The 70,662-nt window shown below is 43.0% G+C and overlaps 4 protein-coding genes and 1 pseudogene across 9 annotated transcripts; 3 read left to right on the top strand and 2 right to left on the bottom strand.

Moving 5' to 3' along the window:
- Positions 1–3,027: 3,027 nt before the first annotated feature.
- LOC102146794 (eukaryotic peptide chain release factor subunit 1-like) lies at positions 3,028–10,927 on the top strand (annotated as a pseudogene).
- A 25,849-nt stretch (positions 10,928–36,776) lies between these two features.
- Positions 36,777–40,848, bottom strand: LOC102116386 (putative uncharacterized protein ZNRD1-AS1). The gene is made up of 3 exons (XM_074038610.1): positions 40,787–40,848; positions 38,160–38,235; positions 36,777–37,768 (listed from the first exon to the last, which is right to left on the bottom strand). Exon 3 carries the CDS (start codon positions 37,616–37,618, stop codon positions 37,013–37,015), a length of 606 nt encoding a protein of 201 aa, XP_073894711.1. The 5' UTR covers positions 37,619–37,768; positions 38,160–38,235; positions 40,787–40,848; the 3' UTR covers positions 36,777–37,012.
- Positions 40,849–41,407: 559 nt separating this feature from the next.
- POLR1H (RNA polymerase I subunit H) lies at positions 41,408–45,252 on the top strand. 2 transcript variants are annotated; one of them, XM_005553669.4, is made up of 5 exons: positions 41,408–41,434; positions 41,560–41,714; positions 41,961–42,061; positions 42,269–42,378; positions 45,026–45,252. In XM_005553669.4, exons 2-5 carry the CDS (start codon positions 41,570–41,572, stop codon positions 45,048–45,050), a joined length of 381 nt encoding a protein of 126 aa, XP_005553726.2. In that variant the 5' UTR covers positions 41,408–41,434; positions 41,560–41,569; the 3' UTR covers positions 45,051–45,252. The 2 variants fall into 2 exon arrangements, with proteins under 2 accessions (XP_005553726.2, XP_005553725.2); XM_005553668.4 differs by having other exon boundaries at positions 41,408–41,443.
- A 2,245-nt stretch (positions 45,253–47,497) lies between these two features.
- PPP1R11 (protein phosphatase 1 regulatory inhibitor subunit 11) lies at positions 47,498–50,673 on the top strand. 5 transcript variants are annotated; one of them, XM_074038608.1, is made up of 4 exons: positions 47,550–47,828; positions 48,625–48,699; positions 48,936–49,044; positions 49,450–50,673. In XM_074038608.1, exons 3-4 carry the CDS (start codon positions 49,023–49,025, stop codon positions 49,650–49,652), a joined length of 225 nt encoding a protein of 74 aa, XP_073894709.1. In that variant the 5' UTR covers positions 47,550–47,828; positions 48,625–48,699; positions 48,936–49,022; the 3' UTR covers positions 49,653–50,673. The 5 variants fall into 5 exon arrangements, with proteins under 5 accessions (XP_045245963.1, XP_015304300.1, XP_073894709.1 ...); XM_045390028.2 differs by lacking the exon at positions 48,625–48,699 and having other exon boundaries at positions 47,498–47,572; XM_015448814.3 differs by lacking the exon at positions 48,625–48,699 and having other exon boundaries at positions 47,498–47,581.
- RNF39 (ring finger protein 39) lies at positions 50,610–56,104 on the bottom strand. The gene is made up of 4 exons (XM_005553666.5): positions 55,558–56,104; positions 53,796–53,818; positions 53,497–53,588; positions 50,610–52,027 (listed from the first exon to the last, which is right to left on the bottom strand). The coding sequence occupies exons 1-4, from the start codon at positions 55,918–55,920 to the stop codon at positions 51,447–51,449; spliced, it is 1,059 nt and encodes a 352-aa protein (XP_005553723.3). The 5' UTR covers positions 55,921–56,104; the 3' UTR covers positions 50,610–51,446.
- Positions 56,105–70,662: the final 14,558 nt, after the last annotated feature.

The following is a 70,662-nucleotide window of genomic DNA, read 5'->3' as shown; positions in this document are numbered from 1 at the left end:
TAGTGGAACCCCTTCATCACTTCCCCACTGTCATCTTCTCTTTTCCCTGTTTCTTCCGTGTGTGTTTCTGAATTATACTATTCCTGTCAGTACATAAAATTGCCTAAAAGTTAAGTATAGCCGAGTTACAGAGCTAACACCTGTGCAATTACCATCCAGATGAAAAACAGAGACCTCTGTCAGCCCCCTCAAGCTCCTTCGCCTCCCCTCAAACAGCACCCATCCCTCTCACACAGATGTCCTGTCCACTAAGCTGACCCCTCCCCACGCCCTCTCCTATCTGACTCCTTCCCCTCTACTCCATTTGGCCTCTTTTCCCTTCCTGTCCTGATTTCCTTCCTATTTTGGCTTCTCCAGGAGCTTCCCTCATGGTCCTAGGCCAAAGCTCCAGGGCGTCTCCTTCCTTCCCCCATCCTGGGATTGGAGAATTCAGAGTTGATTCCTGGGATAAGGCCATTTCATCCTGCGAGCAGCAGAATCTCATCCAGGACACCACATTACATTTAGTCCCATCATGTCTCTTAAGGCTCCTCTGGCTGTGATGATTTCACAGAGTTTCCTTGTTTTTGATGACCTTGACATTTTTTGAGGAGTATTGATCAGGCATATTGTGAAATGTCCTTTGACTTGAATGTGGTCGGGGCTGTGGGTGTTGAGGAGGAACAGCACAGAGATGAAATGCCACTCCCAGCACATCAGGGGTATGCGGCACCCACTTGATTTATCACTGATGATGTCAGCCTTTGTCACCTGCCTAAAGTAGTGTTTCCCAGTCCCCTGTCAAATTCCTCTGTTACTTTTTGCCTTTCCATACTGTTGCCTTTTGAAGGAAGTCATTATGTGCAGCCCACAAATAAGGAATGTTCTGCTACAAAGATTTCATGTAGGTTTTCGTGCAAAGTAACTTTTCTAATTTGTTGGTTAAGTACCTAGGAGTATGATCACTGTGTTGTATGGCGATCATGGTGAGTCCATGTTTGGTAAGTCTATGCTTAGCCTTATAAGAAACTGCCCATATCTTCTAGAGCAGCTGTGCCATTTCCATTCCTGCCAGCAGTGGTTGGGAGTTCCTGTTGCTCTTCATCCTCATCAGCACTTGGTATTACCAGATTTTTGGGTTTTAGTCATTCTAGTAGGTGTGTAATGGTGCATCATTGTTGTTTTTATTTGCATTTCTCTAATGATAAATGACATTGAGGCTCTCCTTATGTGCTCACTTGCCATCTGTAGATCTTCTTTGGTGAGGTGTCTGTTCAGACATTTGCCCATTCTTAAATTGAATAAATTGTTTTCTTATTGTTCAGTTTTAAGGGTTCTCTCTATATTCTAGATACTGATAAGTCCTTTATCAGTTTTGTGATTTGCAAATACTTTCTCCCAGTCTGTGGCCTTTATTGAAATAACAACACACAGTAATGCATAAATACATGGTGTGGGAAAAGAAATGAGAAATTTTTAACTGTGAAGATTTCTGGGTAGATGATCTGAGTGACAAGCAATAGTGGTGGGGGCAGGGGAGCAATGGGAATAACTTATCTTTGCATATTTTATACTATCTTTTGAATTTTCTTGTGTGTGCATTAATAATATTCTCAGCTGAGTACGGTGGCTCATGCCTGTACTCCCAGCACTTTGGGAGGCCGAGGCAGGCAGATCTCGAGGTCAGGAGATCAAAACCATCCTGGCCAACTTGGTGAAACCCGCCTCTGCTAAAAATACAAAAATTAGTTGGGTGTGGCAGCATGCGCCTGCAGTCCCAGCTACCTGGGAGGCTGAGGCAGGAGAATTTCCTGAACCCAGGAGGCGGAGACTGCAGTGAGCCGAGATCACGCCACTGTGCTCCAGCCTGGGTGACAGAACGAGACTCTGTCTCAAATAATAATAATAATAATAATATTCTCAAAAATAAATTACATAAAAATCCCTTACACTTGTGAAACCCTTGACAGATTGTGTCCAGATCATGTGTTAAGACTCAGATTCTGATCCCCTATTCTAGGACCAATGGTATTCTAATTGAACTATTTGTCTTGAAATTTCCATTTCTGGAAAAGGTGGTTAGATGATATGAACCAATCCTCCCGCTGAAAAAGCTGAAAGTGCCATTTAATATGCAAAACTCATTTTCTTAAAGCATCAAATTGCTGAGAAGATGGTAATAAATGTCCGCACCCCACAAAGAAGGGAAAGATGCTGTCTGGCCTCATAGAGAGCAGTGGCCTCAGAAATGGAGAAAAGGCTCTGTAAGATCATTGCCCAGAGCCGAGACACGGGGAACCTGCATGTCCAGCTCTCTGCCCCATTTTCCTCACTTTGTACCCATCTATCTGCCTTCCCTTTTAAAATTTCAAACAAAGCTCTTTATTTCTGATACATATATAATGTATAATATATAACATATATTCACTGTGGAAACATTATAAAATGCTGTCAAAGATAAATGACAAATTAAAAATAACCTGTAAACCTCACACCAGAGATATTTTGTTGCATTTCCTTTTAGTCTGTTTTGTATCCTCCTCCTGCTGCTGCCTGAGTGCTTCTCTCTTTCCGTGGATGAGCATAGACCTCAGTGACTCCAGCCCTCACTTTCCAGATGTCAGTTCATTCTCACACCTCCTGAGGGGGCTACTTCTCACTTTATTTCCCTCCTCACATGCCTCCAATCCTGTCCCACTCCTCACTCTTAGACAATGAGGTTCTTTTTTCACTCAGAAAAAAAAAGGACTCGAGTGAGAAGAGCGTCATCATCCCATGACAACCCTGTCTCCACCTGTCTCCTGGGTCTTCCCACCAGTGATGACGGATGGTCCTCAGCTCCTGTCTAAGGCCACAAGATCCACCCGTCTCCCCTAGATCAGTCTCCCCTCTCCACTGGCTCATTCATTTCTGCATACAAACATGCTGTAATATTTCCCATTAACACAAACAAAACTCAACTGAATAAATAAAAATAAAATCCTAACCAAAAAAAAAAAATCCATTTCCCGGGCTGCCGCTGCAGAGCAGAGCCACCACCGGGGAAGAGCAGCCGCTGCCACCCAGGACTAGGCCCTCAGGGAGGAGGAGGCAAGAAGATGGTGGACGACCCCAGTGCTGCCGACAGGAATGTGGAGATCTGGAAGATGAAGAAGCTCAGTAAAAGCCTGGAGGTGGCCCGCGGCAATGGCACCAGCATGATATCACTGATTATTCCTCCTAAAGACCAGATTTCACAAGTGTCAAAAATGTTAGCAGATGAGTTTGGATCTGCATCTAACATTAAGTCACAAGTAAACTGCCTTTCAGTCCTGGGAGCCATTACATCTGTACAACAAAGACTCAGACTTTATAACAAAGTACCTCCAAATAGTCTGGTTGTTTACTGTGGAACAATAGTAACAGAAGGAGGAAAGGAAAAGAAAGTTAAGGTTGATTTTGAACCTTTCAAACCAATTAATACGTCATACTATTTGTGTGACAACAAAATCCATACAGAGGCTCTTACAGCACTACTTTCAGATGACAGCAAGTTTGGATTCATTGTAATGGATGGTAGTGGTGCACTTTTTGGCACACTCCAAGGAAACACAAAAGAAGTCCTGCAAAAATTCACTGTGGATCTCCCAAAGAAACACGGTAGAGGAGGTCAGTCAGCCTTGTGTTTTGCCCGTTTAAGAATGGAAAAGCGATCTAACAATGTTCAGAAAGTAGCAGAGAACGCTGTGCAGGTGTTTATTTCTGGGGACGAAGGGAAGATTGCTAGTCTAGTTTTAGCTGGATCCGCTGACTTTAAAACTGAACTAAATCACTATGATATGTTTGATCAGAGGTTACAATCGAAAGTTTTAAAATTAGTTGATAGGCCTGGCGCAGTGGCTCACGACTGTAATCCCAGCACTTTGGGAGGCCGAGGTGGGTGGATCATGAGGTCAGGAGATCAAGACCATCCTGGCTAACACGGTGAAACCCTGTCTCTACTAAAAATACAAAAACAGAGGACCCAGAGCAAGATGGCCAAATAGGAACAGCTCCAGTCTCCAGCTCCCAGTGTGAGCGACACAGAAGACGGGTGATTTCTGCATTTTCAACTGAGGTACCAGGTTCATCTCACTGGGGAGTGTCAGACAATCGGTGCTGGTCAGCTGGTGCAGCCCGACCAGCAAGAGCTGAAGCAGGGTGAGGCATCGCCTCACCTGGGAAGTGCAAGGAGGAAGGGAATCCCTTTTCCTGGCCAGGGGAACTGAGACACACAACACCTGGAAAATCGGGTAACTCCCACCCTAATACTGCACTTTACCAAGGGTCTTAGCAAACAGCACACCAGGAGATTATATCCCACACCTGGCCGGAAGGGTCCCACGCCCATGGAGCCTCCCTCATTGCTAGCACAGCAGTCTGTGATCTAACTGCAAGGCAGCAGCAAGGCTGGGGGAGGGGCGCCCGCCATTGCTGAGGCTTAAGTAGGTAAACAAAGCCCCCAGGAAGCTCGAACTGGGTGAAGCCCACAGCAGCTCAAGGAGGCCTGCCCGTCTCTGTAGACTCTACCTCTGGGGACAGTGCACAGCTAAACAAAAAGCAGCAGAAACCTCTGCAGATGCAAATGACCCTGTCTGACAGCTTTGAAGAGAGCAGTGGATCTCCCAACATGGAGGTTGAGATCTGAGAACAGACAGACTGCCTGCTCAAGTGGGTCCCTGACCCCTGAGTAGCCTAACTGGGAGACATCCCCCACTAGGTGCAGACCAACACCCCACACCTCACATGGCGGGGTACACCCCTGAGACGAAGCTTCCAGAGCAAGAATCAGACAAGAATACTTGCTGTTCGGCAATATTCTATCTTCTGCAGCTTCCACTGCTGATACCCAGGCAAACAGGGTCTGGAGTGGACCTCAAGCAATGTCCAACAGACCTACAGCTGAGACTCCTGACTGTTAGAAGGAAAACTAACAAACAGAAAGGACACCCACACCAAAACCCCATCAGTACATCACCATCATCAAAGACTAAGGGCAGATAAAACCACAAAGATGGAGAAAAAGCAGGGTAGAAAAGCTGGAAATTCAGAAAATAAGAGTGCATCTCCCCCTCCAAAGGAACACAGCTCATTGCCTGCAACGGATCAAAGCTGGATGGAGAATGACTTTGACGAGTTGAGAGAAGAAGGCTTCAGTCCATCAAACTTGTCAGAGCTAAAGGAGGAATTACGTACCCAGCGCAAAGAAACTAAAAATCTTGAAAAAAGAATGGAAGAATGGATAACTAGAAAAATCAATGCAGAGAAGGCCATAAAAGAACTGACAGAGATAAAAACCATGACATGAGAAATATGTGACAAATGCACAAGCTTCAGTAAACGACTCGATCAACTGGAAGAAAGAGTATCAGCAATTGAGGATCAAATGAATGAAATGAAGCGAGAAGAAAAGTCTAAAGAAAAAAGAGGAAAAAGAAATGAACAAAGTCTTCAAGAAGTATGGGGTTATGTGAAAAGACCAAATCTACATCTGATTGGGGTGCCTGAAAGTGAGGGGGAAAATGGAACCAAGTTGGTAAACACTCTTCAGGATATCATCCAGGAAAACTTCCCCAACCTAGTAAGGCAGGCCAACATTCAAATTCAGGAAATACAGAGAATGCCACAAAGATACTCCTTGAGAAGAGCAGCTCCGAGACACATAATTGTCAGATTCACCAAAGTTGAAATGAAGGAAAAAATGTTAAGGGCAGCCAGAGAGAAAGGTCAGGTTACCCACAAAGGGAAGCCCATCAGACTAACAGCAGATCTCTCAGCAGAAACTATAAGCCAGAAGAGAGTGGGGGCCAATATTCAACATCCTTAAAGAAAAGAATTTTCAACCCAGAATTTCATATCCAGCCAAACTAAGTTTCATAACTGAAGGAGAAATAAAATCCTTTACAGACAAGCAAATGCTGAGAGATTTTGTCACCACCAGGCCGGCCCTACAAGAGACCCTGAAGGAAGCACTAAACATGGAAAGAACAACTGGTACCAGCCATTGCAAAAACATGCCAAAATGTAAAGACCATCGATGCTAGGAAGAAACTGCATCAACTAACGAGCAAAATAACCAGCTAATATCACAGTGACAGGATCAAGTTCACACATAACAATATTAACCTTAAATGTAAATGGACTAAATGGTCCAATTAAAAGACACAGACTGGCAAATTGGATAAAGAGTCAAGACCCATCAGTGTGCTGTATTCAGGAGACCCATCTCACATGCAGAGACACACATAGGCTCAAAATAAAGGGATGGAGGAAGATCTACCAAGCAAATGGAGACCAAAAAAAAGCAGGGGTTGCAATCCTAGTCTCTGATAAAAACAGACTTTAAACCATCAAAGATCAAAAGAGACAAAGAAGGCCATTACATAATGGTAAACGGATCAATTCAACAGGAACAGCTAACTATCTTAAATATGTATGCACCCAATACAGGAGCACCCAGATTCATAAAGCAAGTCCTTAGAGACTTACAAAGAGACTTAGACTCCCATACAATAATAATGGGAGACTTCAACACCCCACTGTCAACATTAGACAGATCAACAAGACAGAAAGTTAACAAGGATATCCAGAAATTGAACTCAACTCTGCACCAAGCGGACCTAATAGACATCTACAGAACTCTCCACCCCAAATCAACAGAATATACATTCTTCTCAGCACCACATCACACTTATTCCAAAACTGACCACATAATTGGAAGTAAAGCACTCCTCAGCAAATGTACAAGAACAGAAATTATAACAAACTGTCTCTCAGACAGTGCAATCAAACTAGAACTCAGGACTAAGAAACTCAATCAAAACCGCTCAACTACATGGAAACTGAATAACCTGCTCCTGAATGACTACTGGGTCCATAAAGAAATGAAGGCAGAAATAAAGATGTTCTTTGAAACCAATGAGAACAAAGATACAACATATCAGAATCTCTGGGACACATTTAAAGCAGTGTGTAGAGGGAAATTTATAGCACTAAATGCCCACAAGAGAAAGCTGGAAAGATCTAAAATTGACACTCTAACATCACAATTGAAAGAACTACAGAAGCAAGAGCAACCACATTCAAAAGCTAGCAGAAGGCAAGAAATAACTAAGATCAGAGCAGAACTGAAGGAGATAGAGACACAAAAAACCCTCCAAAAAATCAAAGAATCCAGGAGCTGGTTTTTTGAAAAGATCAACAAAATTGATAGACTGCTAGCAAGACTAATAAAGAAGAAAAGAGAGAAGAATCAAATAGATGTAATAAAAAATGATAAAGGGGATATCACCACCGACCCCACAGAAATACAAACTACCATCAGAGAATACTATAAACACCTCTATGCAAATAAACTAGAAAATCTAGAAGAAATGGATAATTTCCTGGACACTTACACTCTCCCAAGACTAAACCAGGAAGGAGTTGAATCCCTGAATAGACCAAAAGCAGGCTCTGAAATTGAGGCAATAATTAATAGCCTACCAACCAAAAAAAGTCCAGGACCAGACGGATTCACAGCTGAATTCTACCAGAGGTACAAGAAGGAGCTGGTACCATTCCTTCTGAAACTATTCCAATCAATAGAAAAAGAGGGAATCCTCTCTAACTCATTTTATGAGGCCAACATCAGCCTGATACCAAAGCCTGGCAGAGACACAACAAAAAAAGAGAATTTTAGACCAATATTCCTGACGAACATTGATGCAAAAATCCTCAATAAAATACTGGCAAACCGAATCCAGCAGCACATCAAAAAGCTTATCCACCATGATAAAGTGGGCTTCATCCATGGGATGCAAGGCTGGTTCAACATATGCAAATCAATAAATGTAATCCAGCATATAAACGGAACCAAAGACAAAAACCACATGATTATCTCAATAGATGCAGAAAAGGCCTTTGTCAAAATTCAACAGCCCTTCATGCTAAAAACTCTCAATAAATTCGGTATTGATGGAATGTATCTCAAAATAATAAGAGCTATTTATGACAAACCCACAGTCAATATCATACTGAATGGGCAAATACTGGAAGCATTCCCTTTGAAAACTGGCACAAGACAGGGATGCCCTCTCTCACCACTCCTATTCAACATAGTGTTGGAAGTTCTGGCTAGGGCAATCAGGCAAGAGAAAGTAATAAAGGGTATTCAGTTAGGAAAAGAAGAAGTCAAATTGTCCCTGTTTGCAGAGGACATGATTGTATATTTAGAAAACCCCATCGTCTCAGCCCCAAATCTCCTTAAGCTGATAAGCAACTTCAGCAAAGTCTCAGGATACGAAATTAATGTGCAAAAATCACAAGCATTCTTATACACCAGTAACAGACAGAGAGCCAAATCATGAATGAACTTTCATTCACAACTGCTTCAAAGAGAATAAAATACCTAGGAATCCAACTTACAAGGGATGTAAAGGACCTCTTCAAGGAGAACTACAAACCACTGCTCAGTGAAATAAAAGAGGACACAAACAAATGGAAGAACATACCATGCTCATGGATACGAAGAATCAATATTGTGAAAATGGCCATACTGCCCAAGGTAATTTATAGATTCAATACTATCCCCATCAAGCTACCAATGACTTTCTTCACAGAATTGGAAAAAACTGCTTTAAAGTTCATATGGAACCAAAAAAGAGCCCACATTGCCAAGACAATCCTAAGTCAAAAGAACAAAGCTGGAGGCATCACGCTACCTGACTTCAAACTATACTACAAGGCTACAGTAACCAAAACAGCATGGTACTGGTACCAAAACAGAGATATCAACCAATGGAACAGAACAGAGTCCTCAGAAATAATACCACACATCTACAGCCATCTGATCTTTGACAAACCTGACAAAAACAAGAAATGGGGAAAGGATTTCCTATTTAATAAATGGTGCTGGGAAAATTGGCTAGCCATAAGTAGAAAGCTAAAACTGGATCCTTTCCTTACTCCTTATACGAAAATTAATTCAAGATGGATTAGAGACTTAAATGTTAGACCTAATACCATAAGAACCCTAGAAGAAAACCTAGGTAATATCATTCAGGACATAGGCATGGGCAAGGACTTCATGTCTAAAACACCAAAAGCAATGGCAACAAAAGCCAAAATTGACAAATGGGATCTAATTAAACTAAAGAGCTTCTGCACAGCAAAAGAAACTACCATCAGAGTGAACAGGCAACCTACAGAATGGGAGAAAATTTTTGCAATCTACTCATCTGACAAAGGGCTAATAACCAGAACCTACAAAGAACTCAAACAAATTTACAAGAAAAAAACAAACAACCCCATCAAAAAGTAGGCAAAGGATATGAACAGACATTTCTCAAAAGAAGACATGCATACAGCCAACAGACACATGAAAAATTGCTCGTCATCACTGGCCATCAGAGAAATGCAAATCAAAACCACAATGAGATACCATCTCACACCAGTTAGAATGGCAATCATTAAAAAGTCAGGAAACAACAGGTGCTGGAGACAATGTGGAGAAATAGGAACACTTTTACACTGTTGGTGGGATTGCAAACTAGTTCAACCATTGTGGAAAACAGTATGGCGATTCCTCAAGGATCTATAACTAGAAATACCATATGACCCAGCCATACCATTACTGGGTATATACCCAAAGGATTATAAATCATGCTGCTATGAAGACACATGCACACGTATGTTTATTGCGGCACTATTCACAATAGCAAAGACTTGGAATCAACCCAAATGTCCATCAGTGACAGACTGGATTAAAAAAATGTGGCACATATACACCATGGAATACTATGCAGCCATAAAAAAGGATGAGTTTGTGCCCTTTGTAGGGACATGGATGCAGCTGGAAACCATCATTCTCAGCAAACTATTGCAAGAACAGAAAACCAAACACTGCATGTTCTCACTCATAGGTGGGAATTGTACAATGAGATCACTTGGACTCGGGAAGGGGAACATCACACACCGGGGCCTATTATGGGGGGGGCGGGGGCGATGGCATTGGAAGTTATACCTGATGTACATGACGAGTTGATGGGTGCTGACGAGTTGATGGGTGCAGCACACCAACATGGGGCAAGTATACATATGTAACAAACCTGCACATTGTGCACATGTACCCTAGGACTTAAGAGTATAATAAATATATATATATATATATATATATATATATATATATATATATATATATATATATACAAAAACAAAATCAGCCGAGCGCGGTGGCGGACGCCTGTCGTCCCAACTACTCAGGAGGCTGAGGCAGGAGAATGGCGTGAACCCAGGAAGCGGAGCTTGCAGTGAGCCAAGATGGCGCCACTGCACTCCAGCCCGGGCAACAGTGCGAGACTCTGTCTCAAAAAAAAAAAAAAAAAAAAAAAAAAAGGTTGATATATCCTATAGTGGTGAAAATTGATTCAACCAAGCTGTTGAGTTATCTACTGAATTCCTCTCCAAAGTGAAATTTATTCAAAAGAAGAAATTAATAGGATGATACATTGATGAAATCAGCCAGGACACAGGCAGGTACTGTTTTGGCGTTGAAGATACACTAAAGGCTTTGGAAATGGGAGCTGCAGAAATTTTAATAGCCTATGAAAATCTGAATATAATGGGATACGTTCTTCATTGCCAAGGCACAGAAGAGGAGAAAATTCTCTGTCTAACTCCAGAGCAAGAAAAGGATAAATCTCATTTCACAGACAAAGAGACCGGACGGGAACATGAGCTTATCAAGAGCATGCCCCTGTTGGAATGGTTTGCTAACAACTATAAAAAAGTTGGAGTTACGTTGGAAATTGTCACATATAAATCACAAGAAGAGTCTCAGTTTGTGAAAGGATTTGGTGGAATTGGAGGTTTCTTGCGGTACCAAGTAGATTTCCAAAGAATGGAATACCAAGAAGGAGACGATGAAGTTTTTTACCTTGATGACTACTAAGTAGTCGACATGGGTCCGGCAAAACAGTGCCTCACTCTCCAGCATCCAACCCAAGAAGCATACTCATGGTGGAATCCAAACAGATCCTTGCCTTACAACTGGAACATTTCCAGAACTTAATCCATGAGCACTGGATATTGAAAAGAAAACTGAAACAAAACCAGACCCAGCCCTACACTTTGGTTTGTGATGGTGTCAGCCCAGCAGCCTACCACTAAATTCCTAAATGCCACTTTGGACTAATTTTAAAAAGAATCCCAGTTTTTACTTTTACTCAATGGTGAAATTGGCTGCTCTTGTATTTTATTTAAAAAATGATTTTTTTAACCTTTATACAAAGAAGCAAAAATACTTTAACTGCTGTAAACCTTCAAAAGTTAATAGAAGTGAGATCATACTGGTTTCTTATTTTGATTGGAGAGAAATTAAATTGCTGCATTTCGCAGTGACCCATTTACATGGCATTCTCAGCTTAGACTGCCTGAGAAGAAATATATGTGGTGAAATGTCGGAACCATTTCTCTCTTGGTCTCTGTTTAATGTTGAAAGGGTGAGCTAATAGGAGGCAATTTCAACTTCACTCCCTCACGCTACCCCTTCCCCCTCCAGGCTGGCCATTTCAAGGATGCAAATTGCATTGCAAAATCAAACTGAATAATGAAGCATTTGGGCCAGTGCACTGTTTACTTCCATCTGTTTGCAGACACATTTGTGCCTGGTGTTTGGGAGCTCTTTGTATCAATGTTCTGAAAAGGGTCCCTATAACCTTAACCTACTCGAAACCAGTTTGGGATGGATATGATGGGGCTTCTGTGCTATTGCTGGGATTGGGAGAAATAAAACATGCAATTTAAGTGGAAGCAAAAAAATTAAAAATAAAATAAATAAATCCATTGCCTGATTCCATGTCTCCCTCCAATTACTGCCCCATTTCTCTGGTACTCCTCATAGAATAATTCCTGAGTCAATTGTCTCATGATGTTTTTAACATATCAAATGGATTTATGGACAGTGTTTCAAAAGTCAAATACTTCTACAAGGCTTGTTATGAACACAGATGTCCCCAATCTTTCATGTACACCATCTCCTGAATCCTAGAGGCAATCTACTTTATTTTGCCTAATTTTTTGATGGTTACATCTGTGCCTCCAAATAGTGTGTTATAGTGCTGTTTTGTTTTTCACTCTTATGTATCATCGTTAGTGTATAGCTCCCTTTCATATAACCCTGTCCTCTCAAATATAGTCATTTTATAATTTTGGTTAGTTGGGTGTTCACTATTTATATTATTATGACCACAGAAATGCTATTCACAGCTAGACTAGGAAATGCTATTCACAATTAGATTAGGAAATGCTATTCACAAGGATTATTTTCCTTCCTTGAATTGACTTTTTAATTTCCCTGGAATTAATAAATGTTTTATCCCTTCATGTGCTCAATTTCTGTTGTACTCATTATAAAATCTCTTCCAAATTTCCCTCCCGGGCCTCTGCTGTAGTTTGAATGTGTCCCCCAAAGTTCATGTGTTGGAAACTTGATCCCCAATGCAGTGATATTGGAAAATAAGGCCTAACAGAAGCTGTCTGAGTCATGAGGGCAGAGCCCTCATAAATTAATATCATTATTGTGCGAATGAGCACACAATAATGATATTGTCTTCTCTCTTGCCCTTGACCCACTTGCCATATGAAGACCCAGCAAGAAGGCTCTTGCCAAATGCTGGTGACTTGATCTTGGATTCCCAGCCTTCAGAACTGAGAAAACAAATTTCTGTTCTTCATAACTGACTCAGACTATGGCATTCTGTTATAGCAGTATAAATGAACTAAGACAGTCTCCATGAATATATTCAACCATGTCCCATGTTCTACTAACCTCATCTTTGTGAAGACACTTCCCTCAGTCCCGCCACCGGTGGACTGGTGCATGCACATCTGGGCTGACTTCCAAGATCTTCTTCACCTCATCCTGGGCATCCTTCTGCTTCTCTCTTGTGTTGGCTCTCCTACTGCCTGGATCCCATGTGTCCCCTTTTTTGGTTTTCTCCATCATTTTTGTTTCTCATTTCATCTAGCAGTATCCTAAGGGAACATGGAAAGTAAAATCTGAAACCCTAAGCTTCTGAAAATGTCTTTAGTCTACCCTAGCACTTATTCCAACCTGGACTTGGTATTGAATTCCATATTGAAAACATTTTTCCTAGGAATTTCCATGACATTCCATCAACATTTTTTAGCTTCCAATGTTGTTTTTCTTACCTTTTGATGTTTTTGGGATTTCTTCTTTTCCACCCACCTTCTAAAATTTCATTGTGATGTGTCTTGGTGTGGGTCTGTTTTCATCTACTATAGTAAGAACTTGGTTGGGGCCATTACAAGTAAAATTTTTGTCTGTAAACTTGGAGAGATTTTTTTGATTTTAACTAATTTCTATCTTTCCATTCTTTTAGAATTTGCAGTTGCTGGAAATCCTTGATAGCCTAGTATTCGTATAGTTCTTCTGTCTTTCTTGACATTGCTTTTCCATTTTTAATATTTAGTGGTAGTACAAATTTACTCTTCCAAGTCATCTATTGAAATACTTATTTAAATGATCACTTTTTGATTTCCAAGAGTTCTTTTTGGTTCTCTGATTATATATAATTTTATAAAATCCTATTCATCATTTATAAATGCCATATCTTACTATTTCTTTTAGGTATGATTAGGTATTATATCTATTTAGGTATTATATCTATTAGGTATTAATGGTGGCAGTGGACCTGTTAGATCTCCTGGTTATCTACTTTCATGATACCATGAACTTTTCTTCACCACACTTAGCTCAGCAGTAATTTTATATTTATCTTTGTAAGTTCTGCTAAATGTGCATCTCCTTCACTACAGTGCAAACATCAAATTGCCAGCATCCTACTTTTGCTCTTCACTGTATCTTCATGGTCTAGTAGATCACATGATTCATCAGAGGTCTTGAAATACATGCCGGATGAGGAAATGTAAGTGTCATTAGGCAGGGAATTCACACTTCTTTGATGAACTCCCCTTGATGTTCTCCCGAGCAATGTATCTCATGACCTCCTGTCATAGAACATTCAGGGACATTGAAAGAGTTAACTGGCATGGGATACAGAGTCATATCCACCACCAGATGGACAGGGAATCAATGAAAGATGATTCCATTAAGAGAAAATTCCCTGGGTCCACTCCACCTCCACCACCTGCTTAACCTCTCTGAGTCTCCCTTTTCCTGTCTATACAAAGATATCACATATTGAGTTTCCCGTGGGTTTGCGTTGAGGTCAAATTTGACTCTCTCAGTAAAAAACATGGTATCATACCCTGAGGTATATTAAGCGTTCCGCTACTCATAGCTACTATCCCTATATTGATTACAGCACTTGGATTGTTTCCATCATTTTGCTTTTATAAACCAAAATTCAAAAAACATTCTTGAACATATATTTTTTAGAATGTGTGTTGTTATCTTCTTAGGAAAAATTCTTGAAAGAGAAATATCTGCATTGAAATGTAAGCCCATTTATATTGTTAACATGTTTTGCAAATGTCCCCTCTAGAAATTTATACCCCAGTTTTTCATCAGCCTTTATGACAGCGTGTTTTCCCTACCTCTGGCTAATATGCTCATCATTTACTTTCACATATTTCAAACTGACAGATTTTAATTTTCATTCCCATTTCTTTTATATATATATATGTAGTTTAAGTTCTAGGGTACATGTGCACAACGTGCAGGTTTGTTACCTATGTACACATGTGCCATGTTGGTGTGCTGCACCCATTAGCTCGTCATTTACATTAGGTATATCTCCTAATGCTATCCCTGTTCCCCCAACACAATAGGCCCCGGTGTGTGATGTTCCCCTTCCTGTGCCCAAGTGATCTCATTGTTCAATTCCCACCTATGAGTGAGAACATGCAGTGTTTGGTTTTCTGTTCTTGTGTTAGTTTGCTGAGAATGATGGTTTCCAGCTGTATCCATGTCCCTACAAAGGACACAAACTCATCCTTTTTTATGACTGCATAGCATTCCATTGTGTGTATGTGCCACATTTTCTTAATCCAGTCTATCACTGATGGACATTTGGGTTGATTCCAAGTCTTTGCTATTGTGAATAGTGCCGCAATAAACATACGTGTGCATGTGTCTTTGTAGCAGCATGATTTCATTCCCATTTCTAATGTCATGTTCTCATTTTTCCTCATATTCATGAATCATAGAGTATATTGTCTGATATTTGATTTATTCTTTTCCATGTTGCTTTCTAATATTCTTTATTATTTTCCAGTTGGGATGTAGGTACTTAAAAAATGTTGAATTTAACTAAGGAAAAAACAAGCAGCTCTTGATATCTGACATTGACAGAAGGTTTCAGTGCTGTTAGAAGCTGTCCTATTGTTCACCACTAGGCCATATTATTCTTTTCCTGGACATAAACCATATTACAAAACAACATTAGACAAGGACACTCTGGGAACATGATAAAGCAAGACAAAATAGGGGCACTATATAATTTAGTGTAAGCACAGACAAAAACCAAGGCACTGTGCAACTCACAAAATACCAAACCTCTCCCCCTGCTGGCTAATATGAGTGATGGCTGTTTCTTTACCAACCACAACTTTATCCTTGCTCTGCTCTGCATTTATTACGGGTAAGATTTATTGAGACAGTCATAAAAATGTTCCTGCTTCTTGACAACACCAAATCTAGAGTGAACTCTTACTTCCTTAGCTGTCCCCAAAAACATCCACTCAAAGACCAAATCCTATACTGCATTCTTTCTAATACCCTCATGCTAAGATGGTGTGCATTCTCTTCTGTGGCAACGAATATAAACCCCAGTTGTTCAACTACGGGTGTTCCTGGTGGTGTTTGGCTGAAAGACATTGAAATATGCTACCTTTCGTCTTTCCAATTTTTTTACATGTCTTTAAATTTGATCACCGGCATATATTTGTATATTTGTAAGTTTGTGGTTGACATAGAGAAGTTTTTTTTTTATTTATGGCTTTTCATCTTTGGGTCATGCTTAGAGAATCCTTTTGTACTTCACGATTGTAAAACTTAACATATATTTTCATCCAGGTACAGATGATATGAAGACAGGGAAGTCCCTGAGTGAAGAGAAACAGAGAGATATGTTTGATTTGGGGAGAAAGCTGGGGGTGAAACCTGGGGCTAATGAGCAAGAAGCAAAGAGTTCTAAGGTGGAGTTTTAACATTTAAAACCTGGTCAGGTGTGGTGGCTCATGCCTGTAATCCTAGCACTCTTGGAGGGCAAGGTGGGCGGATCACTTGAGGTCAGGAGTTCAAGACCAGCCTGGTCAACATGGTGTATTTACCAAAAAATACAAAAACTAGCCAAGTGTGGTGGCGTATGCCTGTAGTCCCAGCTACTTGGGAGGCTGAGGTGGAAGAATCGCTTGAACCCAGGAGGCGGAGGTTGCAGTGAGCCATGATTGCCCCACTGCACTCCAGCCTGGGTGGCAGAATAAGACTCTGTCTCAAAAAAGAAAAAGAAAAAATTTAAAACTTTTGCTTATAATTTTAAAATATGTCTACAAAGCCTATGAGATATTTTATATGGCACCTTCAATAAATACTTTATCTTGGGCTAAGTAATGACTTATATATCTCCTTGTGTTCATCAGGTTATAGAAAACAATAATACCAAGAGTCTTAACGAAATATAGACAAGGATTAGCTCTGGTGATAGGCATTTTTGAAAATGTATGACCTTGAGTTGATAAATCATGCTTTGGTAATCTGTATGTACACTCTAATTGTTAAAATACATATTGAACTTTCTTAGGCCTGCTGTATTTTAGGAATATGTCTAAGACCCACATAACCAAATCCAAGGGTTCTATGTGAAGGTAATTTTAATGTATTTCAATCTAGGAGTCAAAACGTATCTTTTTTGTGGGGGAGATTGAAAACTAAGAGCACTCTAGATAAGCACTATCAAAAGTGGTAACTACTAGCTACACATGGCTATTTATATTTCAATTAATTGAATAAAACTTTAAAAAATCAACCGTCACACTATCCACATTCCAAGTGCTCAATACCCACATGTAACTAGTGGCTCCCATATTGGACAGTGCAGATATAGATCAACTTCATCATCACAGAATGTTCTGTTAAACAGCTCTACTGCCATAGACATTTTTATGCTCCTCTCAAAAGAAAACCTAATCCCCAGTGAGATGGTATTTGGAAGTGGGTTTTAGAGGAAGTGATTACGTCATGAGGTCAGAACTCCCATGAATTGAACTTGTACCCTATAAAAAAGATTCTAGAAAGTTGTCTTGCCCCTTCTGCCATAAGAGGGTGCAGTGAAAGGACAGCTATGAGGAAGCAGGCCCTCACCAGACTCAGAGTTAGATGACACCTTGATATTGGACCTCCCAGCCTCCAGCGATGTGAGAAATACCTTTCTTTTGCTTATAAGCCACCTAATCTAGGGTATTTTGTTATAGCAGCCTGATGGATTAAGGTAACTGATCTTGGTGCTATGTGGGCCTCAAGTCAAGTGCATTAGACGCATTTAAAATGAAAGGGTGACTGGTTGTGGTGGCTTACGCCTGTTCCAGCACTTTGGGAGGCCAAAGCAGGATGATCGCTTGAGCTCAGAAGTTTGAGACAAGCCTGGGGAACATAGCAAGATCCCATCTCTACAAAAATATGTTTAAAATCTACAAAATATATATATATTTAAAACTAGCTGGACATGGTGGCAAGTGCCTGTATTTCCACCAGCTTAAAAGTCTGAGGCGGGAGGATCACCTGAGCCCCCGGAGAGTTCACTACTACAGTGAGCCATTATCATGCCACTGCACTCTAGCTTGGGTGACAGTGTGAGACTCCATCTTGGAAAAAACAAAAATGAAACAGCCAATACTATTTATCATAGAGACTGCAAAATCAAAGTGAGTCAGGAGTGAATCTCTATTTTGTGCTTTCAGGCACAAACCGTTCCCAGCTCTAAAGGGGAAACGTATCTGCTACCTCTGTTCCCAGACTAAGGACACTCTCTGCATCCAATCTACAGGTGATAGGTTCTCTTCTATAAGAGCCCAGGGCAGGGCAAATTTAGCGCTAGCTAAGTTTTGAGATGCAGGGAGTCCTGCTCGGGGAGAAAAATTGGGGGAAATGAAGAGGCAAAGGACCAGTCAAGAACCCTCCATAGTTTACCCAGAACAAGATTTCTCAAAGTGCAGTCTGTGGAACCCTTGTGGGCTGCTGAAACCCCTTCATAAATCCACAAGGTTAAAACTATTTTTATAATATAATGAAGACATTATTTGTACTAAAGTAAAACTTGACAAGAATGGAGGCTATGGTACCAAACTGAAATAGTAGCTATTATATTCTTAACCACTTCTTAATTATAGAAGAAAAAACAGGTTTCGCTTAAATATGTCCTGGTTGAAGTATCAAAGAATGATTAACTTTATTAAATCTCTCTTCCAGAATCCACATTTTAATATATCTTAAATGATTAATGGTAAGTACATATAAGGTACTTCTACCACATTCCAAATTAGGATGTTTGAGGCCAGGCGCAGTGGCTCACACCTGCAATTAATTCTAGCACTGTGGGAGGTCTAGGCAGGTGGACCATTTGAGGTCAGGAGTTCAAGACCAGCCTGGCCAACATAGTGAAACCCCATCTCTACTAAAAATACAAAATTAGCCAGGAATGGTGGTGCACACCTTTAGTCCCAGCTACTAGGGAAGCTAAGTCATGAGAATCACTCGAACTCGCGAGGTGGAGGTTTCAGTAAGCCAAAATCGTGCCACTACACTCCAGCCTGGGTAACAGAGTGAGACCCTGTCTTAAAACAAAAACGAATTAAAATGTTCGTGTCTACAAAATCATTTTGTGAGTTGTACTAGTCTATTTTTTATGGAATATCCTTTTTACTTGAAAGAATGAATGACAGAAATGATTATCATTTAGACTTGAATATTTGGCTGACACTTTCTCAAAAATGAACATGAGCCTGTCCCCTCCACATAATCCACTGACAGTATTATTCCCAATGATAAAAGGCGAGCTCTCAAGAGAAAAATTAGAATCCTGGAGAACTTGTACCCACCATTGTAAGCCTGACGGCTTCCCAATACTTAACAACCTTTTCTGGTGATATCTGTGGTAATATTAAAAAATTGATTTTTTGATAACTTGTAGTTAAATATGTCAACACTGGAAGACATAACATGGTGAAATTGTATTTCTTTTCTTTAAAGTCATGTATTATACAAGATGCATTCAATGTGGAAGACAGACCTATGTGTTTTAATGTAACAGCATGTGAAACAGTTATTGATAGTTTCATGTTCCACATTACAAATAACCTTTAAGAAGCTAACACTTCTATCATTTTAGTGTAGTATCAAGGATGAATATCCACAATTTTCTAAAAATGGTATTGAAAACATTCCTGGCCTAGCGAGGTGACTCACACCTGTAACCCCAGCATTTTGGGAAGCCAAGGCAGGAGAATCGCTTGAGCCTAGGAGTTCTGCCCTGGAGTTCGAGACCAGCCAGGGCAACAGAATGAGACCCACATCCCTACAAAAAAATAAACAAAATTAGCTGTGGTGGTGTTTCATGCCTGTGGTCGCAGCTGCTCATGAGGCTGAATTGGCAGGATCACTTGAGTCCAGGAATTCAAGGCTGCAGTGCGCTATGATCACACCACTACACTCAAGCCTGGGTGACAGCATGAGACCACATCTCCAAAACAAACAAACAAACAAACAAAACCCCCCACAAAATCCAAAACAAGAATAGCAACAAAAATATGATTGTGTGAGGATGGATTTTTTTTCATACACTTCAACCAAAATAACAGATTAAATGAAGAAAAGGAGATGAAAATTCATTAATCTTCTAATGAGATACATAAGATTTACAAACATACAAAATGTAAAAAGATGCACTCTTCTCACTATACTGTTTATTTTGGGAAATACTGACTTTGCATAAAAATATTTCTAACTTGCAATGCATTATTAATATTCTAAATTAATAACATAAATAATTTTAGTTTCTAGTATAGTAAATGTTAACATATATAACTCACATAAAATTACCTTTGGAGTCCTCATTAATTCCTAAGAGCATGCAGAGATCCTCAAACCAAAACGTTTGAGAAACGATGACGTAACTCCTAGCTCTGGATAAAGGGAGAATGTGTGACAAAGAGCATTTGGTATAGGAGGAGAGGGGCCAGGCCTTATCCTGTCTCTAGGATTGTGGCAAGGGCTTTGTGTGACCTAAGTCAGATCAGCCTAGGCTCAGGCTTGCGTCTGGCCCTCAGCCCCCATCTTTTTCATTGTTTTGTTTTGACAGAAGTCTATGCCTGTTCTTGTTCTTGTATCTGAGTCCTGGTCTCCAAGTCTCCAATCTCCTCTGTCACAGCAGTAGGAGTTACTTTTTCTGTCATTGTCCTCACAAGGCCTGGGGTAGCCCCTGCACACAGGAGTCTCTGTGGTATCAAGACACCAGTTTTTAGACCCATCCAGCTCTTGTCCTTCCAAAGCTGTTTCCTGGATTGTTCTTTCCATCTTTTCCCCTATCTTTTTCAGGAAATCAAATTCTGGAATTAGAGACCAGATCCCGGTTTCTCACCTTAGATAAACTCCTGTTAGGTTTCTAACAGGAATTTATTTTTGGTTCACCTACCCCCCTCCCTGCCTTTGGCTGTAATAATCCTAGTGCTGGTTCAAATCCAAACTCATGGATGTCTAGACTCCAATTCACAGTTGGAAAATAGGGTCCATAAGCCTAGGATCACTTTTTTTTTTTTTTCCAGAAAAGGGAACTATAATTGTGTGCTATGGTATATGAGGGTTGGTGTGGGAGGGAGGCGAGAACAGCACTTGTGAGAAAAGTACAGGCGGCACTGATGTCAACATGAGCGGTTGTTTCACTGTAGCTGCCACAAAACAACATGTGGTCTGCAGCTACATTAATAAAGATACTGTTTCTAGAATAGGGAGGTGCTGTACACTGGTCATTCATTTAGCCAATATTTGTTGAGTGCTGGCTATATGAAATGCTAGTTTTACATCTGGAAACTAAAATCAGGCAAAAATTGCTGGCCTTGAGGGGCACATGTTTTAGTGGGAAAACACAGACTATGAACTATAAGCAGAGTAACTAAGGAAAGTGTTTCTGGCAAAAGGTGCTGAGGCTGTGGGGCAGGTGATCCAGATTGTGGGTGTGTGGGGACAGGGAAGATGGCTGTTTTATTAGAATGGTCTGTGTGTGTCTCATTGGGAATGTGACCTTAGAGAAAAGATGAATTATCTATGAGGATGTCTGGGGCAGGTTCTTTCCATGCAGGGGAACCCCCAGTGCAAAGGCAACAGAACAGGAGCACATCTGTGTTGTGGGAAGAGTAAAGGGGGGTAAGATAGCTGCAGCAGAGTCATTGGGATAAGGTCAGAGATTTGGGGAGATCACGTAGGCTCGAGGATACTGGAAGGGTTTTGACTTTGCTCTGAGTGAGATGGGGGAGACACAAAACAGCTGTCAGCAGAGTAGAGACTGGTACATCTTTTAAAAGGATCACTTTGGCTGCTATGCTGAGAACAGAATTGAGAGATGAGGGGTGAGTGAGAAAGTGGGAAAGCTGTAGGAAACTAGTGCAGTATTTCAGACTAGAGATGCTGGTTGCTTTGCCTGGGGTGTGAGCAGACAAAAGAGTGGGAAGTGATTGGATTCCATACATATTCTCAATATGGACTTCATAGCACTTCCTAATAGATTAAGTCTGGGGTATGAAAAAGAGGAGTCAAAGAGGAACCCCAAAATTTCAGACTGTGCAAGAAGAAAAATGAAGTTGTTGTCAGCAGAGATGGGGAAAATTCTGAAAGGGGCATATCTGAGGAGGGGGCACCACAAGCATTCAATTTAGGAAATGTTGAATCTCAGATGTCAGACATTCAAGTGAGGCAAGTTGGGAATTTAGGAGAAATGTCTGGGCTGGGAAAATAGATTTAGGAGCTAATGCCATATTAATGATATTTAAAGCATAGAGCATGCATGAGTCACCAAGGGAGTGATGGCTATAGAAGAGAAAAAGGACATGGACTGAACCCTGGACCTTCAGTGCTAAGGGATTTCATCAGAACACACTCCGACAGCAGACTGCACAGTTCTAACACCACATCTAGAAAGTATGTAAATCTGAGAATCTCAAATTTTAGTGTGCATAGGAATTACCTGGACAACTTTCTAAGATTCAGGTGGTCTGGAGTTGAGAATGAGATTCTGTGTTTATAAAAAAGTTGGGGCAGACACTGATGGTCTTCAGATCACACTTTTAGTAGCAAGAATGTAGACCAGGATTCCCTCGTGGCTGTGCGTCAGCCTCACCTGCAGCTTGTTATTCCTGAGCTCCATGTTCCACTTCTGAGATGGTGGGACTGGGGAAAGGCCTGAGTATTTTGTAACAAACCTACAAGGAATCCTGGTGATCAGCCAGAGTGGGAACCACTGAGGTCAGCGATCAACAGTGCCTAGGGTGGGAAAGGGTCTTAAGTTCACATTTAAATGCGATTTTTTCTAATTTAAACATAAAGGACTTTATCTATCTATCTATCTATCTATCTATCTGTCTGTCTGTCTGTCTGTCTATCTATCATCTATCTATCTATCTATCTATCTATCTATCTATCTATCTATCTATCTTCATTAGGTTGGCGTTTATTTTATTTTGGGAAGGCCTGTGAGAATAGGCTTAAAGCTACATAGCTAGGATCTGAATCTATAATCCCATCCTAGGCGGAGTCTCACATAGGAATCACTGCCCCTGATGCTGGGCAGAGATGTCACTGTTCATACCAATGGAACTCTAAAGCTAGACACTGGACCTTGCAGATAGAACTGCTGTCACAGCTGCTCCTGGCAATTGGACATCGCTGCTGCCACTCACACCACACTTACTAAAATGTGTGCACAGTACCAGCTTGTGTCACCAGGCCGAGTCAGAATCCAGCAAATGGTTATCTGTTGGTGGAACCTAAGCCTCATCCCATATCCAGCTGTCAGAATGTTTGGAAAAGTGAGTTTTTCTCTTTTGTGGAAGGAGTTGGTGTCTGCCTCCTACGACGACTCTTTAGGTATGAAATTCTTTAAGTATGAAATCAGACTCTTTAAGTATGAAATTCTCCTAACATGGAAAGAGGGTTCAGGTGCTGGGACACCGGAAGATAGAGTGGAAAAAGAATGAAAAAAAGTCAATTCCTAGAGCCGTAATCTGAGACTAAAACTGCATCTGGTACATCATAGACACTTGGGTTTGGTTGCATGAATGAGTGACTAATTAATTACATCTTTCAACTTATTCCTTTGATAGTCAGTTATGAAGTACAGCTTTTCCCTGATCAGTTTATAATCAGATAAGTAGAATGGCATTGTGAAATGGTGAAATGATTGCTCAAAACTTCTCTTGTTAAGATTTTTTTAAATCTAGATTTCTAAGACTTCAGAGGACCTGTGTATACACTAAGATTTTTTTTTTTTTTTTTTTTTTTTTTTTTTTTTTTTTTTTTTTGAGACAGAGTCTCGCTCTGTCGCCCAGGCTGGAGTGCAGTGGCCGGATCTCAGCTCACTGCAAGCTCTGCCTCCCAGGTTTACGCCATTCTCCTGCCTCAGCCTCCCGAGTAGCTGGGACTACAGGCACCCACCACCTTGTCCGGCTAGTTTTTTGTATTTTTTAGTAGAGACAGGGTTTCACCGTGTTAGCCAGGATGGTATCAATCTCCTGACCTCGTGATACCCCCATCTCGGCCTCCCAAAGTGCTGGGATTACAGGCTTGAGCCACTGCGCCCGGCCTACACTAAGATTTTATACTAATATTTATATTTCTTTGTATATGCACGTATTTTCTGGAAAGAGCATCTGTGACATTTATGCTTTTGTAATCCTATTTTAGGAAACTCTCTCTCAAACCACATTTTTCCTCTGCTCTCACACTACCACAACAATCATAAACACAGAAGACTTCTGTGACCAAAGGTATGGAGGTTTTTCCCCACACTCCAAGCAGTGGAAATCAGCTGGGTATCCTCCAGTTCAACGTCAACACTATCTACCTGGAGATAGTATCATATCCCACAGATTGGGGGCTTAGTCCCCAAGACTACTCCACATGAGACACCAATCACAGGAGTTCCCACCACCTGCTTTGGGCTTCACTAATTTGCTGGAGTAACTCACAGAATTCAGGAAAACATTTATGTTTACTAGTTTATTATAAAGGATATTACAAAGGATACAGATGAAAATACGTGTAGGATGAGGTATCTGGGAAGCAGCATGGAGCTTCCATGCCCTTCCTGGACACACCACCCTCCTAAAACCTCCACTTGTTCAGCTATCTGGAAGCTCCCTGAACCCAGTTCTCCTGGGTTTTTACAGAAGCTTCATGACGCCAGCATTCCTTCTCCCAAGGTATAGTGTGGGACCCTCTGTGGAGAGGGTCTTAAGACCCATAATCAGAAAGGCAGAAGATTAGAGTCCTGCCTTGGGGCAGGTGAAATGAGGCCAGAAGAGAGATTCTGATTCCTGAGGCCTGCTGAGGCCTAACACACCCAACATTATTACAAAAGACTGTACCGAGGGAATATAGGAGCTAGGAACCAGTAACTATGGCCAAAAACCAATAAATAACACCACATACCCCCACTGTCTTAGTCCACTCAGGCTGCTATAACAGAATACCTTAGACTGGGTGGCTTATAAACAACATAAATGTATTTCTCACAGTTCTGGAGGCTGGCAAGTCCAAGAGCAAGGTGTTGGTTAATTTCATGTCTGATGATGGCTCCTTTCCTGTTTCATAAACCTGTGTCTTCTCCAAGTGACCTCGCATGGCAGAAAGTGAAGAGAACTGCCTGGGGTCTTTTTGATAAGGGCAGTGATCCCATTCACGGGAGCTCTGCATTCATAACCTAATCACCTCCAAAAGGCCCCACCTCTAAATATCATCACACTGGGGATTAAGTTTAAACATAGGAATTTGGGTGGGGGATTGAGGACACAAACATTCAGTCCAGAGCATCCATAAAAGTCTAAAAAAATTATCCTAGGCTTGTCACCATGCTACTCAAACTCTAATCTATGAATAACTGATATTAAACCATTTCTTCACAAGCTCTTCCAAAAAGGAACACTGCCCAACATATTCTATAACGAATATTCTATAAGGCTGGTACCAAAACCAGACAAAAAAAATCACAAAAAAAACTACAGATCACTATTCATGAATATAGATGTGAAAAATCTTCAAGAAAATACTAGCAAACAACCCAGCAGCTTACAAAAATAATTATACACCATGACAAAGTGACATTTACTCTAGGAATGCAAGGTGAGTTTAACATCCAAAAAATCAATTAATGCAATATATAATATCAACAGAATAAAAAACCCCATGATTATCTCAATAGATGCAGAAAAAAGGTTTTGACCAAATTTGATACTTTTTCATAATAGAAACAGTCAACAGGTGGGTACAGTGGCATGTGTCTATAGTCCCAGCTACTCAAGGAAGCTGAGGCAAGAGAATCGCTTGAGGCCAGAAGTTCAAGGGCATCTTGGGCAATGTGTTGAGACCACGTTACTAAAAAAAAAAAAAAAAAAAAAAAAAAAAAAAAAAACTGGGAATTGAAAGGAACTTTCTCAGCTGGATAAAGGGCATCTATAAAAAACCTACAGCTAACATCATACTTGTATTAGTCCATTTATGCATTGCTATAAAGAAATACATGAAACTGGATAATTTATAAAGAAAAGAGGTTTAATTGGCTCAAGGTTCTGCAGGCTATACAGGTTTCTGCTTCTGGGGAGGCCTCAGGAAACACAATCATGGTGGAAGGTGAAGAGGAAGCTAGTACATCTTACATGGCTGGAGCAGAAAGAAGCGAGAAGGGGGAGGTGGCACACACGTTTAAAAAACGAAATCTCACTACGAAATCTCAATGAAAACTCACTATCATGAGAACAGCAAGGGGGAAGTCCACCCCCATGACCCAATCACCTCACACCACACCCTTCCTCCAACACTGGGGATTACAATTTGACATGAGATTTGGGCGGGTATACAAATCCAAACCATATCAATATTTAATGGTGAAAGACTGGTTGCTTTCCTCCTAAGATCAGCAGTAAAACAAGAATATCCACTCCCACCATGTCTATTCAACATTACTGAAGGTTATAGCTAAGATAATTAGACAAGAAAAAGCAATAAAGTATATTTAGATCGGAAAGAAAGAAGTAAAACTATATTCACAGATGACATGATCTTTTATATAAAAATCCTAAAGAATCCACTGAAGAGTTATTAGAACTACTAAGTCAGCAAGGATAAAGGATATAACACCAGTATACAAAAATAAATTATATTTCTAAATCCTTGCAATGACAAATCCAGAAATGAAATTAAGAAAACAATTCCATTTGTAATAGCTTTAAAGGAACAAAATACTTAGAAGCAAATTTAACAAAAGAAGTGCAAATCAAACATTGATGAAAGAAATTAAAAATCTAAATAAATGGGGTAAAGTTCATGGATTATATTTAATATAACTCAATGATTATATTTCCAAACTGACAGATTCATCACAATCCCTATCAGATTCCTAAATGACTTCTTCATAGTAATTTGCAAACTGATTATAAATTTATAAAGAAATTAAAGGGACACAGACTATGCAAACAATCTTGAAAAAAAGAACAAAGGGCCAGGCACAGTGGCTCATGCCTGCAATCAATCGCAGCACTTTGGGAGGCTGAGGCTGAAGGATTGCTTGAGGCTAGAAGTTCAAGTAGCAGTTCAAGACCAGCCTGGGCAACACAGCAAGATCCTGTCTCTACAAAAAAATTAAAATTAGTGGGGCATGGTGGTACACACCTGTCATCCCAGCTACTTGGGAGGCTGAGGCAGGAGGATTGCTTTAGCCTAGAAGGTTGAGGGTGCAGTGAGCCATGATTATGCCACTGCACTCCAGTGTGCGTTACAGGGTAAAAAACTGTCTCTAAAAAATAAAAAGAAGGAAGAAAAGAACAAAGCAGAACTCATTCTTTCCAGTTTCAAAACATCACATATAGTAATGGTAATCAAGACAGTGTGGTACTTGTGTAAGACAGACATAGATCAATAGAAATGAAATTCAGAAATAAAACCATGTGTCTATGGTCAACAGATTTTCAGCAAGGGTGCTGAGCACATTCGATGGGAGAAAGAACAGTCTTTTCAACAAATGGTACCGGGGAAACTTGATAGCCACATACAAAATGATGCAGGGGACCTTATGGTGGTTGAAGTGTGTACTCCGAAAGGTTTGTCTAAGACCTGACCACCAGGACCTGTGAATGTGAACTTATTTAGAAATGGTGTCTTTGTATATGTAATTAAGTTCAGGTTCCCAAGAAGAGATCATCCTAGATTTAGGGTAGGACCTAAATCCAATGACTGGTGTCTTAATAAAAGAGAGGGAGATGTGACATAAACACAAAGAAGAGACACAGACAAGGATGCCACGTGAAGATGAAGGCAAAGACTTCGGTGATGTATCTCCAAGCCAATGGAACAACAACTACCAACAGCTACCAGAAGTCAGGAAAGTACCATGGAATGAACTTTCCCCAGAGCCTTCAGAAGAAACTAATCCTGCCAGCACCTGGATTTCAAACTTCTGGCCTCCAGAACTGTGAGAGAATACACGTTTGCTGTTTTAAGCCATCAAATCTTGGCAATGTGTTACACGAGGTCTAGGAAACTAATACAGGACTTTACCTCACACTATATACAAAAATAAGCTCAAAATAGAAGAAAGACCTAAATGTTAGTGGTGAAATTACAAAAATTCTTGCAGGAAAACCTAGGTGATAAATCTTTATGAACTGGCCGGGTGCGGTGGCTCACACCTGTAATCCCAGCACTTTGGGAGGCTGAGACAGGAGGATCACAAGGTCAGGAGTTTGAGACCATCCTGACCAACATGGTGAAACCCCATCTCTACTAAAAATACAAAAATTAGCCGGGTGTGGTGGCATGCGCCTGTAATCCCAGCTACTCAGGAGGCTGAGGCAGGAGAATCGCTTGAACCCAGGAGGCAGAGGTTGCAGTGAGCCAAGATCACACCACTGCACTCCAGCCTGGGCAACAGAGTGAGACTCCATCTCAAAAAAGTATAGATATATATACATTTGTGAACTCAGGTTGGACAATGGATTCTTAGATATTATGCCAAAGTACAAACAAAAGATATTAGATAATATTGAGAAAAATTAGATATCATCAAATTTAAAATTTGTATGCTTCAAAGGACACTATCAAGAAAGTGATCCACAATATATACATATATCAAAACATCACCCTGTACCCCATATGTGTATTTACTAATTAACAGTAAACCTTTAAATCAAAAAATTAAAATAGTTTTAAAAATTAATTTTTTAAAGAAAGTGAAAAAAACTCATAGGAAAGGAGAAAAGATTTGCAATCATACATCTAACAAGAGATCTGTTTCTAGAATATATAACAATCTCTTACAACTTAATCACAAAACACAATAATCCCAATTTTAAAATGAGCACAGGAGGCTGAGTGCAGTGGCTCACGCCTGTAATCTCAACACTTTGGGAGGCCGAAGTGGGTGGATCACTTGAGGTCAGGAGTTCAAGATCAGCCTGATGGTGAAATCCTGCCTTTACTAAAAATACAAAAATTAGCTGGATGTGGTGGCACACACCTGTAGTCCCAGCTACTTGGGAGTCTGAGGCACAAGAATTGCTTGAACCCAAGAGGCGGAGGTTGCAGTGAGCCAAGATCACACCACTACACTCCAGCCTGGATGACAGAGTGAGACTCTGTCTCTAAATAAAAAAAAAAAAAAAGAAATAGAATGAGCAAAAGTTAGGAACAGTCATTTCCCTAAAGAAGATATACAAATAGCCAATAAGTTCACAAAATAATGATCAACAGTATTAGGGAAATGCAATTTAAAACCACAATGAAGGCCAGGCATGGTGGCTCACGCCTGTAATTCTACCCAGCACATTAGGAGGCCAAGGCAGATGGATCACAAGGTCAGGAGTTCGAGACCAGCCTGGCCAACATGGTGAAACCCCATCTCTACCGTGGTGGCATGCACCTGTAATCCCAGCTACTTGGGAGGCTGAGGCAGGAGAACCTCTTGAACCTGGGAGGCGGAGGTTGCAGTGAGCCGAGACCATGCCACTGCACTCCAGCCTGGGCAACAGAGCGAGACTGTCTAAAACAAAAAAAATCACACACACACACAATGAGATAACACTTCCCAGTCATAGAATGGCTAGAATCAAAACATCAGATAATAAGTGTTGTTAAAGATATGCAGGAATGAGAACCCTCAGACATTGCTGGCAGGAATGTGTAATTACGTAGTCCCTTCGGAAGGAGTCAGGCTGTGGCTCAACTGATTAAAAATGGAGATACCAAAGGACTCACCAATTCCATTCCTAGGTATATGCCCAATAGAAATAAAAATGTGTCACACAAAAATTTGTAAATAAACATTCATAGATGCATTATTTTTATTAGCCAAAAGACAGAAACAATCCAGATGTCTATAAACTGATAAATAAAAAAAAGTGATACATCCATGGAATGTAGGAAAAAGCAATGAAGTACTGATACATGCTATAATGTAAATGATGCTTGGAAACATTAAGTGAAAGAAATTAATCACAAAAGACCATATATGATTATATTTACATATGAATTTTCCAAAATAGGCAAATCCATACAGATACAATATAGATTAATTCTTGCTTAGGGTTTGGGGTGAATTCTTGCTTAGGGTTTGGGGTGATGGGCAAGCAGGGATAAGAGAGTAATAGCTACAGAGCATGGGGTTTCTTTTTCAGGTGATGATAATATTCTAAAATTCAATGTAGTAATAGTTGCACATACTGGGGAATATACTTTAAAACTTTGATTGCATACATTTTTTTTCCAGATTTATTGAGGTATAATTGACAAAAATTGTAAATAAAACATAGAGTGTGACTTTTTATTTGTACATAATATTTGCACATATTTATGGGGTACATGTGATATTTTGATACATGCATAGTATCTAATAACGAAGTTAGGGTATAGGATATCCATTACCTCAAGCATTTATTTCTCTGTGTTGGGAACATTTCAAGTCTTCTCTTCTAGTTATTTTGAAATACACAATATATTGTTGTTAATTACAGTCACCCTACTGTGCTACCAAACACTAGAACTTATTCCTTCTGACTGTACGTTTGTACCCATTAACCTACCTCTCTCCAACACTGCCCCCTGCGCCCCACCCCACCCCCACACACACACCCTTCCCAGCCTCTGGATACTATCTTTCTGCTCTTTACCTCGATTAGATCAACTTTTTTAGGCTCGCACATGTGAGTGAGAACATGCAATATTTGTCTTTCTGTGCCTGGCTTATTTCACTCAATATCAGAACCTCCAGTTCTGTCCATGTTAGTGGAAATGACAAGATTCTGTTCTTTTTAAAGCTAAATAGTATTCCATTGTGTATATATGCCACATCTTTTTAATCTATTCATCCATTGATGGAGAGTTAGGTTGATTCCCTATCTTTGCTATTGTAAATAGTACCATAGTAAACATGGGAGTGCCAGTATCCCTTTGATACATCAATTTCCTTACCTTTGGATAAATACCCAGTGGTGGTATTGCTGGATCACATATATCTATTTTCAGTTTTCTGAGAAATCTCCATACTGTTTTCCATAGTGGCTGTACTAACTTACCCTCCCACCAACCATGTGCAAGAGTTTGTCTTTACATCCTGGCTACCATTTTTGTCTTTTTAATAATAGCTATTCTAGCTAGGGTAAGATGATATCTCATTGTGGTTTGCTTTAAATTTCCCTAATAATTAGTGATGTTGAGCATTTTTTTCACACACATGTTGGCCATTTGTGTGTCTTTTTTTAAAGAAATTTCTATTCAGATCCCTTGACCATTTTTAAGGGGATTATTTATTTTTTTTACTGTTGGATTGTGTTCCTTGTACACTCTGGATATTAGTTCCCTGTTGGATAATTTGAAAATTTTTTTCCCATCTACAGTTGGTCTCTTCACTCTGTTGTTTTCTTTGCGGTGCAGATTTTTAGTTTAATATAGTCCCACCTGCCTATTTTTTTGTTGTTGCTGTTGTTGTTGCCTATGCTTTTGATGTCTTAACCATAAAATCTTTGCCTAGATCAATGTTCTCGAGCATCTCCCCTCTGTTCTTTTTTAGTAGTTTTAAGTTTTGGGTCTATCATTTAAGCTTTTAATCCATTTTTGGTTGATTTTTTAATATGGTAAGAGATACAAGCCTAGCTGCATTCTTCTGCATATGGATATCCTGTTTTCCCAGCACCATTTATTGAAAAGGGTGTCCTTTCTTGGTGCCTTTGTTGAAAGTCAGTTGGCTGTAAGTACATGGAATTATTTCTGGGTTCTCTATTCTTTCCATTGGTCTATGTGTCTGTTTTATGCCAGTACCATGCTGACTTGGTTCCTACTATAATAGTTACAAAGCTATTACTATAGCTGTGTAATATATTTTGAAGAGAAGTAATGTGATGCTTCCAGCTTTGTTGTTTCTGCTCAGAATTGTTTTAGCTATTGAATGGAGCTCTTTTGTGGTTCCATATGAATTTTTTTCTTTTATTTTTGAGATAGGGTCTCACTTTGTCACCCAGGCTGGAACACAGTGGAGCAATACCAGCTCACTGCAGCCTTAATCTCCTGAGGTTCAAGCGATCCTCCTGCCTCGGCCCCCTAAGTAGCTGGGACTACATGCACATGCCACCACACCCAGCTAATTTTTGTAATTTTTGTAGAGATGGGGTTTTGCCATGTTGCCCAGGCTGGTCTTGAACTCCTAAGCTCAAGTGATCCACCTGCCTCAGTTTCCCAAAGTGCTAGGATTGCAGGTATGAGCCACCATGCCCAGCCCATTATGAATTTTTGGATTGTTTTTTCTATCTCTATGAAGTATGTCCTTGGTAGGGACTACATTGAATCTGTAGGTTGCTTTGGGCAGTATGATCATTTTACTGATATTCTTCCAATTCGTGAGCATGGAATGTCTTTCTATTTGTTTATGTCCTCTTCAATTTCTTTCATCAGTGTTTTATAGTTTCCCTTGTAGAGATCTTTCACCTCCTTGGTAAATATATTCCTAGGCATTTTTTGTAGCTATTGTAAATAGGAATGGCTTCTTAATTTCTTTCTCAGCTAGTTCTTTGTGTATAGAAATAGTACTGATGTCTGCATGTTGATTTTGTATACTGCAATGTTACTGAATTTATTTATCAGATCTCAGAGCTTTTTGGCAGACTTTTAGGTTTTTCTAGATATAAGATCACAACACCAGCAAAGAGGGACAATTTGACTTATTTTCCAATTTGGATGCCTTTTATTTCTTTCTCTTGCCTGATGGCTCTGGCTAGAACTTCCATTACTATAATGAATAGGAGTGGTGACAGTGGTCATTTTTATCTTGTTCCAGTTCTTAGGGGTAAGGCTTTCAGTTTTTCCCCATTTAGTGTGATAATAGCTGTGGGCTTGCCATATATGGCTTTTATTATTTTGAGGTATGTTTCTTCTGTACTTTGTTGAGAGTTTTACCATAAACAGATTTTGTTTGTTTGTTTGTTTGTTTTTGAGACAGGCTGGAGTGCAGTGTCGAAATCTTGGCTCACTGCAACCTCCACCTCCCGAGTTCAAGCGATTCTCCTGCCTCAGCCTCTCGAGTAGTTGGGACTACAGGCATACACCACCATGCCCAGCTAATTTTTGTGTTTTTAGTGGAGATGGGGTTTCACCATGTTGGCCAGGATGGTCTCGATCTCTTGACCTCATGATCTGCCCGCCTCAGCCTCCCAAAGTGCTGGGATTACAGGCGTGAGCCACCACAACTGGCAACACATACAACCTAACAAGGTTTTACCAGGAACAAATAGAAAACTTGAACACACCAATAATGAGTAATAAGACTGAATCAGTAATTAAAAGTGTCTCAATAAAGCCCAGGACCGGATGGCTCTCTTGTCAAATTCTACCATACATATAAAAAAAAAATTAATAGCAATACTTCTCAAAATATTTCAAAAAAAACTCGAGAGGAGGGAATTCTTCTTAACTCATTTTATGAAGCCTGCATTACCCTGATACCAAAAGCAGAGAATACAAAAAAAAGAAGGAAAGAAAGAAAGAAAATTACAGGCCAATCTTCCTAGTGAAAATATATACAAAAATCCTGAACAAAATGTTAGCAAACTGAATCCAACAACATATCAAAAAGATAATATACCACAATTAATTGGGATTTATCCCAGGGATACAACAGTGGTTCAACACGCACAAATCAATAGACATGAACATTTTTTTCATCTTATTTAAAAAGCTGGATAAAACTGAATGTGGAACTGGGAGATTTGTTTTGGGTGACCACTCTGCCATTTCCAAACTTTGTACTCTATCAGAACTAAGTCGCAGGGTGCTTGAGGGCTAAGAAGCTTTTGTCCAGCAGACAAGAAGGAACTGTTATTACACAGCCTTTGACCCTCTAAGGACTCCAGCAACCTCGTACTGAAAGGAGATTCCTTGTCTCCTTCTCTGGGAACCCTTTTGTTCAGAAATAAAACTTTCATGCTGCAGGTGCCCTGAGGACATGTGGGTGACCTTTACTAGAAGGCAGTGGAGTGAAAGTTTTGGGAAAAGTGACAGAAACAAATCCTGTACTGGAAGCTCATTGAAAACCAACTAAGTAAACAAATATTTTAGTACCTCAACTGAAATATAAGCATAAACAAAGGTTGACTATGATTGTACCTGGACAGGATGAGTAAAAAGGTAAAGTGGTCTGTTACCAGCTATTTCTGTATTTTGGTTCTGGCTCTCTCCAGCAGTTAACAAATGTCCTTTCTTTCAACAAAGATCTATCAAGAGGCTAACATGTGCCAGACTCTACAGAACAGGCTTACAGGCATAATGCCACAATGGAATAGAAATCTAACAGGCTCCAAGATCAGGCTTGTCAAATAAATGTACCACAATTTATATACCTTATATATATCTGGTACACAGGCACCAGAACATAAGATTAAATATGTTAAAGGAATGTTTATCTAAGTATCATTTTTAAAAGAAAAATAAAACAAAAACTGGAAACAACCAAATGACATTAACAGAATATATAATTAAGTTGTGGTATATTCATGTCATGGAAATGAACTACCGTGTCACACATCAACATGGATGATTCCAAAAATAATAATGAGCAAAAGTAATCATATACAGCATAATTCTATAAGGCTATAAATAAGCAACTGTTAGGGATACACAGACAGTAAAATTTATAAAAGTTAGGTGACAATTATACAAAATTCAGGATAGTGGTTGATTCTGGCTATGGGGGAGAGAGATATGAATGAGGAGAGTATACGAGGCTCCTGGGATGTAGTAATGTTCCACTTCTCAGTTTGAGCAATGGGCACCTGGACATTTATTATTGTTCTTCTAAACATACAGTTTCTTTTTTTTTTTTTTTTTTTTGAGACGGAGTCTCGCTCTGTCGCCCAGGCTGGAGTGCAGTGGCGCGATCTCGGCTCACTGCAAGCTCCGCCTCCCGGGTTCACGCCATTCTCCCGCCTCAGCCTCCCGAGTAGCTGAGACTACAGGCGCCCGCCACCACGCCCGGCTAGTTTTTTGTATTTTTAGTAGAGACGGGGTTTCACCGTGTTAGCCAGGATAGTCTCGATCTCCTGACCTCGTGATCCACCCGCCTCGGCCTCCCAAAGTGCTGGGATTACAGGCTTGAGCCACCGCGCCCGGCCTAAACATACAGTTTCATTTGTATATTGTATTGTGTATTGTATATTCTATTTCACATTAAAAAGAAAAAAGACCAAAAAAAAAAAAAAAAGCGTTAAGTGTGACTCAAGATTTAAGCAGACACAGTACAAGGAAATGAAAATGTAGATATAATTTGATGGGTTCAGGTTTGGACAAAGTGAGCTCCTGAAACACAGATTTTTATTCTTAGTCATATTAGGTATGAAATTGCCCTGAGATCACCAGTTGCTTTTATGCTAGATTTGGAGGGGAAAGAGGGCAGTTGAACTCAGCAATTCATGTGTCCAGCACTGAAAATCTTCAAGGTAAACAATTACTAATAGGTTATGTGTTAGGTTACTTTTCAGTCCCACTCAGCTCAAAGGGTTTGTCATTACCCTACTGATTGGCACTTCTAAGTGTTCCGTCTGTTGCATTTTGATGATCTGTTTCTATGCAAGACATAGAATCTAAAGCTGAGACATAGCAATAGAAGACCAGAGAACAGACACAGCAACAAAGTTTGCATGAGGCAAATCAGGAGGGTAGGAATGAGATTTTGATGTGCATCCTGGCCAAATTCCAGAACTAGCAAAGAGAGGGCCAGTTCCTAATTCCAATCAAAGCAAATTCAGCCACCTTATCTTCACACAGAAGTGATGTACATTGATTTTTAAATCTCTTTAAGGGATTAGGGAGCCTCTGAAATACAAAGGAAACTAAACTGATAGTAATGTAAAACGAGCAGTGACCAGCAAACACTGTCAAAAACAGAAAGCTAATGGTGGGACTGGAGTCTAGAACACAGGAGTTATGTTTATCCAGTGCTGCACTGTACAACAGGGCAGTCACTTGCCACATGTGGCAATTTAAATTTAAATGAAATTCAATTAAACATTCCATTCTACAGCTGCACTAGCCACATTTTGAATGCCTCAACAGCCACCTGTAGCAAGGGCTACAGTACTGAGAAGCACAGACATAGAACATTTCTATCAGTGGCTGACCTAGCAATATCCAGGCTAAAGGGTGTTCTGCTAGTAAAGCAAGGTGGGCATCAGAATTATCACAACTTAAGAATAAGATTCCTGAGAGCATCCATTTCCATTTATTTGCTTCTCTGCTTGCCAACTCTGAACCCCTGCTTTCCCAATTTTCTAGTATCTGGAAAGAAAACAAACTGACTAAAAAACATAAATTTCATTCTGCTTGACAACTGTAATTCTCACTAAATTTATAAATTTGCTTTCTGATTTATCAATGAGTGACAAAGGCATGAGTTTGAGAAAGGATGAGTTTGATTACCCCTGAGTGGATCCAAACATAGGAAGGTCTTGCTTAAGTGGGTGACAAGAAGTGACAAAAAGAGCTGGAAGAAACATGAGAGACTATTATACTCTCTTCCCTAACCTTCCTCCTTTTCACCCTGCTCACCTAAGCCAGGTTAGAATCCGCCCTTTGCAAAGCACCCTGTACCTTTCTATTGTAACCTTTACTACATTATCTGTTTATACAGTGATCTATGCCATTAGCTGAAAGCTATTCAAGGGCAGAGACTTCTCTTTATTCACCTTCAGTAACTAACACAATGCCTAGCATGTAGAAGGCTCTCAAAATTAAGTTTCTCATACAACTAAATTGTACAGGGCAAGTTACACTTTTAGGGCCTGGCTAGTAGTTATCTGATGAAGGTATGATATTAAAGACCATATATTAAACTATATTGATCTCATCAAAATAACCTTGGAGGACTGGGAGCAGGGAGAATAAGAGAAGCAGATTAGAATAATTCTTTATTCACCCCATCGCCCAACCCCCGTCTTCCCAAGTGGGGAAACTAACATTTATGAAACAACTAATACATATCTACACTTCACAAACACAATAAGTCCTTCCACAAATGCAATCAAATATTATTATTGCCATTTTAAAGATGAGGATACTGAACACTAGAAAGGATATGCAACTTGAACAAATGCAAGTCAACTAAAAATAGTTAAGCTAATTTTCAAGTCCAGAACTATCTATCTGTGTCTGATACAAATGGGAATATTCACTGAACCCTGGAGAGATGAGAACACGCATTTAAAAAAAAGGGGGGGATTCACTTAAGAGATATGATTTTATCATAACAGCATTGAAACTTTAATCTTTTATTTTTCCTATTTGACTTCTTAAAAAGGGTGGCATGGCCAAGAATTTTCTTTGATATGGTTTCACAATTGTATTCACTTTCTCTCCATTCTGAGACTTTTCCATTAGAATATTCACTTTAATCCGACTTCTACTGCATGGCTGGAAAAGAGGATATGCAATAACTCTTTCAAACTCCTTTATCTCTTTCTTTACTCTCTCACGCTTCTCATATGTAGGTAGCTGGCTCTGGCTTCTTCTTAAGATCCTTTCCTTGAGTCTTTGCTCTGTAAGTTCTCTCCCTCGAATCATGCGTTCCTGGTGATCCTTAATCTGCATCTGTTCCCTGTCATTTACCTGCTTTCTTCTCTGTGCGTTCTGGATGCCATGCCCTTCTGGCACAATGTTTGGTAATTTTGTTTCACTGGGGGGTAGCAGTACTTGTCTAAATGATTTGTTCTTAAATTCTCCAGCCTGTCCTGTTTGATATATGTGCCTTTCTATGTGTTTCACCTCTCTCTCAGGTATCAAATGGCACTGTTTTAGTCCTTCTATGTTTCGGGTTGTTTTCTTCTCCATTTTTTTCTTGATTTCATTGCCTGTCTCTTCTTTCATCATTTCCAATATTATTTTATTATAATAAGACTCTGCTTTGGCAAGCCAGTAGTCAAGAGAAACAGCTTGCTCCCTACAGAGGATTTCACACTCCTCCTGATATTTCTGAGTTATCAACTGTCTTGCTGCTGTTGTATGCACACCACCTAGATTCTGTCAAAGTGAAGTCAGAAATTTATAATGTGATCATCTTTTTCCTTTGAACGCATTTAAACAGGAGCCAAGCCCACCCTCCCTAACGATACCAGAACAGCTACATGCTCTTTACTTTAGCTTGTTATTTTATTCCCATCACTCCCAGGTGAGCCTGTGAGCTCTGAAAGTATGAAGTAGTCACCACCACAAATCAGTAAGTAGTTTTAAAAATGTATGGTGTTGGAAGTTTTCAAAATGATACTTTGTTTTGCAACTGTGGATATAGCTGGGTAACATTTGCCAGTGTAGACATACTACTTGAATGTGTCACTTGGGCAGAAGGATTTTAAACCTAAGATTCCTTCTCTGTGTAGTTCCAAACTGTATGATGTGAAGATGATTTACTTACCAAGATCTTTTTTTCCAATGGAGACTGCTGACCTGCAGCAATCCTAGGATCTTTAGATGATGTACCCCAGGCCAATCTGAAAGATAAAAAAGCAAAGGTAGATACAAATGTAGGAGGTGTCAGAACAAACCTGCTAATAGGCAGGACTACAGCAGGGCCATTTCCCGCATGGGAAACCGCTGCATTCCTATGGTAGAAAATAATGAATGCTCTTTTAATAAGAGGATCTTTCCTTTCATATGAACAAGCATACTTTTCCTGTGGACTCAGCGTGAACCACTGTGAATCTCGTATTGGGGATTGTGAGTGGGAAGAGACATGCTCCTTGGTGAGGTGTTGTCCAAGTACATCTATGTCGGTCTGCTCAGTCCTCAAGCCTCCTCTGTGTTCTGAGACGATTCTAGGTTCTAGTTTTCTAGATGATTCTAGGTTTCTAGTTTTCTCTTCCTGCAGTTTCTTGATCCGGGCCCTCTCTGCCTCTATCAGCACATACAGCATTTCTGCCCTCTAATCTTTTGTTCTGAAATTTTTTTATTTGATTGCTCAGCCCTCTGCTTGCCTGCCTTACAATGCCAATCATCCTTCACTCTAAATCTATTATGAGACTATTCCCTGTTGAACCCCTCAGGATGGGAATTTGTGATTACTCTGGGTTTATTTATAGAGGAGGCTGATGGCAACACAAACGAAAACTATCAACCTTTATGTGTCATCCCTGGTCTAGCCTGAGTTTACTGTGAGGTCGTATTTAAGCCCCTGAGGATGTCTGGCATTTCCTCTCTATGCCTTTTATACCATTTACAGTTCAAAGGATGGGCTTTACAGTCTGACACGGCTAGATCTGAATCCTAATTCCACCACTTCCTAGGTGTGTGACTCAGGGCAAGTAACTTCTGTCAGCTTTCTCATCTATAAAATGGAGATGTAAGACAAAAATCTGCCTCTCAGGGTTATAAAGAACAAATATGAATTAGATGTAAAGAACTTGGTAAGTTCTCAATAAATTCTATCTGTCCTTCACAGGTCAAGCTCCTGACTATAAAGTCTTTCTGGTCTACTCTGTCACAGTGATTTTCCCTTCCTCTAAATACTTGACATATTTTAATTCTACAACTCATTTGAAAATTAATCATGGTTTACACTGTGATATCTGTATTCATATATCACTTTTAACATTTTGGTGCTGACATTTAGGCTCATAAGGAAGGAAAACTGTAATTTACATCTACAAATATGCCTCTATATTGTTGGAAAGGATCTGATATCAAATATTTGGTCTCATTGACCTCTTAGGAACATTCTTATTTGTCTATGTAAGCTTATTTTGAGATTTTAAACATACGATCACCTTACTTTTACTTCTCTGTACATGGCTTCTAGCACAGTACTTAACATTAGAGTCTGTGATCCCAAATTCTCAAAATTAATGATTTGTTGATTGCTGATGATCCTTGACACATAATATCTGAGCATCTTTTTAAATATCTGCCATAACATTGTATCTATCTTTTTATTAAATCATTTCCCAGTCTTCCTTGAAGTTTACAGATATGTTTGCTTTATATGTATGTTCTGAGCTCTCACATTTTGCACCTCCTGGCACAATTTTATTGTATTCTAATTATTCATTCATGTTCCTTGAGGTCAAAGAACACAGATTTCAACTTTGCAGGTTCAGCCTCAGCTCAAAACCTGGCATAGTTGCTCAATAAATACTTTATTGAATAGATTGTGAGCTTCTGTTGGGAAAAGGATATGCCTTTCAATGCTTTGTTCTTTACTGCAACTCACAGGGGATGTTGGGTGAGTGTTTTTCAAATTAAAAAGAGAAAATTGAGAAGGGTAGAATTTCAAGTTCCATTTTCAAAGGAGACACACAGATAAGTGAGAATAAAAACTGTCTACGACAATCAGCTCAACAACACATCTCCCTTTGTCAGACAGAATAACAAGCAATTTCACAGTTAAGTGATAGGGCTTGTCACTCTTCAGCAGTTTGCTGAGTTTTAACCCTTTAACTATGGTGTTCTCTCCATTATCACAGAGAAAGGCAGATGGGAGCCTCTCCCAGCGAAAAGACTACAGCTTGTGTCCTTCACAGGACAAAATAGTGATGGCTCCAGAACTTTCATATGAAGGAACTTAGCACAGCTATCAGAGTGGGTGGTGGTGGGAGGACTAGCATGAAACTAGTAAACAACGACAAGCTGCCCCTTCAGGGAAAGTTTCTACTTCGAATATAAGTTACAGAGTAACGAAAATAGCAAGATTTCCGAAAGAAACTTATTCCCATGTTTTATAAAAGATCAGGGAAATGTCAGCTGTCCACTTAATGGATGACGAATAATGAATTAAGAGTTCGATAAGCGGCAGGCACAACTAAAAGCCAAACTCGACCTAAGTCTTATGAAATCCTACTTAATGAGCTTCTTGACTACTGCTAGCCTCACTTATCTGGCAGGAGTCGAAGGAGGGGAAGCCCCAAGCTCTTCTGTTCTACCACCTCCAAAGTCCTGAGCCCCTTCTCAAGTGTCCCACTTCATCCCTGCTTCCTTTCGTCCCGTGGGACTAAGGATTCCTCTGGCCTTCACCCTCACCACTTGCTGTCCCTCAAGAAGCCGACTCACCCCTTTCCAAGCGCGGTGAACCGTCCGCAAAGCACAGGCCGGCTGCGCTCTGCAGAAAGCCCACGCTCGCCAGCGGGACCCAAGGAACGCTAGAACTATACATGCCAGAACACTTAGCTTTGTTTTTAACTACTGTGCAGCCGCAAAAGGGAAATACCAGCTCAGGACCCAGGGGAGTTGTAGTTCTCTAATCCAAAGAAGTCATTATTCAGCAAAGTACGGTTTTCAGGAGGATATTCCCCCGCGATTGGGTTCCCGTAGGATGTGAAACAGAGAATAAATATCCCAGGATTCGGTGCTGGTGGGAAAATTTGCTGGAAGCGCAGCATTGGTTACCAATTTTGTGCTCAACGTCTCAGTACCAGCCTGAAAGTTGAGCCCCAACCTCCCTTAGAAGAGGTGACTCTCCATCTCTAAGGCTTCCGAGACACGGTTCGCAATTAATTATGACGTCACAGCCAATCGTCAGCGTGAAAGCGTGACGCTCTAGCCGGCTCTAGCTCGCTGCCCCGCCGCGGGCGCAGAGCTGGCGCTCTAGCCCACGGAGTTGGCCAGCTCCTCTCGCCGGCCCCAGGAAAGGGTTCCAAGTCCTTTTAGTACCCGACGCTGTCTGGGAGTTCCGGGCGTTTCGGCTCCTTGGTCGCAGAGGCAGGAGGCGTGCGTGGGAGGAGGACTCGGGTTATATACTCCTACGTCCTGGGACGGAATAGTTACCAACTCTGGGGCAGGAACTCTTCTCTCTTTTGTTAATAAACTTCTAACTCCCTCCTCAGACCCGACTGCATGTCTGTCATGGACCTCGCCGGTACTTGCTCCAGCTTTCAGTCGGACTTGGATTTCTGTTCAGATTGCGGCTCGGTCCTGCCTCTGCCCGGGGCTCAGGATACGGTCACCTGTACTCGCTGTGGCTTCAACATCAACGTTCGGGGTGAGAGGCTTGTACACAGGGGTCCTGGCGGAGGGCCCAGGATCGGAAGCTTGGGGAACTCAAGATAGGTTGGGTTCAGAAGGGGATCCTAGAGCAGGACATCAGGCAGTTGTACATTTGGTCCAGCGATGAAAACTGAGGGAAAGGATATAGGGCCTCCTGGCCTAACCAGCCAGGGGAGAGGGGAAGTTTCCGGTGTCAGCTCCCTCAGGTTGTCTCCATAACCAGTCTTACTTGCCTGTGCAGACTTTGAGGGGAAGGTTGTGAAGACTTCAGTTGTGTTCCACCAACTGGGGACAGCCATGCCTATGTCGGTGGAGGAAGGGCCTGAGTGCCAGGGACCTGTGGTAAGTTAATGAGATCAAGAACTGGCTCCATAAGGTGGGTAGGAAAGAAATGGAGGAGTGATTGCAGAGATCTGGAGAGTTTTGTGCCCAATTCCAAGTGGGAAAAGATGTAAAGCATCGATGTTTGAGAGGCGTGATCGCCTGGTTCCTGTGGGAAGTAAGGGTATGATATGACCAGGCCTCCATAACCCACCAGTTTCTTCCCAGGTTGACAGGCGCTGCCCTCGATGTGGTCATGAAGGAATGGCATACCACACCAGACAGATGCGTTCAGCCGATGAAGGGCAAACTGTCTTCTACACCTGTACCAACTGCAAGTGGGTATCCTTTCCCCTCCCTTTGCTCAGTCTGTTTGCTAACTAATAAACAAATCCAGTGATTTATTTTTTTGTACTAAACGGCTGTGTCCTTTCGTCCCATCCCTTATTTCTGTGCAGTTCTGGTAAGAGGGAGATTTGTAGTTTTTATTTTTTTAAATTACACTTTTTTAACCCTTTTTGTAACCAGTGAAATAAACCTTTTAGGTTTTTGTTTTGTTTTTTTTTTTTTTTTTTAAATGGACAGGGTGTTGCTCTGTCACCTAGCCTGGAGTGCAGTGAGGCAATCTTGGCTCACTGCAACCTCCGCCTCCTGGGCTCAGGTAATCCTCCCACCTCAGCCTCCAAAATAGCTTTGGGACCACAGGCACGTGCCACCACACCTGGCTTTTTGTTTTGTTTTGTTTTTTGTATTTTTAGTAGAGATAGGGTTTCTCTCTGTTTCCCAGGCTGGTCTTGAACTCCTGAGCTCAATCAACCCACCTCAGCATCCCAAAGTGCTGGGGATTACAGGCATGAGCCACCCTGCCTGACCTTCTTTTAGGATATTTAAAAGGAAATGAAGAAAAAAAACCATAAGAAGCAAGTATTGTTTAGTGGTCAGCGTCTTATACTGCAGTCTTCAACCGCAGTCAAGGTAGCTTTACTTTGGAGAGAATTAGTCACACATGATTTAGAGAACATGGGCTTTCTGAATGCTTTTAAGACCTCATCTTTGTCTTTGGTGTTCTGCAGTCACTATAGTATATCAAAATGTGATTTTCTTTTATTCTGTTTGGGATTTGTTGGACTTTCTGAAACTGAGAGTGCATTGTTGTTTTTTGTTTTGTTTTGTTTTTTTGAGACGGAGTCTCGCTCTGTCTCCCAGGCTGGAGTCCAGTGGTGTGTTCTCGGCTCACTGCAAGCTCCGCCTCCCGGGTTCACGCCATTCTCCTGCCTCAGCCTCCTGAATAGCTGGGACTACAGGTGCCCCCCACCACGCCCGGCTAATTTTTTGTGTTTTTTAGTAGAGACGAGATTTCACTGTGTTAGCCAGGATGATCTCGATCTCCTGACCTCGTGATCCACCCGCCTCGGCCTCCCCAAGTGCTGGGATTACAGGCGTGAGCCACTACGCCCAGCCTAGAGTGGATTTTTTTTTCATCAACCTTGGAAAATTATCAGCCATCATCTCTTTTAATATTCTCTTTCCCCCATGTTCTCAGTCCTCACATTCTGGACCTCTAATTAGTTACTAGAATGAGATTTCTCTCTTCTGTCCTCCATTTCTCTCGCCCTCTTTTCATATTTTCAATCGCTTTTCTCTTTATGCCACCTTCTGAGTAATTTCTTCAGGTTCCTCTTCCATGTCACTAGTTCTGTCTTCAGTTTATTTCAAATATTATTATTTTTTACTATTGTTATTATTTTGAGTTCTATTTAATTACTTTTCAAATCTCAATTTTTAAATAATTCTCAGTTCCTTAATCATATTTTAAATTGTTCCTTTTACTAGTCTTTAAATATATAAAATATTAAATATAGTTATTATATTCTATGTCTCATAATTCTGATATCCATGGATTTTGTGTGTCTGATGCTGCTGTCTGTTTCTGCTGTCTCTCTCATAGTGCTTTTTTCTTTGTTTTGTAATTTTTGACAATAAATTTGAGTTTTTTAGAACTTGAACTGTAGGAATTCTTTGAGGCCTTGGGTAAGTGCTGTATTCTCAGCATTTGTGTTTCTTTTCTAGGTGCCTTGAAGCACTATCAAGCTGGAATTACTTTAAATAAATTCTTGGCTTCATGTTTTTTGGAGCACACAGATAGTATGAATTTGAGCTGCAAATCCATGTAAGGGCTAGCTTATGGCTAGAAATTCTCAGGAAAGAGTTTTCTCTCTTTCTACCTACTGAGACAGTCAAATTCCCCTTCTATAGAGTTGAATTTTTTCTTTTGTTGTTCACTTTTACAAAAAAGGGCAGCCTTTTGCAGTTCCCAAATTTATGCACAGGATCTCCTATCAACCTTACACATTTTGTCCCTCATTTCCTATGCTTCCAGTGACTGTTGCAACAGTATAAAGGGCACCATAGTGTCACTGTCACATTTCATAGGGACATCAGTTTTAACTTCACTGTCTGGATTTCTGGTTTTACAGAACTTTTAACCAGTATGAAGACTGCCTTTACTTTCTTGCCATCTCATCAAAAGATTAAAAATATTCATAGTCAGATATATCTTTTAAAAGTATTTTTTTCCTATCACTGATTGTCATTTTACCAAAAAAAAAAATTAAAAAAATTAAAAGAAGAAGAATTTTTTCCCAGCCTGTGGCTTGCCTATTTATTTTCTTAACCCTCTTTAAATGAGCAGAAGTTTTAAGTTTTTATAAGGTCCAGCTTATCCTTTTTTTTTTTTTCTTTTACAGCTAGTGCTTTCTGTGTCCTAAGAAATCTTTGCTTTGAGATTATAATTCATTGGATATATTTTTAATCCCAGAATTTTTAGTTGTCTTGGAATTAGAATTGGAGGCTTGTTTAGGGGAGCCAGTCCTCAATGATGTCATAAATAAAAGTCCTTCCTAGGTTATTTGATTGCATATCTGATTTTATACTACTAGAAACTCATCTTTTGGTGAATATAACAAGTCCTTTCTTTCCTCATAGGTTCCAGGAGAAGGAAGACTCTTGACCTTTTTCCTGGGCAACTCAACAGTCCCTCCCTCCTTTTGGAAGGTGAAGGATACTGGGTTTTTAGATGCCTTGTCCATCCCATCTGGTTGCAATGTGTTGCTCCTAGAAGAGAGTCAGATCATCATGTGGGGATTACCATTGTTCCTGGAGTACTCCTACCCTTAATTGAATTTCCTTATTAAAGTTATATTTTCCTAAAAGACCCTGACATATGTATGTTACTTATAATCTGTCTTATTCCAAAAGGAATTTAAATGAGTTTACAGAGATACATGAAAAAGAAAAGATGGAAAAATAAGGACAAAAAAGTAGAGTCAGGAATGAGGCTAATATAAACAAAAAGCAATTGTAAGTATTGCCATACTATTGAAATCTATTTGCTTCCTGAGTTTAGGTTAAGAAAAACTAGGGATTTGGATAGTGAGACATTTAACAGAAATTTTAACCAGATGTCTTTAGCATATAAATTTGGACAGCAAAAAAACTGATACTAAGTGATCACTATAGGTATTTTATTACTATTGAGATAAATACAATATACAGTTGACCCTTGAACACCACAGGTTTGAACTGCTTGATTCTACATATATGTGGATTTTCTTCCACTTCTGATACCCATAAGATAGCAGCACATTTAAGCCCTCCTTTTCCTCTTCCTGAGCCTACTCAACATAAAAATGTGATCAACTTCTACTTAATGAAGAGTAAATATATTTTCTTTTCCTTATGATTTTCTTAATGTTTTCTCTAGCTTACTTGATTGTAAGATTGCAGTATATAATACATATAACATACAAAATATGTGTTAATCAACTGTTTATGTTATTGGTAAGGCATCTGGTCAATAGTAGTTAAGTTTTGGGGTAGTCAAAAAAGTTATATATGGACTTTTGGCTGTTCAGAGGGTCAGCACCCCTTACCCCCATGTTGTTCAAGGATCAATTGTATATCTATTATAATAGATTCTTACATAGAAAGATAGAAAGAAAAAAGTAAAGTCACAAGGAATCCTACTCCACAGAGATAAGCAAATGGTACTATATATCTGTGCTTGTGAATATATATGTGGCTCTGTATATGTGTGTTGCTATATATGCGTTTGGTTTTTTTAAATGGACTATACTAGACATGCTGAACTATCTCTTGCTTTTTTCTGTTTGAACCAAAAACTTTCAAGAGGAACAAATACATACTCAGGTCCTGCATTCCTTGGCTTAAATTGTGATCAAGGGGTTACTGTAGTAATTACCATATAATTGTGAGGCCCTTCATATACTTATTCAGAGCTCTCAAACATAGCTATCTTGTTTGACCCCCACAGCAACCTGGAGAATGGGCAGTGCAGTCTTCCCTATTGTACATTTCCACTGTTCTGGCAGTTGACTTTCCTGACCCACGCCTGAAATCTGAAACACACCTGTTCACGTTTTCACCCTACTTTAAGCCTTTCTCTGGCCCATAACAGTGATTGGATTAAGCTCAATTTCTTAGCAAAGCATACAGGTCCTTCCATATAACCACTGCCTACCTGTCAAGCCTCATCTGGCACTTCCTCAGATTCAAGCGGTACAAAACTCCATTTCCTGTAGTGCACACATCTACAACTTTTTAAGCTGCTCTTCTAAAAAAACCTACTTGGCCTTCCTGGTTCTTGTTTTACCACTTTCTTTTGCTCTCTAAGAAACCTGCATATATTTTTATAAAATGGCCTATACTGCAATTTACGACCATTTATCTGCCTCATCATACTCATCACCCCAGAGAGAATGAATATGTTGGCAGTATGTAACTACATTCAGATTTACAAATCCGACTTGGCATTGGTTAATGCCCCAATGTTTCATATTTTTGTTAGTTTTCAGCATGCCTATCTTTTCTACTAGACTGGGCGCTAAAAGGCAAGGTCTGAGCATCTTACGCGCCTCCATCTTCAAGGCTTAGCACAGTGACTGAAAAAAAACCCACGCTGAACGTGCACTAAACTGAATTGCTTAAACACCTACAGGCAGAAGGCGAGGGCTAGAACCACATCGCTTGACTCTTAAGTGTGTTTCCAACTGCTCCCACATCCCGTTTTCATTAGAGAAACCCAGACCAAACAAGGAAAGGGAAATAGGCCGCCGTAGGCTTATTACTATTGCTCCTCAAGTTTCCTCGCCGGTCCAGCTATCCAGACAAGGTAAATGGAAATCTGCAGCAGGACTCAGCTTGGTGCACACAACTCCGCCCTCGGCACACCCACTCTGCAGCGTCTGGCCCGGCCCTACTCATCTGGGCGCCCCTTCTGCTTCCGCTAGGCTGTGAGTACGCGTGCTGCCCTTGAGTCTCCCTCCGCCTCCCACACCCGCAGCGACACCCCTTCCGCCAAATTTGTTTCTTTTTCTTTCAGCGCCTGCGCGCCGTCACGTTACGGCGGAACTAATCCAGCGACGCCTGCGCTTTGACGAATTTGGTGCCGCGGAAGGGAAAAAGGGGGACAGCAGCATGCGTCACACCCGGAAGCGGCGAGCCGGAAGTGGGGTTGGCCAGGTTATCCCCAGGGGTGGAGAAACGGAGGCCCAGGAGGAGGGGGGAAAAAAGAAGGTGGAGGATTCTGGCTACCACTCTGAATCCGATACCGCTTCTCTTAGACCTCAGAGACAGAAAAAGGGAAGGGTGTCTCATCCCATCCCCTTTCCTCCTCTCCTCCCTCTCCTGAGCCTTAGCCATGGCCGAGGCAGGGGCTGGGCTGAGCGAGACCGTCACTGAGACAACGGTTACCGTGACAACCGAGCCCGTGAGAAAGGCGGGGGGGCGGTGCTGTTTAGGGGTCTGGGAGATACTGGGAGGGAGGGGACAGGGATTAGAAGAGTTGTTGGAGGAACTGGGCCTGGGAATATGGGAGGTGTGGGGTTGAATATCTAGGGCTGGGAGAATCGGAAGGTATTGGAGCTATTTAGAGTGGCAGAGATGGTGCAGGAGGCTGGTCAAGGATCATGTAATAGGGAGGTACAGTTAGGATATAGGTGTTGCTGCTTGGGGTGGTTATGTGTATAAGTAATGAACGAATGGGAAATTGAGGATAAAGGAGCCAGGAAGATGTTGGGAGGAAGTCAAAGGTAGTGTAAGAAAGCATGGTTGGAGGCCAACTTATCAATATTATCCATGCTTATATTTAAATAAATATTTATTGAATGGATGAATGTAAAAGGAAGTAGCAGGAATGAGGAAACAAGAAAAGGAGATGAAAAGAGGCGTTTTGAGAAATCAGAGAGCAAAGATGTAAATGGAGAAACAAGAAGTATTTTTCCAAAAACATGTTAAGTTGCCTTCAAAGGGAGAAAATTGTGTTGGGCTTAATACTCTTGGATTAAAGGGAGCTTGGTAATTAATAGATTAATAATACTTGCTACTAGAGATGCCAGGATGCCAGAGAATAGGTGGATAAGAGGTAGAGAGAGCTGGAGCTTGAGAATGAGAGAGGTTTGGTTTGTTTGTTTAATGGGAAAAAGAAGAAGGGATCTGGAAAAAGGAAGATCAAAGATTAGGTGCTGGGGACTGAAAAGTAATTTTCATGTATTAATACTACCAAGGATGATGTGGGGAGGAAGACGGAGAAACAGCGAGGATTATATTTTACTTTGAAGAGTTGCTGGAACCTTTCCTAGGTCAGGAATTGTGCCTTCTCTTATACTGGTGATATAAGAACAGGAAATAATACTTATTCCTCAAGGGACTGTCTGAGGTCAAAGACCTGTTCTGTTTTATCTTCTCGCAACTCCCCTGGTGCTATGTCTGTGGTACTGATTGAGCGGAAGAAGATAAGAGAGGAGGTTCCCTGGGAGGGAGTGGGAAAGGTTAGTAGGAGGGGACTAGATAGGTACGCTCATCCTTAACCTTCTAGGAGAACCGGAGCCTTACCATCAAACTTCGGAAACGGAAGCCAGAGAAAAAGGTGGAATGGACAAGTGACACCGTGGACAATGAACACATGGGCCGCCGCTCATCAAAATGTGAGTAATTGTTGGCCCGCAGTAGCCCTGGAGTTCTGGCTCCCTTCAGCGTATCTTGTATCTGCTCATATCCACTGGCTTTCCAGAAGCCCCCAGATGCTCATGGTTTTGTCACTTTTTTGGTGGTTCTGTGGTATCAGGGAAAGAGGTAGGAAAGGGCTAGAACTGGAATTGCCTAGGTCTGATGACAAGAAGTATCAAAGGTGGGAGAAGTAGGGCTTTGAATTCATGGCTCTCTAAGAGGACAAGAGGAGTGGGGCCTGAGTCCCAGAGGGTGGGCCTGGGGAAGGTGGATCCTGGAACGTAGGAGAAAATAGGAATTTTTGCTGAGTTTGAGTGGGAATGGATCTGACTATACATCTTACCCTTCCTCCTCTTTAATTGGGCTCCTCCCTCTAAATCTAGGCTGCTGTATTTATGAGAAACCTCGGGCCTTTGGCGAGAGCTCCACGGAAAGTGATGAGGAGGAAGAAGAGGGCTGTGGTCATACACACTGTGTACGTGGCCACCGCAAAGGACGGCGTCGTGCAACCCTAGGACCGACCCCCACCACCCCTCCCCAGCCTCCTGACCCTTCCCAGCCCCCACCAGGACCAATGCAGCACTAAATTCCTCTCTCCTCCACCATTCCTGTGTCTGTCTGGCCCTGAATGTATTCATGTGGCTACTTCTCCAGCCCCTTCCTTCCCTCTCTTCTGCCTGATAGAGGAAAGAGGAAGAGGAGGGTGAACAGAGATCCTGGAATTATGACTTGCTGCTATTCCAACCCAGCCTCCTGGGTTCCCCCAGTCCTCATTTTTCCTCCCAATACCCACCCTTCTCTCTCAAGGGATCTAGTCAGCTTGGTCCCAGTCTCTTCCTTTTGTTCTCACTGCCAAACTGCCTGTCCTGGGATCTAGTTATCTTGGCCCTGCACGCTACATGAGTAGCAAACACTTAAATTGGGTTTTCAACAGTCCCAGCTTTCACTGCCAGGGTCCCAGTCAGATTCCAGGAATTTACAGCCTAGCTTTGCTTGCTAATCCTGGTTTAGAGCTATCCTACTAAAATATTTAATCCTAAATCTTAGTCCTTGACTGTGAGATATGAGGTCTTATAGGAGACCTCAGGGCTCCCAGCCCTTCTCCTCCTGCTAACCCTCCTCACGCCCTGAAGAGGAGTTAGAAAAGAGGTCCTTGTCATTCTCACCTCTTATGGAAAATAGAACAGGAAATAATCATATCCTTTCTTCCCACCCTTCTCCTGTGATTTAGGATTTCTGACAAAGATGGCTGAGATTGGTCACTTAGAGCCAACTATCTCCTCCGCCTTTTGTTTTTCAGCTTCAGAGACAGATCCAATATAGTCCCAGGGACCTGAGTCTCTAGGATAGGAAGGAAGAGGGAAGGAGCAAAGAGATTGGGGTATATCCCCTGTGCTACACTCCTACCTCTTAATTCCTAGACTTTGATTTCTCTGCCAGCCCAGATGTTCAGTTCTCTTGGCCCTCTCTACCCCTTACTGGGATTTGGTTTTCATTTTCCAGTCCTTTTGCCATACACAGTTGCAGAGATCAGTCAAATCCATACCACCGCTGAGATCTCATTTATTGCCACAGATGCACAAAATAAATAACCCAAAATCACAAAATGTGTTAAATATGGGCCCATTTATACATATGGGGAAGGGTGTGAGACTATACACAAGGATGAGTTTGGAGATATCTGAAGTATTCCCAGGTTGAGGAGGAGAGAGGGGAAGTAGCACCATTGGCTCCTTTCTGTGAGTATGTGCAGGGAGAAGTTTCAAGAAGGTTCTTATGGAAAAAAGGCTGTGAGCATAGAAAGCAGCCATAGGAGGTTGGGGAACTAGCTTGTCCCTCCCCACCCCGAGATCCCCCAAAAGGGGTACGAAGCTTCCCAGAGGGCCACAGGGCCCAGACCAGAGTCAAGCCTCTTGTTTTAGGAGGAACCTCAGTGGACAGGCAGGGTAGCCCAGTCCTTAGATCTGTGGGGAAGGCCCTGAGCCCTTCTTTGGAGCTAGGAGAGGCAAGAGTGGGAGTCAAGTATTTGGCCAGCAGAGCCTCTGTGTAGGAAACATGGTCACTTTACCATTACTGATGGGGAGGGCTTGTTCCCCATTGCAGGCCTAGAGTGGTTTGAATGGGAGAAGTCAGGAAGTACTGTAGCACCTGTAGGGAAGAGAAGATTCTGAGAGCCAGAAAGCAGGAATGAGTTTGATTTTGAGCAGGGACGCGGAAACGTGGAGACCAGGTGAGATCTCATTTTTTGGGGGGGAAATGTGGGTTGGGATTAATACTCCTGCAATGGGTGTGTGAATGTGTTCGCAGAAATGAGTGGGGAATTCCACGCCAAAAAGAAGCAGCTGCAGGGCCAGTGGCCGGGCCAAACTTCTAGTTGGACTCAGCTTTCCGCTGGTACGATGCGGAGCGGAGCACGAGGGTCGCAGGTGCAGAACAGCGGGAAGATGCGCTCCCCCAGGGGGGCAGACGCCTGGAAGGCATAAAGCAGGTCCAGTGAGCGGCCGTCGTAGAAGGCTACGCGGCCCCGCTCCCAGTCCAGGTCCACGCGAATACGCCGCGGCGGGGGCTCGGCTCCGCCCAGCAGGGTGGGCTCGGGTGCCGTGAGGGCCCACAGGCGGCCGCCGCGGCCCTCCACGGCCCACACGGCCCCCGCAGGGCACAGCCTCACGCAGCCCTTGCGTTGCACGGATTCCCCGGCCGCGCCCACTGCATAGTGGCTCTCCTCGTCGTCCTCATCCTCCCCAGAAGAGTCTCTGCAGGAGGCAGCGTCCGCAGTCTCCACCTCCCAGCAGTGGCGGCCGGCCCCGAAGCCCTGCGCGCCCAGCACAGCCGGGAGCTGATCGAAGCGCTTGGGGCCGTCAGGGGACGCGGGCGTCCCTGGTGGGGCCAGTTGAACGCTGCGGCGGTCGGCGGAGATGAGCAGGCGGCGGTGTGCAGTCCCAGGGTCCAGGGTCAGGTCGGCTGGAGAGCGGGAGGCAGGGAGAGGACCTCATGAGAGAGTTTTCTATATCACAGGCAGGGTAGGGTGGAGAATAGTCAACGGAGATCACGTAAAAGACTGAGTGCTAGTGACCCCACAACAGCTCAAAAGGCGGCTGCAGGACCAAAAAGGAGCAAGGCATGTGAAGAGCAGGCCTGGGCAATATCGGACCTTGCACTGATGCACCACTTCTGTAGAACTGGACCTGGGGAAGCATCATACTGGTCCAGGGCAGGGAGCACAGCAGGAAGATCAAAGGAGAGGTTGTCCGGTTTGTGGGGTTGGGGGAGGAAGAGTGAGGCTGATCTGACTTGGAGGGAGGAGTAAGGACTGATACCTCAATCTGCAGCATCTGGGGTGGGGCATGGGAGCTGGGTCAGCCAAATGGGGATTGTTCATCTAAAGAGAAAGCCATACTGATACTGGAACCTCAAGTGATGGGAGGGGCACAGGGAGGAATCCAAGGTATCCTGAGAAACCAGCCCACCCACCCACAGGAATGGGGGTGGGTGGACAGGCCTATTTCTGTAGAGGGTGTGGGGCAGAGGAGGAGAGCAGGTGGTGATAGCCAGAGACCAGAAAGAAAGAACCATTGGTCTTATATGTATGAGGTGCTTTGAAGAAAGATTTCTGGATTAGGGGTGCCGGAAGCAATCTGGACTGGGCAAGATGGTGGATGACCAGAAGGGTGGACCATCTTCTCTAGGCAGTTTAAAGAAGGGTAGAGGCACCCTTCTTCTTGGGAATGAGTGAAGAAAGAAGGGTCAAGGAGATGCTGGGGTCCCCTTCCAGAGAGGAGTGATGAGAGGTGGTGGAAGCAGAGATTTCTGAGAGGCACTTAACCTTCAGGGATCTGTTGTTTGAATGTATGAAAAAGGAAGAGGGAAAATGGCTGGAATATGAGGAATCGAGGATAGACATTGTTATAGGCTGAACTGTGCCCTCCCCCACTCCACATACACACAAAGATAGGTTGAAGTCCTCCAAACCTCCTTTCAAAGAATATGACCTTACTTTGAAACAGGATCTTTACAGAGGTAATCAAGTTAAAATGAAGGTCATTAGGGTGGGCTGTAATCCAGATTGCTGACTTATAAAAAGAGGAAATTTGGACACAGAGACAAATGCCTACAAAAGAAAATGTGCAGACCTATCACCCAAAGAACATGTGAGGCTACCAGAGGCTAGGAGACAGGAATGGAACAGATTCTGTCTCATGGCCCTCAGAAGGAACCAACACTGCTGACACCTTCATTTCAGACTTCTACCTCCTGAACTTTGAGATAGATGTCTGTTGTTTAAGCCACCTACTTTGTGGTGCTTCATTACAGCAGTACTAGGAAACTAATGCAGACATCAAAAAGGACCTGATCACTTTTTAGGGCTAAAAGGAAGAAAATCTAACACAGACTGTCATTCAGTTCCCTTCCCTCCCTTCTTCTTTCCTTACCTGTCAGTCTATGAAGCATGTTTTTGACCACTGGATAATCTTCAGGGAGATCATCCTCTGATTTAGATGACTTAGGTGTTGGGACTTCAAATCTAGACAGATGAGGGGAAGGGTCAGGAAATCAGCCCTCTGCTGCTAATGCCCCCACGCATACCCCATTCACATCTCTGGAGGGAGAAGGGATGAGGCTGTACCCCAGAAAACCTGCCTATTAATGGCAACAAAAGTGTGGGCCCAGTGAGAACGTGATGTCTATGGCAGCTCGTGTGAAAAGGAAGGAACAGAAAAGTGGAACTCACCGTCTCCATGTCTTCCTCATATCCTAGGATGGGCAGAAACAAACATGGATGTGAGCTCTGGGCTTCATTCCCTGGGGCATCCCTCCCTATCTCCCCCCTCCTCAGGTGAGCTCTGTCTGAGTTGGCAGTGTCCCTCCTCACCTTTCAGAGTGATCTCACCTCCTTACCCCCTGTGCTCCTTTTCCTCTCATTCTCCTCCTTCATCTTTCATGATCCCTTCTTCCTCTCACCCCATCACTTTTCCCTCATCCTCCTAGCTCCATCTCCACTGTCCTCCCCCTTTCCACTCCCCAAAGGTTCTCAATTCTCTGTTCCCAGGCTTGTCCATGACTGTTTCTTGTCCCCAGAGCCCTTGCCTTCCTCTGCTGCCTCCTCAGTCCCATTCTGTCTCTTTCAGTGGCCCCATCCTTATCCATCGTTCCCAGTGCATCCCAGAAAACCATCTGTCCCTTCTGCCGTCCATCACACAGACCGAACACACACCCAGAGCCCTCGGGCTAAGAGTTGGTATATAAAAGCCTTACAATAAAGCTGCTTCCCCTCTTGCAATAAAAGCCCAGTGGCGTTTATTGGGCCCTTTGCTTTGTGTCTCTGGACCCTGGCCAGGGAGGCAGCTAGACTTGAATGTGTCCCAAAGGCCCAGCAAATCCATAGAGCACTATGGGAGCCAGGAGAGGGCGCTGGATGCTCCCCTCCAAACACTGGGATCCCGACCCCTCCACTTCACTGTCTAGTGCTGATGTCTGGAGCAGGCCGATATGGTAGAGAGAGGGAGAGACAAACAATTTGCCTAATTCTGCCAATTACACCCAGACTAATTAGGTCTATGAAGACTTCAAAGGGCAGAAGCAAAACCCAAGACCAGCTTGGCTGCTGGGGAGAAGCCAGTCAGGAGTCCCAGACGCCCGGGGGTCGGGCAAGGTAATGGGTTGGTTGGTGGCCAAGGAGCCCGGGCCCAGGAGAGGCGCGGGGGTAGACGGGTGGTAAGACTGGGATGTGGAGAGGAGCCAGAGGCCCCGGCGGCCGTTCTCCCGCACCTCGCCTCCACCCATGGTAGCTCCTGCCTGGGGCCTTGGGAGGAGCCGAAATAACAATAACAAACAACACACAGCTTAGCTTGAGCCGAAGTCTGGGACCAACCCCCACGACCCTACGGGGACGTTTGTATTTGCCCCAACCCCTTGCTCCCTTCCTCCATCCTCTTGTCAGTCCCCTCCTCCCTAGTTTTTTCTCCGCCAGCCCAGTCTCCTGCTCCCGCTCCTCTATGCAGGTTCTGCCCTCGCCCACCATCCTCCCAGGCCCCCTACTCACCCTCACCTGGGTCGGCTCCCACTTTCGCCCGCCTCTCCCTCCCCTCCGCCAGCTCTTCTCCTCCCGGGCGCCTGCGGCTGCCCTGCCAAAACTTGTGCAGTTCCCGTGCCCTTCGCGGCGACTCCAGGGCTCTGCGCGTTCTATCCAGTACCCCTTCTCTGCCTCCCCACTATCTTCTCTCCAGCCCCTCTCACAAGGCTCAGGCATCCGTCCAGCCTCCTCCCCTGTGGACCAAGTGTCAACTCCATCCATCGTCCTTCCGGGCGCCTCTCACCTTGAGGACCCAGGGTCAGACCTCGCCCCCTCATCCTTTGCTTTTCTCTGCCCACCCCATCCTTTGCCTGAACTTCCACAGGGCCTCCGGCTCCAGACTTGCCATTCCCGGCTTCCCCGGGGAACCCATGAACCTCCGGCTTCCACCAACAACTCCACGACGCGCGCCCAACCTCACCTCTCCGGGCAGGTCCAGGCAGCCCATGGTGGGGATGCGCCCCCCTCGGCGTCTCCCCGCACGGGCCCCAGGCTCAGCCAGCTTCTCTCGCAGCTCACGGCTGATTCGCACCTCCACTGCCAGCCGCACATTAGACCTCAGGTTGCGGCGGGGACACGGCAGGCCGCAGCAGGGGCAGGCGGTGGGGGAAGCCTCGGTGTCGGTCGCCGGCGGGGTCCCCCAGCGGCGGGCCAGACACGCGCGGCAGAAGCTGTGCTCGCACGCCAGAAGCACCGGGTCCTCGAAGGAGCCCCCGCACAGAGGACACGTCGCCAGCTGCTCCAGACGCTCCACCAGCCCCGGGCCCAGCTCGGGCGCATCCATGGAAAGTCGGGATCTGGACGCCGCCCCTTGCGCGACCACCGCGACCGCCTTCGAGCGCGCAGATGGCGGGCCGCCCCTGCTGCTTGCTGTGTAGATGCCCTTCTCTCCGACTCCCGCATTAACTTTTGCCGCTTTCCGCCCCTCTCCTGGGATTGCCTCTGTCTTCAACCAGAGTCTTAGTCTCAGCAAATCTCTCCACGACATCAGGCTTTATAGGGAGGGAGGAGGCTCCCACGGGAGGTAAACACCAGGCCTTGCGTAATGCTTCATCTGGTTCTCCTGCTTCCCGGGTAAGGTTTGGGGGAGCAGGGAGGGGAGAATAGCACACCTGGGTCCCCGAGCCTAGGAGGTGGTCACTAGAGGGCGGTCTGGAGAGTGGTAACCCTGTGTGGGGAGGGTAGCCCCCTGTGAACCCCCGAAGAGCCCCAATTTTACCTTCCCCTCGGCCTGTGGTACGCGCATGGGCCGGGTGCCCAGACTCACTCTTGGCATGTGTGCCCACATTGCCAAGGTGTGATTCATTCCAGGTGGCTGGCACACCTACATCTGGGGGCTGGGGGCCGGAAGTAGAGATCCTGGTTTGTGTGGCTTTGGCAAGCCTCTGAGTGTTGATGTGTGGTTTTCATTCCCGGTGCCTCTCGCCTTTCCATCTTCCTTCCTTACCTATTAAGGGCTTAAGGGCACTCTGAAGTTCTGAAGTAAGGGGTGGGGAACAGGCACCCACACTCCGGCCTCAGGGAGTCGGGGCAGAGCTCTCGCAACTCTACCTCTGACCAGCTCCCAGGGCCTCTCCTTAATTTCTTCGTGAGTCTCTCTTTCTGGTCCTTTCTCTCTGTTTTTCCCTGTGTGTGTTTTTATTTCCAGTTCTCTCTTTCCTTCCTTCTTTGGAATGTACCCGGTATTATCTATTTCAACTCTGGTAGTTCACAGAGGCCCAGAGAGTTGGAATAGCTAAGGTCACATAGCAAGGGAATGACTAGAAGTGGAGCCCTACCCTGGTCTTCTGACTTGTGTTCTTGCTGTGACTCAACCCTGCCTTTTTCAGTTACAGATCCCTGGGACCCCTCCTGCTTCCTGATATTTTTCTGGTGTTCCTTTGTGCCTTCATTCCTCACCTTCATCTCTCTTTCTCCTTACCTGCTCCTCTCCCAACCTCTCTTCTTCCTCCCTGCTCCCTCCTCTTCCTAGCTTCTCTACCCTTCCAATGCCAGGCCTAGCTGACTGGATACTCATGGGGGTGTGCACATAAGTAAACATCCGACTGTCTACAACTATGATCACTCACACTCTTATATAACATGTGTCTGCATCCATCAATGTCCAGATGCCCAAATTGCAGACAGAAGCATTCACGTAATACAAACATCACAGCTAAATATAATGTGTATGAATAGCCTCATACACATTGAATATCACTGGGATAAATGTTCAGTATTATTTAGGAACAGATGGACATGCTCAAAGAAAACAGGCAAAGAGACAGATACTCTATCATTAGTTTTATTATTAAAAGAACAAGAGTATAACAGCAGGAAGTCTTTATGGAGCAGCAGGACTTTATTAGGCACCCCCTCCAGACACCCTTCTTCCCCCTCCCCCATACTTATCAGGGAGACACTCAAATATGACACCCTGATAAACCTACACAAACAAACACACGTACATTCATCTTGGAACAACCCTCCCAGCTCAGTGCTCATAAAACACACAGAAATCCAAGCATAAGACTACAGTTGTGACTGCAATCTATTTTGTAAAAGATGCACTTCTATGCTATGATAGGTAGCATAGAGAGATGATCGCCTGACATTGCTGGCTTTGGAGACTGAGGCAGGAAGTCACAAGCTAAGGAAGTGAGTGACCTCTGGAAGCTGCAAAAGACGAGGGAATGGATTCTCTAGCAGACCGTTCAGAAGGAACCAAGCATTGCGGACACCTTGATTTTTGCCTGGTAAGATTCATTTCAGACTCTAAACTACAGAATAATAAAGTAACAAATGTGTATTGTTTCAAGCCCCTAAGTTTGTGGTAATTTTTTACAGTATCAATAGGAAACTAATACACAAGATTGCCTTTTCTCCTCCAGTCTCTGGCTCTCTGAGTCTATTTGCACTTCTGTGTTGTTGCACCTTCCAATTTGTCATACTTTCTGGATGTCTCTGCCTCTCTTGACCTTTTTTTCAGTCTCATGTTATCTCTTTTCCTTCATTGTCCTGGTTTATCCCCAACTCCAAGGCCTCTCAGGATCTTTTTGCATCTGGGCTTGAAGTACTGGAGGAATATCTCTGAGACTCCTCAAGAACCTCAATTGTCATCAATCCAAGTGCCTAGCCATGGCCCTCATGGGCTTGTCAGTGGTTAACAGCTTCAGTTGCACATTAGAATTATCTGGGAAACTTTAAAACTCCTGATGCCCAGGTGACACCTCAGACCAATTAAACGGCCACTCTGGAGATGGGTCCCAGGTATCAGTACTTTTAAAAGCTTTCCAGATGGTTCCAGTGTTTAGCTAACAGGGGAACCATGGTCTTGAACGGTGGATGTTCATGTGGACCTGTCACTCCATTTTGCTCCTTGTGCCCTGGCTGCAGTGATTTCTATTTGTTGTTCCCTGAGCACGCCACTGCTACTGCAGCTGTACTGCCTTTGCACTCGCTCTTCCCTCTACTTGGGCCCCTGCTCCTCCAGAGCCTCACATGGCTTTCTCCATTTTCTCACTCATGTCTCAACCCAAACGTAACATTCAGAGAGGACTTCTTTTACCATCTATATCTCAAGTGGTCTATCTCAAAGACATTCACTACATATTTACCCATATTTATTATCTCCATGGTATTTATTACTGTCTGCAATGATCTATTTATAAACTTTTGATCTGTCTCTGTCCAATAGAAGGTAAGTGAACAGGGACCTAAACTTTATGTTCGCTGCTGCTTTCCCTGCACCTAGAATAGCACCTGGCACACAGTGAGTCTTAGGCCCAGCTGTTGAATTGCTCATTTACAATCTGAGAGGGTCATTTGATTGACTCTACTTAGACCTTCTTATCCTTCTCAACCAATAGTCATGCCTCACTGGCAGATTCCAGGCACGGTGCTGGGAAACACTCATGTGATATAAGACATATGGTGCTCAGTCTGGCTAGGAAGCTCATGACTAGTTGTCATTTACCTTCCATAACCAGATGGTGAGGATTCCTGCTAACAAAGCATCAGCTCAGCCTTTACGTCCTGGTTACAATGAGTTCATACCTAATGGTTCCAGGACGCCAGTAAGGGAAAAGGCATTTGGAGACAGACCCTGCCTGGAAACAACTCACTTCTTAAGACCTTCTCCCTCCCTTTCCAGAATCCCTAACCACTCTACACTTGATCCTCTAACCACCCCTGAGTTCATTCTATTTCCAGAGAGCCGGAAGGGTGGATGTGATTTTATGTGTGTCGGCTTTGCTTGGCTTGTTCCAGTTGACCATGACGGGATCCTGTCTCTCTGCTAGGATCCACCTCTTCCTTCCTTAACATAGGTGCCTCCCAAATAACTGTTCCCACCCCTTTCCACCTCCTTCCAGGACTCCTACTTGTGGTGTTGTGGAGTGTGACAGCTGGATACCCATGCATGGCACTAGGGAATGTTAGAGGTGGGACAGGCCTTCATCCATCCCTTCTTTTCCTTCTCTTCATTTTTTTCCTTCTATCCTTTTATTTATCCTTCAGTTTCTCTCCTCCAAATTAGCAACATCCTCATGCTTTTAAAAGCCCCACAAGTCTTTAGAAGCTTTCAAGAGGAAGAGATAAGTATGAGGAGGAGTTTGGGAGACTGATCACAGGACAGTCATGGTTCCTGCCCTTAGGAAGTGTAATAAGCCAGGTAAAGTGTATCCATCATCAACAAAATTTAGCATTATTGAATTGGGGTGTGTAATAAGGCAGATGAAGTGTATCTATCATCAACCTAAATCTGTCATTACCAAATTTAAAGGGGCAGTGAGGGGGGAAGAGTGAGTGAGGTTTCTGTTGACAGCTTGAAGGACAATTGGGAATCATTTCAGGAAGTCTTCCAGGAGGAGGTGACCTGTAAAAGAAAGGAAGGTTGTGTTGAGTGGAAGAGAAGTGAAAAGGCCTGAACAAAGAATGTGAAGCATCTCTGGGGAGAAAACTGGATTGGGAAAAGAAGGCCTAGGAGGTAAGAAATCCAAATGAAAGAGACCATATTTCTTTCTCAATTCCCACTCACTGTGCCCTTCCCAAAGATTTTCTTCAATCTCGATTGTTTCTATAATGACTCATTTTTGGCCGGGCGCGGTGGCTCAAGCCTGTAATCCCAGCACTTTGGGAGGCCGAGATGGGCGGATCACGAGGTCAGGAGATCGAGAGACGATCCCGGCTAACACGGTGAAACCCCGTCTCTACTAAAAAAAAATAGCCGGGTGAGGTGGCGGGCGCCTGTAGTCCCAGCTACTCAGGAGGCTGAGGCAGGAGAATGGCGTAAACCCGGGAGGCGGAGCTTGCAGTGAGCTGAGATCCGGCCACTGCACTCCAGCCTGGGTGACAGAGCAAGACTCCGTCTCAAAAAAAAAAAAAAAAAAAAAAAAAGACTCATTTTTTAAAGGACTTGGACGTTTACACTATGCTTTAACATAACTGGAAATTCTATTAGACCAGAGCAGTTTTCCTATACAACTACTCCAAGGACTCTGAGTAAAAATTGCCCTGATGTGGGAGGCAGTTTTAGGAGGAGTGGCTTGAGGTAGGGATAGAGGAAGAAGATCCAGCCAGATTAATCCAATCAATCTTGATACTCAAATACATGACTATGTTATAGAAATGTCACCTTCACAGTCCATTCTCTCTTTTAACCCTAGAACAGCTGTAAGGCCAAGTCCAGCCATGTTACAGCGAGGCCTCTGGGATTCTGGCGTGGTAAGGGATTTGACTAGGCTCAAACAGCCAGCAAGAGGCAGAGCTGGGACTGAAATTCAAACCTGGTGGCTCCAAAGTCTGTATTGTTTTCCTTAGATATTAATTTCTTTATTTTGAGACTTTATTTTCTCTTTTCTGTCCCTCCTGGAAGCCTCCTTCCTTTCTCTGCCTTTAAATTTCTGCTTAGGGCTAACGGTTTCTCTGAAATGTTGCCCATCCTTCAAGTTCATCCTAGGTGCTCACTTACTCTCTTTCCTTCTAACAACACACTTGTCAATGTCACTGATATTTCTATCCATCATTTAAATTCTCCCTTAAACGTTCACTATTTGTCTTCTCAATTTTCTCAAGGCCTTCTTGTTCACCAAGCCCTTAGCACCTTCCAGTTTGTTTGTTTGTTTGTTTGAGATAGAGTCTCGCTCTGTCACCAGGCTGCAGTGCAGTGGCATGATCTCAGCTCACTGCAGCCTCTGCCTCCCAGGTTCAAGCGATTCTCCTGCCTCAGCCTCCCAAGTAGCTGGGACTACAGGCACGTGCCATCACACCCAGCTAATTTTTGTATTTTTAGTAGAGATGGGGTTTTGTCATGTTTGCCAGGCTGGTCTCGGACTCCTGACCTTAGGTGATCTGCCTGCCTCAGCCTCCCAAAATGCTGGGATTTCAGGTGTGAGCCACTGCACCTGGCCAGCAGTTTCCTTTTAAGAGCTGTGCATTCACTCGTCCATTCATTTAATCATTCAACAACTATTTACTAAGCACCTACTATGTACCATGCATTGTTCTAGGGGTTAAGAACAGTGGAGAACAAGCCAGTCATAGTCCCTTGTCCTCTGGTAATTTAGATTCCACTGAAAAAGGCCAACAATAAGCAAGTAAATAAATAAATTAACAAGATAATTATAGATAATTATAGATTGTGATCAGTGCTTTGAAGAATACAAAGTGGGTAATATAAGAGGAATTAACTTTTAATAGGATGTTAGAAAAAGCTCCTCTGAGAAGGTGATGAGAGGGAGCCGCAGTGAGAAGAGTTGGGAGAGAGCAAAAACAGCAGATGCAAAGGCCCTGAAGTGTGAAAGATCTAGAATGTACGAAGTGTAATACAATGGTTTGATGTGAGATTGGAGAGGTACTAAGAGCCAAGCTGTGTAGGACCTTAGGGACCAGGATAAGGAGTTGATCTTTGTTCTAAGAGCAATGGAATGACACTGAGGAGCTGTAAGTGTGATATTTACATGGTCTAATCGATTGATTGATTGACTGATTGATTGATTGTAGAGATGGATTCTGGCTGCGTTGCCCAGGCTGGTCTCAAGCTCTTGGCTTCAATCAATCCCCCACCTTGGCCTCAGCTCCCAAACAGCTGAGATAATAGGCATAAGCTACCACACTCAGCATGATTTACGTATTTTGAAGCTCATTTTGTCCTAGTAGTCTTTTCTCTCAGTTTTCTTTTCTAATTCCCATCCTCCTTCACATTGTTTACATTCAAGATGATAATCTCATTTCCATGTCCACTTCCCCATCAGGGAGAATAGGTCTTCCAAACAAGTTATTTATTATCCCGTATAAGGATCGCTAGTAAGTGCACCAAATGTAGCTAATTTTTTTCTGGCTCCCACCTCTATTAAATACTTCAAAGAATCATAGATTTGTAGAATGTTAGAGTTGAAGGGAACATTAACAATGTGTAGTCTAGCCCTTACAATATGGATAAGAAAATTGATGCCCAGAGAGATGACCTAGCTGGTGCATAAGTAGGGAAAACTTTCTGATCCTCATCCCTCAAGAATGCAGGAGCACGTTCCTTCCTGTCTTTTAGGCACCTATTTCAATTAAGAAAAAAATATTGGCTGGGCGCAGTGGCTCATGCCTGTAATCCCAGCACTCTGGGAGGCTGAGGCAGGCAGATCACAAGGTCAAGAGATCGAGCCCATCCTGGCCAATGTGGTGAAATCCCATCTCTTCTAAAAATACAAAAGTTAGCTGGGCATGGTGGCACATGCTTGTAGTCTCAGCTACTCAGGAGGCTGAGGCAGGAGAATTGCTTGAACCCAGGAGGTAGAGGTTGCAGTGAGCCAAGATTGTACCACTGCACTCCAACCTGGCGACAGAGCGAGACTCCATCTCATTTAAAAAAAAAAAAAAAAAAAAAAGTCAGGATGTCCTAACTGGATTCTTGGCTTCAAGGTCAATCACCATAGGTCGGTAGTGCTGCAGCTACTGCTAGCATAGCGGCCACTGGCCCAGCTGCCCTACCGCCATGGACATTTCATGTTTATTGGGGCTCATCCATGCTCTTCTATCGGAAAATAGGCTCTACCTCATTTCTGCATTTCAAATCTCATACAAATACATTTAGTTGGAAGGACTTAATTCATGTCCAGAATCCTCGCTCCAAAGACTCTGAGAAATAGAGTTTTTTACTTTTCAATCTCTTCAATAGAAAGGAAGTGAGGTCAATCCACATATATAGGGTTGGCAGATAAAATGCAGAATATCCAGTTAAATTTGAATTTCAGATAAACAATGATTTTTTAGTATAAATATCTCCCAAATACTGTATGGGGCATACTTACACAAAATAATTTTTTATTATTTATCTGAAATTCAGATTTAAATGGACATCCTGTACTTTTATTTGATAAATCTGACATTTTAACAAATATCGAGCACAGAGACTGAGAGCAGAAGTCCTTAATTTAGGTGGGGGACATTGAGGAAGGCCCATCTTCTGAGGTGATATTTAGGGGGAGACCTGAGAGATGAATAAGAGATCGTCATGCACAGAGAGGAGAGAAGGGCATTCCAGGAACTGGTAACAGCTTTGCAACAACCTAGAGGCAAGAACAATTTGGGCTAATTTAAGCAAAGTTGACACATGATGAGTTGGGACTAAAGATGGCACAAGATAATAATGAAGACTTAGGCAGAAACTAGAGCAAGCGAGATCTTAAGTTTTAGTAGTGGAATAAACAGGAACGGAATGAGGGAGACCCAGGGTCACTACCTGCTAATGGCATTCCCAGAGTTGTATATGGCAGTCATCCCAAAGAGAGAAAACTATGCCAGTAATTTAGGTGAGAAAGGATGATGGCTTGAGATAGTGGGATCCAGTGGAGCTGAAAATGAGCAGGCCAATTTGAACTGTATTTTGTAGATAGAATTGACAAAAACATTGAAGTGGCCTTTGGGCAATGAGGGAGGGGAAAATCAAGGATGAATTTCTAATTTCTGGAATGGATGACTGTGTAATTGCAAAGCTGTTACAGAAATGGGCGACATTCTTAATGAGTTTTGGATGTTGAGATGGGATCACAAGAGAGGGGGTAAGGACAAAGTGATGCGATATTTTGTTTCAGTTGGACAACAGTCCACAATAACTGCTTCTCCTCTCTGCAGAATATTCCCTAACATGCACTGAGACCTGTTTCCTCTGTCCTTCTCTCCTTCCTCCCTGCCTTCCCCTTCATCATTTTCTCTTTTTTATTCTCTGTCCTTTCTTTCTGCTCTGTAGTCATCCTATTTTCTCGACAGATTCAAAGTCTCAGCCAGTGAGATAGATGGAGTGTAGGCAGCTAGAAATGGAAAGGATTCCTGTGCTTCTGTGATTCACAGTCTCCCAGTGGGCCTTTAAACCATTTAACCTCTTGTCCAGACCCCAGGAAGAGGTGAGGCTGGAAGAGGTAAAAGAACTTGGACTGGAGCAGCAGGGGAGGCCCTGGAGGAAGGAGCAGGCATCATCCTCCAGCAAATGGGCAATCCATTAGTCCAAACTCCTCGTTTTAAAATTGAAAAAACTAAAGTCTTTGCCCATTTTGAATAAACCAGATAAGAAATTATACAGTATGAAGGAACATTGACACCACTTAGAAATACTAGGGTGTCAAGATGTGACTTGACTCTTGTTAGTTTTGTGACTACAAAGTGAAAACAATTATATCAAAAAAATTGTTTTAGGGATGATAAAAGTAATTTATATTTATTCATCCAAAAATACTTATTAAGGACCTACTATGTGCCAGATACAGTGTTGAAAGATGGGGACTCAGTGGAGATCAACACAGACAGGAACCTGCCCTCATGGGAATTAAACTCTAGTGGGGAAAACAGCTCATTAACAAATAATTAAGTGGAATCTATGGTAGGTACCATGAAGCAACATAAAGCTGGGAAGAAAGATACAAATACTAGCATAGTTTTCTCTCTTTGGGATGACTGCCTATACAACTCCGGGGAATGCCTTTAGCAAGTAGTGGCCCTGGATCTTCCCCCATTGCACTCTTGCCTATTCCACTACTAAAACTTAAGTTTTTGCTTGCTCTAGTCTCTAAGTCTTCATTATGATCTTGCGCTATCTTTACTCCCAACTCATCATGTGTCAACTTTGCTTAAATTAGCCCAAATTGTTCTTGCCTCTAGGTTGATGCAAAGCAAAGCTGTTAGTGTGCCTGGAATGCCTTTCTTTCCTCTCTGAGCATGAAGATATCTTATTCATCTCTCAGGTCCCTCCTTAAATATCACCTAGGGAGATGGGCCTTCCTCAACGCTGGATGGAGTGCTGGATGGAGTAGACAGAGTTACAATCTCAATAGATTCTATTTGAGCAAAGATTTGAAGGTGGTAAGAGAAGTCGTCAAGTGCTTATCTGAAGGAAGGATCATCCAGATGAAAGGAAAGGCAGAGGCAGAGGCAAAGGCTGTGGTGCTGAAACTGCTCATGTGTTTGGGATTTAACATGAGGCCATGTGGCTGGGCCAGAGGGAGCAGCAGGTGTGGAGTAGGAAGTCAGATAGGCGACTGACCGACTGTGCAGGGCCTTGTCATTGTCAGGACTTTCTTCGGTACTGGGTGAGGTGAGCCTGGCAGGGATTGGAGGTGGTGGGAAGGGACTGCTTTCTGAACGTGAGTTTCTGCATTGGTTGTGGAGTGTGAGAGCAAAGGAGGGGGCAGGAAGCTCTAACGAGTTTGGCCCCAGCACGGGGAGGCTGGAGCTGCCAGTGACTGCAGTGGGAAGAACTGTGAGGAGCTGGCCTGGGCAGGAGGACCAGGGTGGCATGTTGGACATGTGAAGCCAGGAGGCCTGTGGGCCATCCAACAGCGCTGTGAACTATGCAGCCCAATGTAAGCATATCTGAAATTAGGAGTGGTGGAGAAACAAAAAGAACAAGGATAGTTCATATTAACACAGTAATAATTTTGTAATTTTATAATTTTCAAATCATTAAAGATTTTACTACTTTCTTAACTACTCCAGGAGCTTGTGTCACATTCCAGTCACAGGGAGGAAACTGGGGGCCATGCAGGGTAAAGGTCAAAGCCTGCATGCTGGGACTCAAGTGCTTCTTCCCCAGCAGTGTTAGAGCACCGACTCTCAGGAACACAGAGACTTGAAGAGAGTGTCTGGGTCGTGGACTGTGAGTCAGAGAAACCAAGCCAGGGGCATGCAAGGCAGCACAAGGCAGAGCAGGGGAACCCAGCAAGGGAGGCGGCAACACAGAGTGACCTAGAAAAGCCTGATGAACTGAGAGCCAGCCCACAGCAGTCCCCATGTGCCTCTGCGTCTTGGTCCACATGACAGACTCTCCCTCCCTTCCTTCCTTCCTCTCCTCTGGTGACCAGTAGCCAAAACATCACCGGCACGCTGCTGGCATCCAGCCTGCCAATTAGTTCAGGGGCCACTCCCTCTGACTGCCTCCTGAGCCTCAGATGTTACCTCCCCCGTCTCCCAAACACACCCCTCCGGCTCTGTCCTGCCTGCCCTGAATCTCTGGAAGGAAAACTGGCCCCGGGACCTGCCTCGGACTCTCTGGCTCCCCTCATCCAGCCCCTCCCTCCGCAGAGGACGGTATCTCGCACACTTTTATCTGCCATTTCTGGGCACCTCTGTGAGCGTCCTTGAAACTAGCGCTTGATAGAGTTATCCACGCCCATGTGAAGCTCCCCTGTCCCCTGGGTGGCATATGTGGCAGGAGAAGCAGGGAGGAGCTTCAAGGAAGCAGAGGAAAGGAACCTATAAGAGCTCTTGGGATGGCTTCCAGGAAGCTGTGAAGATAGAGCCATGCTGAAAGGAGAAAGGCAAAGGCTACAGAGAAGTGAACACTGAAGAGAAATTAGACAAGAATAAGGCCTACAAAGTTAGAGGAAGGGAATGGGAGGGCAAAACAACAGCACCAGAAAGGAATGAGGAGGCCGGGCATGGTGGCTCATGCCTGTAATCACAGCACTTTGGGAGGCTAAGGCGGGCGAATCACCTGAGGTCAAGAGTTCGAGACCAGCCTGACCAACATGGAGAAACCCCGTCTTTACTAAAAATACAAAATTAGCCGGGCATGGTGGCGCATGTCTGTAATTCCAGCTGCTCGGTGAGGCTGAGGCAGGAGAATTGCTTGAACCTGGGAGGCAGAGGTTGTGGTGAGCCAGCATGCCATTGCACTCCAGCCTGGGCAACAAGAGCAAAACTCCATCTCAAAAAAAAGAAAAAGAAAAAGAAAGGAATGAGGATCAGGAGTTGGGGGGAGAGACATGATCTTACAGAAGGGGCTGGACCTGGGGAGAAGATTTTGTCAGAACTATGGAAAGTTTGATATGAGATTGAAGAAGGAGTGATAGTAATACTTTTTACATTTTTGGAACATCTTCATATATTTTATTTCATCATTCATTCATCATAGATATCATTACCCCCATTTTACAGATCAAGAAACTGAGGCTCAGAGAGGTGATGTGAGTTGCCCGAGATCACACAGCTAGTAAGAATGTACATTCTCCTCTATACCACAGAGCACCTGCTTCTGTATGTGGCATATTAAATAGAAAAATGAGATTAGACATTTAGAAGTTGAGAATTCTCATCCAACTAACACTTACGGGGCACTTATTATGTGCCAGGCAATATGCTAGGCACTGAAGATACTAAGACACCCTGTTTTCAAAAGACTGACCTTCTGGTTAAGGAGTGATATGAATGGTGCAAACCAGATGGGGGGCGGGGCTGCCCATAGGCTGACGGCTCCTCTGGGAGAGGACAGCTTAGAGAAGTTTTCACAGGGGCTGCCTGGGAAGAAGGGAACTACTTCCCCAGTGGATGGCGGAAGGGGATAGCAGAGGGCATTTCAAGGAAAAGCAAGCAAGCAGTGTGTGGAAGAGCTCCAAGGAGTTGAGATCCACAAAAGAGGGATTTGTAGGGAGCTGGGTGGAAAAGCTACAGAAATAATGGGAAGAACAGTGATATTAATTAAATTCATTATCTGTTTAAAACCATTGCATAGGGCAAGGCATAGTGGCTCATGCCTATAATCCCGGCACTTTGGGAGGCTGAGGCAGGAGGATCACTTAGCCCATGAGTGAGAGACCAGCCTGGGCAACATAGCAAGACTTGTCTCAATGAAAAAAATACTAAGGATTTTTAAAAGGCACAATACATAGCTGTAATAAGAGTTGAGGAGGAATCTTACAACTATAGTGTTACAGGAGACAAAGGGTGTTTCTCCATTATGTTGCGGTGATGGGAACTTAAATCTTAAATGAGATAAGGATATATTTGAGTCTTCCTATATGCCAGATGGCATGCAAAATGGTTTTATATACATTATGTAATTGAATTCATGTAACAGTTAAAAATAGTGAAGATGACCTATTTGGGTTGACATGAGAAGATCTATAAGATCATGGTTAAAAGAAAAAGTGCAGAACATTATGTGCTATAAATTGTGATCCATAGTAAAGAAACACATACAGGGGAAGGGTTTTGGTTAGAGGGAGTACAGAGCCAGGGCAGCCAAGAGAAGGAGGCGTGTCTGAGCCTGGCATAGGCTGCGTGCCTGGGGTTGCTGCTGAGAGGGGTATGAAGCTTGTCATACTGAGGGCATAACTCAATCCTATTACATTAGGCAAGTCTCAGAGAGTTTTCAAGTGGAAATGAAACACACTCTGATGACACAGGTTGTAGAGATTGTTCTGTCTGCAGGTGAAGAATAGATTGGAGACAGGAGGAGAGCAGTCAGGTAGGAGAGACCCGAGGGGGTGGACAAGGCTGGCCCCTGGAAATGGAGTCGAGGGAGAGGAAGCAAGGGTGAGAAATTGGGCTGAGGAAGTGAGTGGGTGACAGATCTTCACATGGCTGGTTGGGGGGGAGAAAAGGAACACAGAATACAATTAGATTATTTTCAGGATTTTAATCGCAGTTATACATGCAAATAAAAAGTCAAACAAGTAGATGAGTTAATTTTTTTAAACGGCAGCCCTCACCCCCACCTCCACTACTTTCAACTCTTTTAGCTGTTTTGGTGTTCACCTTCACATCTGTAAATACGAGGATTATATTATTACTATTTACTCTTCTAATTTTAGGCGTTATCTATTATTGATTTTCTGTTATGAAAGATATAACTTTTTCTTATTACCACAACCTCGCTTGGTCCCACAAACACACATCCTCACTATTTCCACTGTCCCTGGTTTATAGCTATTTCAAAAATACATACATACATACACACACACACAAACACACACACACATTTCTATGTGTATAAAACACAGATGTGTAAATACACAGAAACATGTCCTGAAGGATCAAATCAAAGTAGGATTCAGGAAGATCATAGCTAAAGAAGACTTTCGGCTGGCGCGGTGGCTTATGCCTGTAATCCCAGCATTTTGGGAGGCCAAGGTGGGCGGATCACCCGAGGTCAAGAGTTCAAGACCAGCCAGACCAACATGGCGGAACTCCGTCCCTACTAAAAGTACAAAAAATTGGCCGGATGTGATGGTGGGCACCTGTAATCCCAGCTAGTTAAGAAGCTGAGGCAGGAGAAGCCCTTGAACCCAGGAGGCTGAGGTTGCAGTGAGCTGAGATGCGCCACTGCACTCCAGCCTGGGTAACAGAGCAAGACTTCATCTAAAAAAAAATGTTTTTTCTTTTTTTTAAAAAAAGAAGATTTGAACCAAAAGGAAGAGAAGCACAAGACAAGAGGCCATGAAAAAGCAAGCCGCGCATTGTGTGAGTATGTGTGTGGAGGGCAGGGATGAGGAACATTTCAGAACAGAATCAATTCAGCTTTGTGCAGAAAGGAATAATGAAGGCAAGAGGCAGCAACTTCAGGGCTGTCTGATTTGAAGGAAATCTTAAAGGCTTTATCAGGAAAGGGGAATCACTAACAGTCAGACAGAAGCACCAGACTGAATGAAAAAAGATCACAGCCCCATATCCTTAGAGGGTGTCCTCAGAGACCTCAGGTGCCCAAGCATCTGCCATGCTGTTGATTTATTCTGCAGTGAGTCACTGGATCCCTGAAACTAGGGGCAAGGGTGAGATCATCACCCCAGAAGGCAGGGAGCAGAGACAACAAGGCCCTTGGGGTCCAGGGAGCTGAACCCGTCTGGTCAGAGGCCACTGTCACAAAACCAACAAAGAATTCATATCTAATAGGTTTTCCTCAGGGCTCAAATGAGTAGGTTTGGGAGTCACCGGGAGTCTGTGATACCAGGCAGGATGACAAACAAAAACAGCCAGCCAAGAAAACAAGCTTCAGAGTGTTTACCCTGGCAGAACAAGGGATGTCTAGGTAGAAGCCTGAGAGAGGTCCCAACCAAGGCCACTGGCTCCTCCCTCCCCACAACTCAGAGCCACCAGGGACCTGGGCCATCTGTCCCCTTTCATGACCATGGAGGCTGAAAGTGTCAGCACTGTGACCTGGAATTATATGCCTGGACTGGGAGGTGGACACCTTGGAAATAAACTCCAGACCCTCTATTTGAAAAGTTTTGTGGCTGGGAGTGGTGGCTGAAGCCTGTAATCCTAGCACTTTGGGAGGCCGAGGCAG

The sequence above is a fragment of the Macaca fascicularis genome, chromosome 4 (genome assembly GCF_037993035.2).
Source record: "Macaca fascicularis isolate 582-1 chromosome 4, T2T-MFA8v1.1".
NCBI classification, from domain to species: domain Eukaryota; kingdom Metazoa; phylum Chordata; class Mammalia; order Primates; family Cercopithecidae; genus Macaca; species Macaca fascicularis.
This window is presented reverse-complemented; position numbering and strand designations above follow the sequence as displayed.

What these genes read in the sequence shown, in the direction of transcription:
- LOC102116386 (XM_074038610.1), bottom strand. Translation starts at nt 37,618, where the DNA reads ATGATGAAAGAAGAGACAGGCAATGAAATCAAGAAAAAAATGGAGAAG.
- POLR1H (XM_005553669.4), top strand. Translation starts at nt 41,570, where the DNA reads ATGTCTGTCATGGACCTCGCCGGTACTTGCTCCAGCTTTCAGTCGGAC. An exon ending in CTGAGTGCCAGGGACCTGTG is followed by an intron (nt 42,062 to 42,268) that starts GTAAGTTAATGA and finishes GTTTCTTCCCAG; the next exon opens with GTTGACAGGCGCTGCCCTCG. An exon ending in TACACCTGTACCAACTGCAA is followed by an intron (nt 42,379 to 45,025) that starts GTGGGTATCCTT and finishes CTTTCCTCATAG; the next exon opens with GTTCCAGGAGAAGGAAGACT.
- PPP1R11 (XM_045390027.2), top strand. Translation starts at nt 47,760, where the DNA reads ATGGCCGAGGCAGGGGCTGGGCTGAGCGAGACCGTCACTGAGACAACG. An exon ending in TTACCGTGACAACCGAGCCC is followed by an intron (nt 47,829 to 48,935) that starts GTGAGAAAGGCG and finishes TTAACCTTCTAG; the next exon opens with GAGAACCGGAGCCTTACCAT. An exon ending in GGGCCGCCGCTCATCAAAAT is followed by an intron (nt 49,045 to 49,449) that starts GTGAGTAATTGT and finishes CTCTAAATCTAG; the next exon opens with GCTGCTGTATTTATGAGAAA.
- RNF39 (XM_005553666.5), bottom strand. Translation starts at nt 55,920, where the DNA reads ATGGATGCGCCCGAGCTGGGCCCGGGGCTGGTGGAGCGTCTGGAGCAG. An exon ending in GCCTGGACCTGCCCGGAGAG is followed by an intron (nt 53,819 to 55,557) that starts GTGAGGTTGGGC and finishes TGCCCATCCTAG; the next exon opens with GATATGAGGAAGACATGGAG. An exon ending in CATGCTTCATAGACTGACAG is followed by an intron (nt 52,028 to 53,496) that starts GTAAGGAAAGAA and finishes CCCGCTCTCCAG; the next exon opens with CCGACCTGACCCTGGACCCT.